This window comes from Solanum lycopersicum, chromosome 7, assembly GCF_036512215.1.
Source record: "Solanum lycopersicum chromosome 7, SLM_r2.1".
Classification (NCBI taxonomy): Eukaryota; Viridiplantae; Streptophyta; class Magnoliopsida; order Solanales; family Solanaceae; genus Solanum; species Solanum lycopersicum.
In genome coordinates, this window is record NC_090806.1 from 62,134,875 (window position 1) to 62,206,963 (window position 72,089).

General features: G+C 31.6%; 4 protein-coding genes and 1 long non-coding RNA gene across 5 annotated transcripts in view; 3 read left to right on the forward strand and 2 right to left on the reverse strand.

The window, feature by feature from the left end:
- The first annotated feature begins 2,309 nt into the window (after nt 1-2,309).
- On the forward strand, nt 2,310-4,084 carry ACO1 (1-aminocyclopropane-1-carboxylate oxidase 1). The gene is made up of 4 exons (NM_001247095.2): nt 2,310-2,510; nt 2,789-3,015; nt 3,122-3,455; nt 3,545-4,084. Exons 1-4 carry the CDS (start codon nt 2,406-2,408, stop codon nt 3,824-3,826), a joined length of 948 nt encoding a protein of 315 aa, NP_001234024.2. The 5' UTR covers nt 2,310-2,405; the 3' UTR covers nt 3,827-4,084.
- Nucleotides 4,085-8,761: 4,677 nt separating this feature from the next.
- Nucleotides 8,762-9,965, reverse strand: LOC101258471 (putative expansin-B14). Its single transcript, XM_004243813.5, has 4 exons — nt 9,821-9,965; nt 9,574-9,686; nt 9,304-9,500; nt 8,762-9,192 (listed from the first exon to the last, which is right to left on the reverse strand). The coding sequence occupies exons 1-4, from the start codon at nt 9,945-9,947 to the stop codon at nt 8,856-8,858; spliced, it is 774 nt and encodes a 257-aa protein (XP_004243861.1). The 5' UTR covers nt 9,948-9,965; the 3' UTR covers nt 8,762-8,855.
- An 8,369-nt stretch (nt 9,966-18,334) lies between these two features.
- On the forward strand, nt 18,335-20,045 carry EFE (1-aminocyclopropane-1-carboxylate oxidase). The gene is given in 4 exon segments (NM_001246999.1): nt 18,335-18,477; nt 18,702-18,928; nt 19,035-19,368; nt 19,715-20,045. Coding segments are annotated over 4 exon segments (951 nt in total). The 5' UTR covers nt 18,335-18,372; the 3' UTR covers nt 20,000-20,045.
- A 1,734-nt stretch (nt 20,046-21,779) lies between these two features.
- LOC101264534 (probable tyrosine-protein phosphatase DSP4) lies at nt 21,780-26,604 on the reverse strand. The gene is made up of 6 exons (XM_010325549.4): nt 26,132-26,604; nt 25,940-26,033; nt 23,517-23,574; nt 23,379-23,422; nt 23,107-23,288; nt 21,780-22,103 (listed from the first exon to the last, which is right to left on the reverse strand). The coding sequence occupies exons 1-6, from the start codon at nt 26,440-26,442 to the stop codon at nt 22,082-22,084; spliced, it is 711 nt and encodes a 236-aa protein (XP_010323851.1). The 5' UTR covers nt 26,443-26,604; the 3' UTR covers nt 21,780-22,081.
- Nucleotides 26,605-47,593: 20,989 nt separating this feature from the next.
- The window catches only part of LOC104648407 (uncharacterized), a 25,190-nt gene continuing 694 nt past the window's right edge, over nt 47,594-72,089 (forward strand). Inside the window, exon 1 of the long non-coding RNA XR_011210886.1 lies at nt 47,594-47,753. This is a non-coding gene — a long non-coding RNA (uncharacterized lncRNA). The remainder of the gene's footprint in view (nt 47,754-72,089) is intronic.

Sequence of the window (72,089 nt, forward strand, 5' to 3'; positions counted from 1 at the left end):
AAATAAATAGTTAAGATTTAATTTATCAAAGTAAATCTCTAATCATGATTTAGTTAATAAATACATTATATATCAAGTACTAAAATTATTATAATCTCACAATCTTAGCAACATATTATAATGTATAATAATTTTAATATTTGATATATAATGTATTTATTAACTAAATCATGATTAGAGGTTTACTTTGATAAATTAAATCTTAACCATTTATTTTAACGTATGACATGTGCCAATAATCTAAATAAAAAATTGAGAAAAATGAAGAGAAAAGAAATGAAGAGGAGCCGAATTCAAGATTTAGCATGACTTAATCTCAATTTTCTTGCCAAAACTCAGGTGGCCATCGTAGACTAATGTCTGACGTTTAACATTAATAATAGATTTATACAATTTCAGCTAAAAAGATGAAGACTTAAGTACATTCCGAGTCCAAATACATATTCAAAATTTAAATTTGATAGATTCAGTTTTTATGTTTTTAGTGCTGATTACAACATTGAAATTCTAAATTTAGAATTTAATATTTATTAAATGTTAGTGCATTTATACAAATAACATATTACATCTCAAATAATATTGAGTTTGTTAGATTTTATTTGCCCTGATTTCTTATCATAAATAGGTTTTCCTTTTAGGAAAAGGTTTTGAATTGACTATTCTTTTTTTGGTAGGAAAAAGTTTAGGACTCTATAAATAGAGGCATGTTCCTTCTAACTTAATTAGCATTCACAATGTAGTTTTAAGGGCTTTGAGAGTTTTGGTTAGAGGGAGAATTTGTGAACCTCTCATGTATTCCGAGTGAATTGGTTGAGGTTGTTTCCCTCTGTATTTTGTACTCTCATGTTTATAGTGGATTGCTCATTTCCTTTGTGGACGTAGGTCGATTGACCGAACCACGTTAAATTTTTGTGTCTTTTGGTATATTTCCTGTTCTTCTTACTCGTGGTCTTTCGAGGTTTGCTTTGCTAGCTTCCGCGTTTACACCTGCTTATTTTCGGTCCTAACAAGTGGTATCAGAGCCAGATTCAATAATGGAGTCAGGTGTAGTGGTTCGATAATCGATGATTGAACCAAGTTAGAAAGAGGTGTTCATCTTGACGGGTGTAGTTCTAGCCGCAACCTTTTTGACAGTAATGAAGATTTTGATGGAGAAATTGTTTCAGAGAGGTTCTCTGTGTTGAGACATAAATTTTGTAAAGGAGATTATGGAGAGGAGAAGCAAGTTGTTGAAGATTAAGTAAAGAAGGTGGACAAATTTATTTTGTCAGAAATTCAGGCCAAGGGGGAGATTTGTTGGGTTTTATTTGCCCTGATTTTTTACCATAAATAGGTTTTCCTTTTAGGAAAAGGTTTTGAATTGACTATTCTTTTTTTGGTAGGAAAAGGTTTAGGATTCTATAAATAGAGGCATGTTCCTTCTAACTTAATTAGCATTCACAATGTAGTTTTAAGGGCTTTGAGAGTTTTGGTTAGAGGGAGAATTTGTGAACCTCTCATGTATTCCGAGTGAATTGGTTGAGGTTGTTTCCCTCTGTATTTTGTACTCTCATGTTTATAGTGGATTGCTCATTTCCTTTGTGGACGTAGGTCGATTGACCGAACCACGTTAAATCTTTGTGTCTTTTGGTATATTTCTCGTTGTCTTCTTACTCGTGGTCTTTCGAGGTTTGCTTTGCTAGCTTCCGCGTTTACACCTGCTTATTTACGGTCCTAACAGAGTTCGATGGGTTGAATCTATAAAAAGAAAAATATACTCGTGATTCACGATTATTTATATGAAAATATAATAAATATTGAATTTCCTTTGCTATTTCTTATGTTTACGTCTTTATATTTCAAATTATTCCACCAATACTGACAAGCCCTAGGCCATCTCTAGGAAATTCATACAATTTTTTTTTTGTTGTTAACTAGTTAAATTGGCAGCCTTAAAGATTATTGTAAAATTCAAGGCAACTTCCTCAAGTACTACAACTACATTGTAACATCCCAGTCAAAGTGTCCTAAAATTTTATAAAATTTGACACATGAAACAATAGCACAATAAATTTTAGTACTATTGCAGCCATGGCCCATAAGCCATCATGTATTATAGTCAAAATGGGTCCTTTTCCAATTTGTCTTGATCCCAAAATCCCTTTGTAGGTAAGATGGTTCAACAAGGAACTATGACTCTTAAGGTAGACTTGGACTCATAGACTTGTCATAACTCATAAAGACTTGGAATATAATAATTATTCATTTAAATTATAATTCTCTACTTTAATATCTTCTACTATAAATACCCTTTCAAAGCCTCATTATTTGTACATCAAACATTGATATTCATCTCTTCAATCTTTTGTATTCACATATTCTATTTATTCAATACACTTAGGAAAACACTTTACCAAGAAATTAAGATGGAGAACTTCCCAATTATTAACTTGGAAAAGCTCAATGGAGATGAGAGAGCCAACACCATGGAAATGATCAAAGATGCTTGTGAGAATTGGGGCTTCTTTGAGGTAATCATAAATTACATAAACATATTAATATGTTTGTTTCAATTTATCAGTCATACTTTTCTCTGTTTTAAAATTAATGTCACTTTCAATATTTAATAATTCGCATGACATGTTTATAACACAACAAGATATAGGTTACATTTTGATACATTATATATAACTTCTGTCACACGACTCAAAAGTCTTTCTTAATTTCTTGAATTCAATGATCGATCAAACTAAGACACGTAAAATGAAACGGGGAATAGTAATTCTGTTTGCTTATGTGATCATTGTAGTTGGTGAACCATGGAATTCCACATGAAGTAATGGACACAGTAGAGAAAATGACAAAGGGACATTACAAGAAGTGCATGGAACAGAGGTTTAAGGAACTAGTGGCAAGTAAGGGACTTGAGGCTGTTCAAGCTGAGGTTACTGATTTAGATTGGGAAAGCACTTTCTTCTTGCGCCATCTTCCTACTTCTAATATCTCTCAAGTACCCGATCTTGACGAAGAATACAGGTACATACATGTGTCCTACATATTGCGTATATAATAAATAAACACAAAATTTAAGTTATATACGCTGACAGTATAACTAATTATAATGTTGTACCAAATGATGCAGAGAGGTGATGAGAGATTTTGCTAAAAGATTGGAGAAATTGGCTGAGGAGTTACTTGACTTACTCTGTGAAAATCTTGGACTTGAAAAAGGTTACTTGAAAAATGCCTTTTATGGATCAAAAGGTCCCAACTTTGGTACTAAAGTTAGCAACTATCCACCATGTCCTAAGCCCGATTTGATCAAGGGACTCCGCGCTCATACAGACGCAGGAGGCATCATACTTCTGTTCCAAGATGACAAAGTGAGTGGCCTTCAACTCCTCAAAGACGAGCAATGGATCGATGTTCCTCCCATGCGCCACTCTATTGTGGTTAACCTTGGTGACCAACTTGAGGTACAAGATTCACTAAGTGTGTGTGTTTTTATCACTATAACTTAGAAGTAGTAACTAAAAATGGTATTAATGAAATGTTATAAAAACAGGTGATCACTAACGGGAAGTACAAGAGTGTGCTGCACAGAGTAATTGCACAAACAGACGGGACACGAATGTCATTAGCCTCATTTTACAATCCAGGAAGTGATGCAGTAATATATCCAGCAAAAACTTTGGTTGAAAAAGAGGCAGAGGAAAGTACACAAGTGTATCCAAAGTTTGTGTTTGATGATTACATGAAGTTATATGCTGGACTCAAGTTTCAAGCCAAAGAGCCAAGATTTGAAGCAATGAAGGCAATGGAAAGTGATCCAATTGCAAGTGCTTAGATCCCAATTCAATTAAAAAAATTGGTGTTTGAAAAATATATTTAAATATAGCAATCTATGTATACACATTATTTGCTCTTCTTATGTATGGTAGAATAAAGTTAGTATTAAAAAAGATTGTGATTTGCTGCATATGTATCAAAAAGAGTCCTAATATTTGTATCTATAAATAAGGTGCCTTCTAGTGAAATTATACAAATAATAATTTGGAGTGTATTGTTCTTTCTCATGTAATTTAACTTTTAAGTATCTTACTTTACAATATACTGTTCACTTATTGAACATATTGAGTGATATATTGACTCAATTTGTTGACTAAATTTGAAAATTGACTAGAAGAATTTGATTGTCAACATATATACAATATAAGTTTCTCTAAAATCAGAAGAGGAAAAGGGCAAAGAGAAATAAAAAAGAAGTAGGTAAGCTAGATGAGAAATTATTGATCACGTGCTTTTAGGTGTCCTGGTATACTCAAGTAGTTTGGAAAATTTGTCCCATTAATTAGTCTGATTCAGAAAATACTATGGATGTTGCTATATTGTGAAATGGTCGTTATACTAATTCTAAACAATATTCTAATTCTATTAAGCCTATAAAATTATCTTTTATCATGTGACGATTTATACTCTTATTTCTTTCATCTTTCATAAAGTTTTGTGAATTTTTATTTACAATTGAAAAAGAAAAGAGAAAAAAAGATAGTTATGTAGGCTATACAGGTAAAGGTTATGTCAAGCTAGAATATTTGATTTGCATATCAAACAGGTTTACGGTTCCAAATCAAGTGTACCACAAAGTTATCAGAGGCTTTAAATGACACCCTTGAAACTCAATGAGACTGAACTAGGCACCACATCGGTGATCTGAATCAGTATAGAAATATTGTGTCATTCTTTACTTTTCACACTTTACCTATTTATATCCTAAGAAACTAACATGCAAGAAAAGTCGACTACAACAATTTTAAGGCAAAAGGGTCAAATGGACCCGTATACTTGTATGCATTTGAATTGTGAACCCTTCTACTTAATTATTTGTCAACTAAACTTTCAAACGCAATTGAAATGAATTTTTTGAACTCCTCTAACCATGTGTGTAGGTCACTCTTCTTTACATAAGGACATGTCATATCAACATCAGATATATAAATGACATGTCATAATTACTTTTAAAATTATTAATCAAAATTCTTTAATTGAAGGTAAAAATGATTTTTTAAATTTTTTTTTAGAAAAATAAAAATCCATACATTCTCTCCCACTCCCACTGTTTCACGCCAAAGCTAGTGCCGCTGTCGCCATTTTTATCGGCGAAACCACCCATATCTCTTGCCTTTTATCTCCGTTGCACATCATCATCATTTTTATTTCCTCATCCAACCTCCCCAAAATCAAAAACATAAACACATTACCACTAAATCTGGCCAAACACCATTACCATTTTTTAATTTATCTCACCATTTTCGCCACCATGATTAGATCATTGCGCGCCTCGTTCACTTCTCCGCTGTAACATGAACTTTGGCATAACAATCCTTTGAACAAAATTAGGGATCAAAAACTTGATTTAAATATGTTCTTGTGTTATATTGTAGTCTAAGTAGTTCCTGCCAAAACTATCAGCACCTTCACCAAAGGTTAGAAAAGTTGCTACTGCTTGTGGCTCTGCAACCGCACCTCTTTCTCATTCCACTGCATATCAGTGGTTTCCGGCGAGCATCGCCAGCGCCGCTCTCCCCCTTCGTTGGTAAACTAGTGGACTCAAGAAATGTTAAAATATGCTAAATAGAAGACAATAGATTGTGGAAAATAAAGAAAAACGAGTGGACATTGCTGAAAAATAACTTTAATGGGTGAAGAAGAAGGGATTCTTTAATTGATTATTTTTAAAACAATTATTTCTTTTATAATTTTTAATATTTTAAAGTACAAATGTTACTCACATGCTTAAGAAGTGTGTGACTACACGTTTTTGTCAACTCACGCATTCTAACGCCACTTAAGTTTGGTCAATGGTCAAAGAGGCTTGTTAAATTGTGTTTTATTGAGTATAAAGGTTCAATTGACAAAGATATAAGTAAAATGATTCACAACACAAACACATAGTATAGGGATCAGCAAACCATTCTGCCTAATTTTATTTCACCCCTCTCTTAAAACTTTCAGACAACAAACATTGATGTAGCGGTTATAGATGGTTGTGGTAACCTACTTCAAGCCTTAGATACCTCAATTAATATGTTGGGAAAACCATCACGCTAAAAATGCTAGGAAAAAGGACTCAACAAATGTGTAAGTCTTGTCCAATGCAAAAAAAAATCTGAGGGATATGGTACTACAAATTAAAAAAACCTATAGTTTCATGGACGAGAGGAACTACTTGTATTTCAATGGTAGCGAATTGACCCAACTCAAATTGAAATTGAGATTTTTCAAATTGAGAAAAATTATTTATCCCAACTAATTAATCAATTATTTTTTTAAAAAATCTAACATAGTAATATAATTATTTTGAAAATGGACTAGTTATTCCCTATTAAAAGATAAACTACTTATTACACATATATTAGTATCATATATAGAGCCGTCAAAATGGACTTAATCTATGGGGCCAGGCCAACGCAACCCGTTATAAGGTAGAATTGAGATAAGATTATTCAAGCCCCTTTAAAACTAGGGCTTGTAAACCTAGCCCATGTAAGTCATTGACCATTGATGCTTGATCAGAGGTCGGCTCATGGGCCAAAACTATTTATTTTAATGTAGCTTATAGAAATTTCACTAGTTTATGAGTCAATAACTTAGATGCAAGCTATTTGTAGTAGTACGAATCTTACTAGATTTTGGTGTGTTCAGAGACATGTATCTCGGGACATATAGAGTCAAAATTATGCGTAATTTATTTTAGATATACTCTATCCAAGTAGATTCGCATATGCCTAGGATACATTGATGAATCCCGCGCCTTCGCCTTCCTCCCATCTCGCTTGCCACATTCTTATCTCGTTCACATATGTGGAAGCATCACACCAGATATATCTATTTCGCGTATCTAGTATTCTAGATACATGCTAATCACACTATATTTTTTATAGTGTTATTGAAACAACACCGTTATTTGTCATATTTGATTTGAAAATCTTTTCAATCTTGATGTCATAAAATTTTAAGTTTGAAAAGAAAAGAAAATTAAAAAAAGGGCTAGACCACCCAGCCCGCGGCCCTTCTAGAATTGAGTGAGGTTGGACATTTTCAGGTGCTTCCAAATGCAGGGTCAAGGCCTTCCCTAGCCCTTCTAATTCCTTGGTCCACGAGGCTTGGGCTGGTTGGGGCTTTGTTGACCCTTTTGACAACTCTAACCATATGTATTAATCTTATCTCTACTTTCAAACAATTACACATATTAGAACTTTTAATTTTTTATACCATATATTTTTGAAAATACAATTAAATACGTATATCCCTTAAAACTAGGATTGATTAATTATCTACTTAATTTATTCTTTCACTCCAAATCAACCACTCTCTTAGTTCTCCTCTCTCATATCTATCACTCAATTATCTCTCATATTTTTGAATTCAATATTTCACCATACAATTTCATTACAACAATGGCTAATCTACTCTTTTCTTCTCAAGATATCATCACAACGAAAGATGAAATCTCTTTATCATCGAAGTGGGTCTTGATGATTTGTCACTAGAAGAAATTGATGAAGTGGGTCTTGACTTATTGTCACCGGAAGAAATGGACCTCAATTTTTGTTATGTATTCCCATGGAACAGAAGGATCTAAGGGAGCATTGTAAAGAGTTTTTGTTTGCTGATGTTCTTTTGAGACTTTCTTTGGCCACTGTAACATGAATGTGATAGTATCAATATTGTTTTGATAGTCCTTGAAATATTTGTATCCATAAGTAGTAATCTTAATTAAGATTTGAGTTGTGTTCTTATTAATAGGGTCTTGTATATTAGAGTTGTCAATATGGGTTAGTCCACCCCCTCCGGGCTGACCCATACAGGCTTTGCAATTTTGAGGTGTCACGCTGGGCTAGCCCATTTTTTATATGGACCGAAAAATGTTTGGCCCAGCCCACAAGTGCATGGGCTACGAGCTTTGCCGGGTCAGCCCTCTTTTCTTAAAATTATATCTTTTTTACAATTGTTTTCTAATGATATAATAAAACCCAAAAATTATGATAATATTCCGTAAACTATGACCTATATAGTTATTTTCTAGAAATTTTAGAATTTTTTTAATTTATGTAGTAAATATTTCATAAACATAATTTATATTTAAATTGTAATATTTCATACTTTAAACATATTTTGAATGTAGACTCTTGTTATTTTTAATACTCTATTTTTATTTTTAATTAATATTCATTTGACCCGCGGGCCGACTCTATTCATATTTCTCAAGACTCACAAATCGAAAAACTTATTCAAGCCGAGCTAAAAAACTCTTTTCTTAAATAAATTCAAAAATTCTTAGTTCAATCCTATCAAATCACGGGTTAGACCAGACCGACCAAACGTGTCTAGCCCATATTGACGGCTCTAATGTATATGTATCCACCATTAAATCTCACTTACATAATTTTTGACAACACAATAACATTCATCATTGTTGAACCAAAAAGGCTCTAAATTATTTAAGAAGAATTTCAGTGGAATATAAAGTTTGTTGATTCTCTAAAAAATTGGAACAATTCGAATGTTATGAATTTCTTTAGGAATTGTTATATGCCTTAATTTCATTCTTAAATCATGTCTTTTAGTTACATCCTTATTTAAGTAGATTTAATTATAATAAGTATGTGGCTAATATGTATCAAAGATACATTTATATGAACTTGTCTGATTTGTATTTGCTTTTTATTTGACCACCTCATTACAACACAAAATAGAGTAAAAATCATAAGAAAAATGATCAAAGAAATTATGCCTTTTCATTAATCATGCATACTTGATACATAGAGTAAACAAATAGCTAGAGTAAATATCCAAATTTAGTTTCACTCACACTATAATTTACAGGGAAAATTAACATTTGAATTGTAAAATTGAGTTGGTTGCCAACCATCTGGAATGACATTTAGGGCAGTAACACTTTGCTTTGTTCCAGAAGTAAGTCTTAGAGAAAATGGAGGTTTTTGTGTGTTTGGATCAATTCCAACACTCCAAGTTGATCCAATCATTCTATTCATTGAATTCCATGTATTCTTCTTCCCTCCTGTTTGTATTTCAACTAACGATAGATCACCATCTCCGTCTACTGCTTCAGACACAACGGCGAAAAAATTAGGGTTTGATCCTTTATCTACCTTGAATAATATATTTCTGTTGTAATTGCATGCTACCCTGTAATAAAAAATAATAATAATAATATTAGTGTGAATTCCAAATTCGAAAATAACTAACAAGTAATTTAGTTGTTGTCAACTATATATATATATATATATATATATATACCTTTTATAATAAATCGGAATTCTTCCTGCTTTATGTAATTCTGCCTGTTCACCAGGTTTTGCCAATTTTGCGAATGCTATTCCACTAAAATCAAAGTGAACTGGATCATCATTGCATGAACCAGGACACTCATCAGTAAGCGTTACAGTTATTGGATTTCCTGAACAATGTGGATTCTGGGCTTCGTTGCAAAACACCTACATCGTAGTCATGTTAGTAAAATCATCGAGTTACGTATGTTAGGGGATTCAATTGAATCGTTATATATACCTGATAGCATGCACCACATCCAACACCTTGCTTAAAAAGAGCTTGATTTCCCGCCGTGATCATAGAATTGTAAGGAGAGTTAGCCACGTCGTTTTCTAGTCCACACGCTCCACCTACAACAAATTGAATGTATATATGGGGAATCAAGCCTTCACCAATAACATCAACGGCCTTATAGGATTGTATTTTAAATTCAAAAGTAATTAATTTTATGGAAAAACAAAAGGTAAGATGTAATATATATTACCACTTCCTGCATCTGTATAAAAAGTTGCAACAGCAAGTGAAAAACCACTTGGTTGACAAGAAGAAAATGTAACCAAATATGAGCAAAAAAATATAGTGATAATCCAAAGGGAAAGATTTGCAGCCATGACTATACTCTAAATACTTTTTGCTAATTGCTTATGAAATTTCATAATTGTTGGGACATATTTATAGCAAAAATGAAATCTGGGAGATTAATTAGAGTCAATGATTACATTAAAAGAAATTTATTGTCTTGGAATCTGGATTGAAAGTTTGGTACGTATTACCTCCGTCAACTTTTAATTGTCACAATTTTCTTTTTTAGAGTCAAACAATAAAAACTTTAACTAACATTAGTGATATATTTTTTCAACATATTAATATGCAAAAAATGCAATTTATAGTACTTTATATATAGTTTTTGAATATTAATTTCTTTTTTAAGAATATCAAATTAATGTAGTCTAATATAACTTTGAAAATTAGTCAAATTGACTTTCAAAAAATACAACATGACAAATAAAAGTGGACGGAGAGAGTATCATTTAAAAATAATTGAAGCTTTTCTATATCTGATTTATGAATATTTTCTCCTAGAAAGTAATTAAGAATGCATAAAATTAAGGAAAAATTAGTAAAGTAATCACAATTCCTAACTTAATTAGTAAAAACATCTACACTTTAAATTATTTAGTCAAAATGTCAAAATGTCAACATTCTAAAAATAATTTGTATCTAAATACTATTATTTGTCTCCCTTTTATTTCTCAAAACAGTCCAACATTAAATATATTCACTAACCATTTAGACTTCTAGACTTTAATACCATTAAATTTATTTCCATCTTTAATATTTTCAATTTTTTTTCTCTTTTACCATTTTCACTATTATTGTCTCTCATTGTTTTGTTGAATAAGAACTAATTATTCAAGTTCATATCAATTTGTTCGGATCTATCGATTAATTTAAGAAATCTCCCAATACATAAAGGTATTTTCATAATCATCTTTTATTTTGCGAGATTTATAAGATTTTATTTTTGAAATAAAAAATTATGTTGAATTTTGGATTGTACGTATTACAATTTTTTCGTCATTTTTTTCGATTTTTATATTAGTTTGTTAACATACTCATCAAATATTTATGCATTTCAAAATTTTAGTATTTGAAACACTATTTTTATGATTTTATTTTCATATTTATGATTTAGTAGATTGTAATTTGTTGTAAGCCACATAAGCATCCATACATAATATATTGTTTGATTTTTTTTTGTATATTTAATAATTTCGAATTTTGCTTATAGGGTTATTAATTCACAAATAACACAGATTCAGATTTGAATTTGGTGGAAAGAATTGAAAAAGGGGAACATAGCAGACGAAGAAGAAAGAGAGTGTCAAAGAAGAAGGTTGCGAAATTATATTCATATAAGAATAATATTCATATTAATTTTTGTTTGTCAATTATTTTCTTTTACTCCTCAATTGTATTTTTATTAAGAACATTGTATTTCTTAAGCATAGATGTATCCTATTTTTCAACAGTCAATTTATATTTTTTTGGAATATTGTATTCTGATTATATCATTTTCACTATGTATGTTATATCATATAAATTTGTATTTCTTAAACATATATGGATACTATTTTTCAACAGTTAATTTGTATTCTTTTTAGAATATTATATACTAATTATATTGTTTTACAATGTATGCTATATGTTTTCCAGAATCCTGTATTCTTATTTCTTTCATAGTCAATTCGTATTTTTTTTAGAATATTATATCCTTCCTCAACAAATTTATTATTTCCACCAAGTATGCTATTTTCCCCAAAAATCTTGTACCCTTTCATAAATCATATTCATACATATTGAGATACATGTGTATATATACAATTTTGATCACCGAAATACAATTTGTAGTTTGAAAGAAAAAAAAATCAATTTTAATTTGAATGGTAAAGTGAGCACATAAAATGTAAAAAACATTGGTATACAATTAAAATGGAAACATAACAAAGGAAAGTTGATCTAATAGAATGAAAAAAGAGTTTTTTTTTTTTAAATTGTTAATGATGAAAATTTTAAGTGATATGTTCCTTCTCTAAAAATATTATCTCACTTTTTCATCATACTACTTTTTTGTATTTTATGTACAATATTCTAAATAAAAACTAGAATAAATAGAAATACGAACAAAATGCATATTGAAATGAATACGAAATACAAGAATTTTCGAAGAAACAAATAAATACACATGAAAAAAATATATGAATACAAATATGTTTCTTAAAGAACTATAGATTCATTTGGCAAATCTATTGGAATGAATACAAACTAATTAAAAAAAGGTTAAGATTATGGAGAAAAAAAAAGCACAAAGTTTGAGTTTTATTTGAAAATGTAACTGATGAAAAAATTAAGTGATCTTTACTTTTTTTTTAGATATTCCCTCTCTTGATTTTCTCCCTTTGTTATTAAATAATTCTACTCTTTTTAAATACAAACAAATAATAAAAACATAAATAAGATACATAACAAATTAAAATTTTGACACTTTTACTAAATATTAAAAATGTTGCTAATAAGCTCTCTTAAATATTAAAATATTAACATTTTGAAAAAATTTTCTAAAATTAATTTTCTTTAGTAGAACAGTCAATATGGCTAAGCCCGATCTAACTCATGATTTTATAAGATTGGGGCAAAAGTTTTAGAGCCCATTTAAAAACATCTCTCTTTAGCCCACTTCAAATAAGTCTGTTGGCATGTGAGGCTTGAGCAATGTGAGTTCTAACCTATCTGTAGATTAAATAAAAATACAACAATTTTCATTTATAGCAAACACAAAACTCATATTTGTATGCTATAACTATAGTTGCATAATTGCGCTCTACAACAAACTTTATCTTTGCTATGACTATTTCGCTATACATATATACAAAAGAAGGGGGTTATTTCATTATATATATATATATAAAAGAAGCTGGGTATCTCACTATACATATATACAAAAAAGCAATTGTATAATGCATATACAAAAGAAAAAATTGTATAATCTGTGTTGTATAAAGAGAGAAAGACAAAACATAACTGGGTAGAGAAATATCGTATTTGTATAATCACAAGTGTATATGACGAAAATATATGCATTTACATTTGTATATACAATTTTCTCTCGCTTTATACAAATACAAACGCAATGTATACATTTGTGTTTATATAAAGTGAGAGAGGCGAGCGAAATCAAGAAGAGTGGCGAGCGAGATCTGGAGAGGGGAACAAAAATTGATATACAAACAAAAACACATTTTTGTACATTTGTGTTTGTATAAAAGCGAGAGAGCGAACGAGAGTGGCAATGCAACACGAGAATGGCTAGCGAGATTCCACAAGGGAGAGAGGTCAAAATAGCAACAGTTTGCTATGAGGTACAATTAAATCAAACTATATTTATAACATTTAATTTGAATTAACAATATACAATTTTCCCATAAAAATAGTAAGTAAACAAGAGGAATTCAAACACAAAGTCTACTTAAATCATCATATATAAATATAACAAGTTAATATTTCTATTTAGTTAGTTATATTGTTATTTATCAATTTTTTAGTTTGCTTACTAACATCTCTATTGATTTTCATTTTTTTTTCCCAAATGGATAGTAAACTTTTCTAAAAAAATTATAAGCATAAGTTAAATTCTTTAGTATTTATGTGTTGAAAAAAATGTAATTCTCATTTTTCTTTTTGAGTAGAATATACAATCGCCGTTCACTTTTAATTGTTATACTTTTTTTTTAGAGTTAAATTATAAAACTTTGACTAATACTTTATGAAGTGTTTTTTCATCATATTTATATACAAAAAATTACAACTGATAGTACTTTTTATTTAGTTTTTAAAATCTAAATCTTTTGCTTAAAATATTGAATTGATGTAATTTAATTTAACTTTAAAAATTAGTTAAATTAACTTTTGAAAAACACAACATGACAAATAAAAATGGATAGAGAAAACTAGTAAGAAGCTTTTAAAAGAAATTATAAACATATAAGACCACTAAATTAAGCAATATGAAACCAACAAAATGCAGTGCTTCTCATTTTGTACGTGGACAAAATAAAGAGCTACTAATTGTGTATACATTGTTTTTTTTCTTCTTCAAAGAAGTAATAAGTATGTAAGACCATAAAGCAACATAAAACCAACAAAACTAAGTGGCTTTTCATATTTTGTGTGACAAAATAAAGACCTAGTTATTGCAATGGTCAATTCAGAATTTTAGTTCTATATGAGTGCATAATGTGGAATTTGAATTATTGTATTTTAAAAATTATGAGTACATATTTGTAGTACTTTTGAAAAAATTTATACGTAAATTTATGTTTTATATATGTCGAAGGTACCATTAGGTGTTCATATACAATTTGGATCGATTATTCTCATTGAAATCAAAATGACATTAGTTTAATTGATATTTTAATTATTAAATATTTAACCAAATCAAATTTGGTAAACCTTTATTAATTTGTTTGTTTTCGGTCTGATTCGATTTTATTTTCAAGAAATGTAATGATATTTTTTTCTTAAATTAATTGGTTAAGAATGTTTTTCTTTTTCCAACTTATAATCCGCTATTACCTTTTTATTGTGGTTAAAACTATTTTCTTTCTTTTAAGAAGAAAATGTCTTAAATGTATCAAAGCGAATAATTTTAAAAGAAATACATAAAAATAAATGAAGGTAAATCTCATTATTATAAATTTGAATAAATGAGTTTGGAATCGTGAATTTCGTTTAATAAAAAGGCTTAAAGTATAAAGTGCATTAGTTTAGAACGAGCTTATTTTATATTTGGTTGGAATAAAAATAGTAGAATAAATTATCTTGAAATTAGTTATTCCAATATTATATTGTTACTTTTATCATACATTAAGATTAATGAAATAACTATATCATAAAATAATTAATCACGAAATAACTTATTTATGTATCAATCGAGTCCTAAATAGATAAATCTTTTTTCCAAAGAAAAAATGAAGTTTGGTGGGGCAATGCACATGCATGAACCCTAAAAAGAGATGGAAAATATTCCTCCAAACTTGTAAGGCACTGCACAAATAACATGGGGCACCAAAGCATGTCTTGGAATTTTTGGCAATGCATGCATAGAAATTATAAAGTTTGTGAATGATTTTACTACAAGTTAGCCACATGATGATGAAAAATTTTGGACCATTGCATGTGACTCCTCTAGGCTCTATCCAAATTGAAGATTTTTCACTCTTTTAATAATTCCAAATTACTATTTTAAAATCGAAAATGAAGAGTGTTTACAATCTCAACAACTCTCTATCCTCTCGAAATTTAGAAATTTTAGCTAACCATGATTAATTAAGTACTTTAGTTACAATGATTAAAACTAAGTGTACTTAATGGAGAGAGAGAGGAGGCATGTTATAGTTAATCCACTATGATTCATGACCCTTTTATTAAACCACATAAATTGGTGGTAAAATTAAGTGTATTTATTTTATTTAATTTAATTTATAGATAGATAGATAGATACTCCTGCTTATTTTATAGTGATAATGATCAATAAAACTTTAGGTACTAGATTTACAAAATTCAAAACTAAAAGTGCAAGTGGACTAAAGAAGTTTTTTTTTTCCTGATAACTAAATAAACCTGACATATTTTATACATTATAGTTATCAAATATAATAAAAGTTTGAAAAAAATTATTTAAGTTTTTGAAATTCATCATATATTAACAATTTTCAAAATTCGTTTTCTAACATATTAATGATTTGCTATTTAATTAATATCAAGAGGTGCAAAAAAACCTTAGGCATGTAGTCCAAAGGTGGCTAATTCGTATTTTTCATGTGCATTGAATTTGACAACTTAAATTTAGATAGAGATTAACCACTTGAATTTTTTATTTCCTCTTATAGTATTGTACGATTACTTTATTTTTTTGAATAATTTTCTAGACAAAGCACAATATTTAAGTCATGACTAAAACGATTACGTTTACGTATTAAAATTATAAAAAATAATTATATCTAAAGGACAAAGCTTTAGATCGCCAAATGGATGTCTTGATGCACTTATATACTTTATTGGTTCACTTTTAATTGTCATATTGCACTTTTCGAAAGTTAATTTAAATAGCTTTTAAAATTAAATTAGATCAAATTAATTTGATATTTTAAATTAAAATTTTGAATATTAAAAAACTATACGAAAAGTACTATACTGTAATTTTTTTTTACAGATTAATATGATGAAAAGATACATAGTAAAATATTAGTCAAAGTTCTTATAGTTTGACTCTAAAAAAAGAAAATCGTGATAATTAAAAGTTGACGAAGGGAATAATTAGTTTGTTCTAGCCTGCATATTTCATCAGCTTAGATTTTATTAGCTGTACGAAATTCAACGATTAGTTAATTAGGTAAAGTTGTTGATTAACAATTAAATGGAATGACATAGCTAAAGTAACAAAAATATAAAATATGATACGTCGAAAATTCAAACGTCCTAGTCAAAGATAATTAATTAAGCCTAGATTTGGCTTAAGAATATAATAACTAGAACTCGTGATTGCAGACTCTATAATTACCTCAAATTCATTGTTAATTTTTTAAAATGTCAAATGCATTTCCAATGATCACATGGCCGCCCTCAAAGAAAATGACTTCAATAACAAAAAATAACATTAATAGTAAATAAATTAATTGAATTGTTATTTTAAAAAATCAATTAAGAGTGGTTAGCGTAATATACTAGGAAATTTTATATGAATCTCATAGTGTTAAAAGTTAATTACATCATATTTTTATTCTTTTTTAAATTTCAAAAATTCTTTAAATTTTGTGGAATTCGAATATATTCCAAAACATTTAGATACATCGCGTCCAATTTCAGATATATTGTTCAACCTTTTGATACATCACATTTTCATTTTAGACACAACACTCAACCGGTTCATTTTAGATACATCACTCAGCGTCCGGATACATCGCGTTTAGAAATGTATCCGGCTGAATCAACGCATAAAGTGATGTATTACGTCCCGATACATCGCGTATAGTGATGAGTCAGACCGTATCCAATTGATATATCGCATAAACTGATGTATTACGTCCTGATATATACATCATGTAAAAGGTGATGTATTCATGAATACGAGAGATTAGGGTATGTGTAACTTTTTCAAGTTATAAATTTTTTTTAGAGAATATGATAAAATAAATTATGTATTTATTGTTAATTTTTCCGATTTGATTTAAAAAAAAAATACAAGAGAGAGTATAGTGATGAAGCGGAATCTTAGGGAAGATTTCTAAAATTATGTCTCTTTTTTTATGATTGTAATATCGAGTAGCTCACAAGCCTCAATTGCAACTTCATCAGTATTTGTTATCTCCTATCATGTACTAAGTACTAAGTAACGTTTCTCATTTAGAGTTAGAAAAATAAAAAGCAATCACCTAGTGTTTTCGTTCAATTAAAAGATAGCTTCTACACGCCGTATGTTTTAGCAAACTTTTAGTTTCATTAACTCGGGAAAAATTTAGAAGACATGGAAGTTCTGCACTAAATTGCACTACAATTTGTGTAACAAGAAAAAATTAATCAAGTCAACGGATAGAAATTTCATATGAAAGATATATGGGGAGCGTTAAGATAGATTCGACTGAACTCAATAATTTTAGTTCAAATCATGCATTTTATTTTAGAATTTTATTTGAATACATACAAATAATTAATTCAGAACCAGTAATCTAAAAAGATGAGAACCGAGACTCAATAAGGTTCAAGTCTTAGCTTGGCGCCTATCGTGCAATGTGCTAAGTACAATCATGCACTTGATTGAATTTACTTAGAAAATTAGGGAACGATTTCTCACTTAAAATACATTTTTTCCTTCTTTTCTTTGATGATGCACTCATATTCTAAAAATTTTAGATTCAGTCACGTCCGACATTAAAAACTTTCAAGTGTGAGGCAACTTGGTCCGACTCTGAACCAAGAAATTTATAATAACAGATGAAACAATATCATCAAATTAGCTTTCACTAGAGCAGCCTCTTCAGACAAAGCCCTTTTTATATTAAATATATATATATACAGGTCAAGATAAAAGGGAAAATCATTTTTAGCCACCAAAAAATTGGTCATTTTCCAATAGTACATCTTTAATTAGCTCCAAAATTAATCCCACTTGTGTGTAGGGTAAGAAGGTCCAATAAGTAACTGTGACCAGAATTCTTGTAAAGTGGACTTGGACTTTGGGGGGTTGGGACTTGGGTGGGGCATTGTGAGACTTGGAATAATGTAAAGAATTGTAGGACCAAAAATAAGGTAATTAAATAGCAAAATCCCACTAGTTATATAATTCCTAAATTCTTGATTTCTTCTCCTATAAATACCCTTTCAAAGAATCACTCTTTTCTCATCAAACATTTTAATATTCATCTCTTCAATCTCTTGTATAATTCACATCATATAATTTAATTACCAAGAAAAATTAAGATGGAGAACTTCCCAATTATCAACTTGGAAAATCTTAATGGAGATGAGAGAGCCAAAACCATGGAAATGATCAAAGATGCATGTGAGAATTGGGGCTTCTTTGAGGTAATAATAATTACATTTCGCATAAACATACAACGTCACTTTCTATATTGAGTAACTCTGTAATTCCAACATCCTACCACATGACTTAAAAGACTACAACGTGACAATATTTACTTTCATAAACTTTACATCGAGTCATACTAAGACACATAAAATGAAACAGAAAATATTCTAATCTTTGTACATAGATGTTTTTTCTTAATATGTTCATGTGATCATTGTAGTTGGTGAACCATGGGATTCCACATGAAGTAATGGACACTGTGGAGAAATTGACAAAGGGACATTACAAGAAGTGCATGGAACAGAGGTTTAAGGAATTGGTAGCAAGTAAGGGACTTGAAGCTGTGCAAGCTGAGGTTACTGATTTAGATTGGGAAAGCACTTTCTTCTTGCGCCATCTTCCTACTTCTAATATCTCTCAAGTACCCGATCTTGACGAAGAATACAGGTACATACATGTGTCCTACATATTGCATATATAATAAATAAACACAAAATTTAAGTTATATACACTGACAATATAACTAATTATAATGTTGTACCAAATGATGCAGAGAGGTGATGAGAGATTTTGCTAAAAGATTGGAGAAGTTGGCTGAGGAGTTACTTGACTTACTCTGTGAAAATCTTGGACTTGAAAAAAGTTATTTGAAAAATGCCTTTTATGGATCAAAAGGTCCCAATTTCGGTACTAAAGTTAGCAACTATCCACCATGTCCTAAGCCCGATTTGATCAAGGGACTCCGCGCTCATACAGACGCAGGAGGCATCATACTTCTGTTCCAAGATGACAAAGTGAGTGGCCTTCAACTCCTCAAAGACGAGCAATGGATCGATGTTCCTCCCATGCGCCACTCTATTGTGGTTAACCTTGGTGACCAGCTTGAGGTACAAGATTCACTGAAAGTGTGTGTGATTTTCTCACTAAAACTTAAAAGTAGTACTCCTCCCTCTGTTTCAAAAAGGATGTCTAGTTTGACTTGGAACGGAGCTTAAGAAAAGAAAGAAGATTTTTTAATCTCGTGATTCTAAATTAAAGTTCTGTCAAATGTATCAAAACGTCCTTTAATCACATGATCTTAAACATGCCACGTGGAAAGTTAAAGTTTAAGTGTTACCAAAAAAGTGAAGGGGTCATTCTTTTTTCTAAACAGACTAAAAAGGAAATAGAGTCATTCTTTTTTAAAACGGAGAGAGTACTAAAAAGGGTATTTATGAAATGTTATAAAAACAGGTGATTACCAACGGGAAGTACAAGAGCGTGATGCACAGAGTGATTGCACAAACAGATGGGACTCGGATGTCACTAGCATCATTTTATAATCCAGGAAATGACGCGGTGATCTATCCAGCACCATCTCTAATTGAGGAAAGCAAGCAAGTTTATCCGAAATTCGTGTTTGATGATTACATGAAGTTATATGCTGGACTAAAGTTTCAGCCAAAAGAGCCAAGATTTGAAGCAATGAAGGCTATGGAAGCTAATGTGGAATTAGTTGATCAAATTGCAAGTGCTTAAAGAAAATTATTATGTTCTTGGAAGTTATACAAACGTAGCTAATTAAACACATAATTATACAAAAGATGGTGTATGTGTGTGTGATTGTTGTGTGGTATTTTAAAGGGTTCTAAAGCTTGTGATAAAAAATAATCTGATAAATGAAAGTTACTTTATAGTACAAATGATTGCTAGTGTCCTGTTCCTTTTTACAAGTTACTAATTTTTAAGCATTCTTAATTCACTGTTGAGAAATTCAGTATGACCAAATTTCAAATATCATTTGTACGTTGAAAATAATATTTTGTTTCAAATTTTAAAATAAAACAATGATCAAACGCCCGCTTATATTGTTGTTGGACAAGTGTATTATGAAAATTTTTATTAGATGAGACCAGGAACAGAGAAATTTAAAAAGGATTAGGTAAAAATGAAAGGAATGATGATCCCTTATAATTAGCCAAAGGAAAAATAGTTGCACATTATTGTGGAAATTGCAATAGACTATGGTCTATGGGTGTGTTCGATAGAAGGAAAACATTTTTTGATTTTCTCGTATTCAGTTGGTTAAAATTTTTGAAAATGTTTTGCATAAAAAAATAATTTCTTAAAATGACAAAAAAAAAATTCTAATAGAAATAAAGAAAATAAGTTTTTTTTCCACCTTCATTGTGTCATCCCCACCCCCAACCCCCCCCCCCACCCCCCTATTAAAATAGGTAATGTATCAGTATCCTTTCGGTTTACTTTTTATGCAAGAAAAGGATAAAACTTTCTTTGTCATCAACGTCTTTTTAATGATGAAAAAGTTAAGCCTATAATCTTGACCCATACTAATTAAACTAACATCAGTCAGAGTGTTGTAGAAATTTATAATTAAACATGGAAGTTGACGTGGGTATCACATAGTGGGAAAAATAAATTGAGTAGTGAGAAATAAGAATATAAATGAACTTCACTAATAAGATGAGTCAACTTCACTTCAAAGCAAACTATTCTCTCCGTTTCGACACTTTCAAATTTTAGAGATTCAAACAAGTTTATATTTCATCATAAATTATTTACAAATCTTTTAAATATTTTTTGACTGTCAATTATTAAGACTTATAGTACTTTTACAAATATATGAATATCATTTTAAAGAAGAAAAAAAGATAAAGAAGAACAAAGCTGATTTTCATTGTTTAAATTCTTTAACAATATTTTCATCAAGATCATCTTAACATATAAACTTTATGTTGTCAACAATGGCTACTAATTCAGCAGGTATATTCGTCATAAGACAAAATGAATGAGTCGATGACCATTATCAATAATCGTTTTCCTTGTCTTTTTTTGTTTGTTTAAGGGAGGGGCTGGGTGAAGGGACAGGGAATAACCTTTGTACATTCTGTTTTTCTTTTTATTATTTTCGTTTTGTGTTCGACACTCACACTCTTTTTAAAAAGGTATTTTTATATTCAAAAAGACTCGAATTCGAAACTTCTTATTAAAAATGAAGGAATACTTACTCTCTTCCCACAACATTCGACTTTTATTTATAGGAAGGAGGGAAATTATTCTGAGCACTTCATTCATAAGTTTTATGAATCCATTTATTAAAAATAATGATTAATATGAATATCTTATCACAATATTCATGTTAACTAGTCTTTTGGTTCCATATTATGTGGCATTTTTGAATTTCGATATTCAAACAAATTTATTTCTATTTATAATATTTTTATAGATCTTCTAAACATTTTAAATTATCAATTATTGCGACTTATAGTACTTTTCACGTAGCTTACGGACATATAAATTTTATTTCAAAAAAAAAGAAAATTTCACACACAAATTCTCGATCTAACTTAAACTATTTGATTCTACAGAAAACGAAAAAGTCTCATATAAATTAGGAAGAATTGAGTAATATAATCTAAGATGTTGAGAAATGATTTGCCATATAAATAATAAAATATAAGGAGTAATAATGTACCATTTTTGGTACAGCAAGGCTTAGCTCTTTTCCGGTGCAGATGAATAAACCGGTATTTTCTCTTTCAGTTGCTGCTCCGGGGAAAGAAGTTTCATTTGCTTTGGTAGTCTCGTACGTATTCTAAATTAAAAGATTCCCGTGAAAGGGCTGAAAAGGAAGTTCGAATGAAGTGAGAGCAATGACGTCTAGATACTAGAGATTAGATTAAGTAATCAATAGTTTCATTTAATAGCTTCGACCTACGATGAAATCGAGTTAAAGGGAAACATCACAACTAAGTTGGAGCTGAATAAATAGTTCGACAAAATTCTTCAAGTTACCCCTCGAAGATATTTCAATTGATAAATTCAAAATCTGAAGTTCTGCACCAACCTATATATCGTGAATTGATCATTTTACTCTTCAATCATCATCATCCGATGTCAACAACTAGAATTTTTAGAAGGCTACTATGAGGAAATTCCATCAAATGCAACATTTGCATATCATCATGGCACCTTAATGTCTCACAAATTTGTAATGAAGTAGAAAATGGCTTATATCATGCTAGTAAATTTAAATAAGCCGTGAGATTTAAGTCGAATACAGGATTGTATTGAAATATGCAAAAACTACAAGAGTCTCGTTTCTTCTCTTCTAACCCATTGAGCACTTGTTGCTTGACCTTCCTAGTTACAACATGATAGGCTTACAACATACTAATAAGTTACACAAAGATACCAGAAACCAGGTCGCATCACCGGTACAACTTACTTTCTAGTAGCCGCCTTGGTCTAATCATAGTTGGCAGGACGAACCTGGATGGAGAGAACCAGTTCTACTCCTGGTAGTTATGACAAATAACACTCTTCTCAACATTTGACAAAACGGTTTCTTTACCAAGTGATGGAATCTAACAATGAAATCTAAGCATATATCTATACTAAACACATTACAGACAATTCAAGGAAGCTGAAGCTAAGAGCTCTCCAAGAAGCAGATACTCATAAATCTTATTTAATTGATCTTGTGATGGAAAAAGAATGACCATTTCCTTCATTAACGACATGAACTTCTTCAAAAAGTCACCAACTCTTCCAATTTATTGAACGCTAAACACAGCAAAGAAAAGAAGCAGAATCCCTGTTTACGTGTACTGATTGATTGTTACCTCTTTGAACACGAAAATGGCAGTGACTGTTGTTTGAAGCTGGATGCATCAAAAAGCTCCATAAACCTCTGATCTGAGACTCTTGCTTTGGCAGCAGCAAAACGCTGGTACTCGTCAAACACAGAAGTTAGGCACCACTTCTGCAATTTTCTCAAGCATCCAACAAGGCAACCAGTTCGGTGCTGGAATATGGACAAAAAAGAAGTATAATTTAAGTAAGGTACTCTTACTTTGGAATTGAGGCTACAACATAATAAGTAAATATTACACACCTTCCCACGTTTGCAGTGGATTAACACCGGGTGATTTCGAACATCTGTGAGCAGCAGGTTAAAGACATAAGCACAGGAAGATAGAAGTACTAAACTCACTTTGATTAAAAGTTAGTATTGGCATTTGAAAGAGCATACCAATTAGAACCCCCAAAGCTTCACGAATTTTCTCTTCTGGAATATTTACAAAAGGTTCCTGAGAGCATAATTGTAAAAATCAATCACCAATAATTATTTTTCGTACAAGAACAAAACAAAATACTCTTCTCGGTCACCAACAGATGTGATCAATCCTTTAACATCAATGAAGTCCAATGAACCATGCCGAAAATCTTCTACAATATCTCAAATATGCAATGAACCCGGGGGAGAGGACCAAAAAAAGAAAGAACAAGATTATTTGAGCCCTTTTCTATATTTCCAGCATGATTTTAGTGACTGTTAAATGAGTTATTTTCTTCTATTTTTGAACCTTTTCTTACTAGCAAATTAAAAAACTACCAATTATTTTTTATTATAATCTCAAGATGGATTCATGGGCCATGTCGCATTGATTGCCGCACTAAGCAAATCTCAAGCCTGGAATAAAGTGTGACTCAAGCAAATCTTCAGTAACTCTTATAGCTGTTGATGAGGTAATAAAAACAAACTAAAAGGAAAGGAATCAGGTTCTTTTTTGAAGAATAATTTTTTACCAGATATGCGGGAATATAGAGTAGTCTGTCTCGCGATAACTGAGACAGACATTTGAGTTTTGACATTTTAGCTGGGACAAGAGAAGACTGAAACCAACAACCTACCTCACATAGCAACTGGCTGGTTAATCAAATAGCCATAGAAAGACAAAAAGAAATAGGAAATTTTTTGCTAACTTCAGCAATTAGATGTTAAGATAGAAAGACGACGATCAAGCAACACATGATTTGACCTCTGCTTGAAGATCCAAAAGAAACACAGAAGCTTTACCAATTCGTTAAATGAATGAAATGGAAGTCTGTAATTAAGTTTTAACTTTTAAGTGATTGCCAATGTGCCTTGTGTTTCTGCACCTAACCTTTCCATTGTCATGCTCTATCTCTCTTTTCACAGTGAAGAAGAAGACTATCCTGTTTAGTTAGTCCTGATAAAAATAGCTACACGAAAGTTGGATCCAATGAACCCAGATCACAACTCACAACCAGTTTGGAAGTATTGTTACTTCTAATTTATTGAAATTCATGTGCTCTATGCTCAAGCGACATGCGGAGAATAAGAAGTCCAAAATACAGGATAGGAACAATGATGTGGTATTAATTCTTCCAAGCTATAATTACAACTTAAGCATAATTCAAGTTTAAACATGACTAGACATGACTAAACCTTCTCAACGAGGGGTAAACTTAATGTTACTACAGATGGTTACTATGAGACATGCATAACCAACAGAACAAAAACTAATAGATACGAAAAAATCTTAAGCTAAGGTCACACGAGGCAGAGCTAAGAATACAATAATCGAGGTTTCCAGTTAATACATATCTTCTGCTTTCTATACAGATACAAGGATTACGAAACACATAAGTGTTGAGGTATACGAGTAGGACATAGAATCTTGAAGGTAGATACGGATAAAGAATACACATCTTCTTGAAGGTTGATTCGGATAAAGAATACGCATCTTAAAGTCAGTGCCTTCTAAAGACACTCCTAGTGGGCATAACTAAGAGAGGTAATTCTGGTGCCAACTAGGTGGTGATTTAAACAAGGATGTGACTGGAAAGACAATGTTTTGAGTTTTAGAAGTAGATTCTCGCAAATCAAAACAACAATCAGAAAAGGAAAAAAAAGAAGAATAAACATAGCAAGACTTGTACTGATTCTTTTCTAAAGTCATGCTTGTGGTTATCCTTAGATCATTATTTGCATCACTGGAAAGTAGTACTAATAATTAAATCTCAAAACTCTATGTGGACCATGGCCTTTAAGATCAGCAACAGCCAAATTCTAGACCTATCATCTTGAGGCATTCTCTAAAATACATTAAATTATTGTGCAGCTTTTCATCACAATCCGAACCCTTCACAAATTAATTTTCCTTAAACTTCTGAAAACCAAAAATTGACACGGTCATTTACTTCCCTCCTTCCACATGACTTGAGCAGAAGATCATCATACGATGAGGACAGAAAATGAATAAATCAAGTCTTGGAGAATCATGTATACTATGTACAGATACAAATAAACAAGCATCATATCATGTTTACAATACGGAAACAGAGATTATGTATTCTGCCGAAATTTTATATTCGAAAAAACTGTCCCGTAGTTCTCTTTTACAATGAACTGTAAATCCTTTCAATTACTTTTGTGCGTCTCTCACATTTAACCTTCATCATCTCATTTCTAACTTGAAAAAATGGCACTCTCTCCTCTCGGTCAAGTCAATTCATGAATTTACCATATTTAGCTTGAAATATTAAATGTGATGATTTTACTTTAACTTCAGATTTTATGCATATATAACCAACCGAATCAACGGAAAGAAGCAAATCTATCAACATCAGAGAAAATGACAAACGTACTTTGCTATTTTTAATTCCAAACTGAAACAAGCGAATATCATTTTCCTTGAGAAACTCCATGTTTGCTTCTGGATATGGCTCTGGACACAGGTATCTGTCAACAAAATAAAAAATCCCTAATTCATCAATTCTCGTCGAAATACTTAAGCTAAATAACTAGTACTATCAGAATAGTAATACTAATTAACTTACATAATAGAACGAAGTCCAAGCGTTTGAAGAAACGAGAAGTTATCTACATCAGGGAAACCAGACCGAAAAATGCCATTATCAACCATAGCGAAGTTAAGAGGAGGAATGAAAAAGTCTTCCTCGTTCTCATCGGCACAACTGTAATTAACTTCAAAATCATAGGGATTATCGTCGGCGGTTGGGACCGGTGAAAGCTTGATAGATTGCGGAGGAGGTAGCGGCTGAGAACGGTGATGCTGCCGCTCGACGACGGCGATTTCGATGGTTTTACACGTGTCAGCTGTGGAAGCAACGGTTGCGTGCTGTTTCATAGTGACTGAAGAGAGAGAGAGAGAGGGGGGTTTTTGAAAATTGAGTGGAATTGGAGATTCTGATACTACAGGGGAACTTTCTCGTTTTGGAACTTGGAATTTATAGGCGCAAAAAAAAAAAACTAGTCACTTTTTAGACGAGGGAAACAGTTTTCTAGGGGCATGGGGTAAATAGCGGGTGGGGTGGTTAAAATGCGCCATTCCACGGTGGCTGCGCAATGTGGACACTCAGTACACGTCAAATGGACAATGCGTATGCTTTTTTAAAAAAAAAATAAACTGATCATCTAAATTAAGAAAATCCACTCATTCAACTAATTTTTAAATTTACTTTTCAAATATTCTAGTGTTTATTACTCCGCAATAAATTAAAAAAATTATTTCAATTTATATCATATTTTTAAAATTTAAAATTTAAATAAATTTAATTTTGATCATAAAATTTTGGGAAAATTGTATATAATAGCAAACTAATAACCTAAATTAAATAGAATAGCTAGGGTTTGATTTAATTGTGCTCCATAGCAAACATTAGCTAAAATTTGCCAGCATATCTCTCCCAAAAAAACTCGCTCGTCACTCTCCATTCTCGCTCGCCTCTTTCGCTTTATACACAGAAGTGTATAATTCTGTTTCAGTTTTGTATAAAGTGAGAGAAAATTGTATATACACATGCAAAAATGTATATCTTCGTGTTATACACTTAATTATACAATTTACAAATATTTTACTTCAAATATTGCAGAGAAAAAGGCCAACGAATTATACAATTGCGAATTATACAATTGCAGTAAAATACAATTTTCTCTAGCTTTATACAACAAAAGTGTATATATATTGTGTTTCTGTTTTTGTATAAAGTGAGAAAAATATATATCTTCTTGCTATACACTTATAATTATGCAATATACATACATTTTAATTCGATTCAACTGTATGCAAAACAAATTATGCAATTGCAGCGAAATAGGCCAGCGAATTATACAATTTAGGCCAGCGAATTATACAATTTAGGCCAGCGAATTATACAATTGTATATGTATAGCGAATTATACAGTTTAATGTTTGCTATGGAGTGCAATTATGCAAACTTTGCTATAGCATCCAAATATGAATTTTTTGTTTGCTATATGTGAAAATTGCCCTAAAATTTTCATATATCTTTTAAATATTTTGAATTGTTAATTTATTATGATTTATAATATTTTTTATGTATTTTATAAATATATAAATTTTATTTTAAAAAATTTAAAAATTTACTATGTAAATTTTCGATCAAATTCAAACTTATTGACTCTGAAAAAAATAAAAAAACTTACATAAATTTAGAAGGAGTTAGAAAGTAATTACTTTATTACATAATAGTTTCATATAATTTATTCATACTTTACATTAAAGTGGGGTGAACATAGGGGTAAGTTATTATAGGGTTATGGGGAAGATGGTATGAGAATTTGACATATTAGAACTAGAGTGGGATAAGGTAATTAGTCAAAGAAATATGTACAGAAAAATTTGATTAGAATTTGATTAGAAAATTAAAAAGTGAAAAATGTATTTTTTGTTATAAATAAAATTATTATTTTTTATTTTTTAGTTAAAAGATATTAAAATTCAAAAGATAAAATATTTTGAAAATAAAATAAAATAGCATAGATAAAATATTTTTCTGATTAAATTTTAGCCAAAAAGATTTTTTCCCTATTATGAAATATCATTTACATATTTTTCTTTCTTCTAAAACACTAATCTTTTAAAAACTTCTATAGAGTTTTATCATAAAACTTCATAACAAAAATTTATCACGGATCAAAGTTAGAGTTAAAGCTAAAGTCAAAAATAGAAAATAAGAGGTAATAAGAAAAAGGGATGTACACCGATAACTCAACAAGGAGATTTGTGGTCACAATTTTTGGTGGAGGGGTAAAAAAAAAAAAATTATCTTTAATCCAAGATTTTAGAGTCCCTTGAAAATAGAATCATATTTATTAAAAAACGTTAATATTATTTGATGAACATTCAAATTTAATAAAATTATAATGTAAGTACTGAATATTAATAAAAAGAAATGTTGCGTTTAAATTTAAGAATAGATAAATTCAATAAAGAGCATTTTTTTTTCTTAAATAGACAATATTTGTGTTATACTCGAATCATTCGTAATATTATTTATCCTTTAATCTTGTTTTTAAAAATTGTGAAATAATAGCCTCCACCCTAAAGCTTCAATTCCTAATTGATAGTCAGAAACCTGTCTTGCCACAAGCCAAGAGTTTTTGATAGAAAAAATTTATTCGCATCGAGTATATATATTAAATATTATGTGTATATTAATTTAATGTATATATTACGGTATGAATAAGCTTAATTCGAGTTTAATTAATAATTTTAATTTGCTATAATTTGTAATAAATTATCAGAAATTTTGTTAAAATTATATTATAGTTATGGAAAAAATTATTTAAAATTAAAGAGTCTCTAAAGAATGAGTTTGTCATTTATTTTTGCTAATTGTGAATTACTAGGATTTACTTTAAAATGTAAAGTAAATGTGAAACAAATTATAGCCAATTCCTAAGGCATTTTCTAAAGTGTGAGAAAATTTACCATGACCTTTTTGCTTTAGAATTGACCCAAACAACTCCTAATTTGATATAAAACAATACTCAATACGAATTTAATTAATTTTCAAACGCCAAATTCAACTTGTATCTTAAAAAGTAATTGATCATGTCTTTTTGAACTATCAAACTAAACAAAACTCAATAAACAATAAGATCTTTTCAATTTTTTATGGTACATGCAAATTTGATTAATTCGATAAATTTTAAATATCAAACAATTTATTTATTTTTTAGAAAAAGTAATTGGGATGAGAAACGTGGTGATCACGCGTTGGGTAATTGTCATTTGTCAACTATCCCTTCAAGCCCAAGTTTTAACAGAAAGAAATATTTTATCTATAAAATTAGATAAAATAACACGGTATAATATCTATGAGTATTTAATTTACATAAATTAAATAATTGTCACATCATAGACAATTTAGAGAGTAGGGTCTCAATGTGGTGGTTTGGTTGGTTAGTTTTAAAAAATTATATCATTTTAATACTTTATGATTTATAAATAATATTAGGTTTTCTAAAAATTATCTAAATTATATTGATTTTTTTCTGTACCAGAATAATTCGATTAATTTTCTTTTTTTTTTCTACTTTAAAGCATCACCTAAAAATATGTTATTAGAAAATATTTCTTTCGCAAACGTTTTATTATGTTATTTGATAGAGTATCTATTATAATATTTTTTAATTTTAAATCCAATTAATTAAACTCCAATAAAAGAGTAAAGAATTTCAATTACTTGAGACGGCTATAATCTAAATAAAAATCTATGAATTTAGGGAAAAACGGTCTGATATACCTCTCAACCTTGTCATTTGGAGCTGATACACCCCTCGTTATAAAAGTGACTCATATGTACCCTTACCGTTATACAAACGGCTCACATATACCCCTGCCGTTACAAAATGGCTCACATATACCCTTCATTTAACGGAATTTTAAATTTATATTTATTACTTATAATTTTTTTTTAAAAATTATTTAATGGTATATATAATTCTTCTATAAAAGTTCAAGGTATATTTTAATTTTTTTCATACATAAATTATTTTTTGACTTCTTTTATTATAATTATTTGAGTTTCTTATTCTTATTTTATTTTTTTCTTTCATTCCTTAGTTTAAAGAAAAAAAAATTAAACTATTTTTTTGTGTGTATTGTAATTTAATTTCGTATTCGAAAAAAAATTTGGTCATCTACAATAAGTTTTACAAGAATATTAGTGAAACATAAATAAATTTGATTATCAAAATAATAATTATAAATTAGTCATTGAAACAAAAAAAAAGATATGTTTGACGAGAATTAAATTTACTCATATGAGATTATATTTTTTAGGAAAAAATAATAAAAATTTAGATTGAAAATTATTATTTTTTCATTTCCGTTAGAGGAAAAAGGTATATGTGAGTCATTTGTTTACAAATAGGATATATATGAGGCACTTTCATAACAAGGGGTATATCAGCTCTAAATGACAAAGTTGAGGGGTATATCAGATCCTTTTACCATGAATTTATTCAAAAATAATGTAAATCAATTCAGATTATGAAATTTGATTGGTTCGATTAATTTTTCTTAATTCTTCTGCCAGAAGAAAGTATTAAACAAAATTGTTGCGCAAATGTTACTATGGAACACTTTATTCTCTATGTCTTAGACGATTGATATTACTTGTGTAAGAGACCTTATTGTTTGACAAGTTAGTGAATGCAGAGGCGTGTTTAAAAGAGGTGTTATGGTTCACGTGAACTCATGCTTTTTATATTTTTAAAAATATTTAAATGTAATTGTGTGAGCTCATGTTTAAAGTATCATATAATAATACAATAATGATTGGGTATTTTTGTATTTTTGAGTAACACTTCTCCAAATGGTTATCAGTCATTTTTGACGTTTCAACTGATTTTGTTTTTGTTTTTTCCCTTTAATCTTTCAAAAATTTTAAGTGTGTTACATTGAAAATTCCTAAAAAATTAGCACTATATATTTTTTATATAATTTAATCGAATGTGTGTATTAAAATTTAAAACTAGTAGTACTATATATTTTGAACCTATAATTTTAAAAATTTTATGGTTCATATTAAGAATCTAAAAGTCAAATTGATTAAATTTATATTTAAAGTTACATTTTTTTGTAATTATGCACCCATCTAGTCAAAATTCTGAATACACCTCCGAGGGAATGTTTTAGTCATGAAGAATTTTGGACCTTTTTTTTTGAAGTTGAACTTGGGAACAGGTTTATTAGTCTTAAAAATGTTAAGTTGAATTTTTTAATTTTTAAAAATTTGAAAAAATAATAAAAAGATATTACTAACAAAAAATCAAATTAAACCTACATATTTATGACCAAAGACAAGTCTAATTTTTTAAATATCATATTTTATTTTGATAATAAAAATTACTTTTATTCAAATTTCATATTAAAATATGATCAAACGTCTGCTTAATTTTAAATTTTGAGTATTCAAATTTTGAATCGTCAATTAGAGAGGGAAAAAAAAATTCACGCAACTAACTTTATATCATTATGTTACTATTATGAAAATGAAAAATTTAATTAGTTATCTTTCACAACTAATATTAATGGTATAAAACTTTCTTTTAATTTCACAAATTAATAAGCTCAAGTCTCATCACTTATTACTTTTAGTTTTAGATCAATAAATTTTAAATTCACTAACTTGTAAGGTGAAAAAAGAAAGGCACACATAATTAGTGTCTCAATTATACAATACACAAAATAATTTTTTTTTTAAAATGTTATCTATATATGGTCAATATATATATTGGCCAATTATATGCATAAGAATCACATATCTCAATTATTAGTGCACAGAGATGACTTTTCCAATGACAGATTCTTTTCGTAACATTGGCTATTACAATTTTTGCTTTTCTGCCTTTCTTTTTCTCCTTTTTTATTTTGTTTGATGCAATGAGCACCCCAAAAAATGTCATTTTGAATATTGCTAAATATTCCAGCTATGTTGAAATAATGTAAACCAGGAGAATAAAAAAGCAAGTCAAAATGAGTATTGATTCCTGTAAGCAGTGTTTTACAAGTTGGGGCGTGAGGTGGGACGTTTTATTTAGTACAAGGTGAGACGTAAATTTCGAAACGTGAGGTATAAGTTTTGCAGATTTTTAAATTTTTAACTTACAATATAGTAATGATACGTATAATAGCATAAAATTATAAAGAATACATTAATAGTTTGAGATAATTACAAATATAATTAAGGAAATTGATAGAAAACAAAACTCCTAACATGATTATCCTAGTATAAAATAATCTTATCTTAACTTTCTAATAATAAAAGAATCATTACTTTTAAAAGTAGTTTTTTATTATACTACACAATTTACCACCTAAAAGAAAATAATCAATAAAGTTTACTACATTATAATAAGAACATCACTTTATCATGAATAAAAATCAAAATAGTTTCAAATAGCTAAACAAAATGTGATAATTTTGAGACATATGACAAAACTATGAAGACTAATGATAAGTGAAAAAGTAAAATTTCACTATATTTTTAAAAGAAATGTTACGTACTAAATAATTACTTGTACAATGTTACCCAATAATAAAGATACCATACTACGACTCGTTATTTGAATTACTCACAATCTTCTTATATTTATAAATTAAAAAATTATTAAGTATCATTCAATTATTCAAAAATTACGAGGATCAATAATATTAACCAATAATTTTAACACATAATTTTATTTAAGAACTATTAGGCGAGTCCCGAGCGTTAGGCGTTGGACGTGTTTAGAGCGTACAATCGGACGCTTAGGGTGTAAGTCTTACAGAACCAAGTCTCACAGTTGAGTTTCAAAGCGTTTTGTCACAGTCCCCCCAGGGAAAGCCCCGAGGCGAGTCCCAACAAATTTTTTTAAAACACTACTCATAAGTATCACATTGTTGAGATGAAAAAAAATAGTATGAATTACATATGAATTCGGATAATTCCTTTTTTATGAGTTAGTTTTGTGTAGAGTTAAATCAAATTATATTTCTTCATAGTTAATACTGAATAAATATGATTAAACAAAAATAATTCTTTAATAATATACCAATTATGTAAGTTAAACATGAATAAATAAAAGGGTAAAGGGTCAAATATGTCCCTAAACTATTTGAAAAGGTTTAGATATACCCTCTGTTTAAAGTTTGGTCAATTTATATCCTCGTCGTCCAACTTTTGGTCTACATATGCCCTTTTGGGCGTTAGTAGGTCAACTCAGAATATCCAACTCATTTTACTTTTATTTAAATGCCAAATGGATTTCCACATCATTTTTATGTATTATTCTTTGACATTTATATTCAAAGGAAAAGGGTCAAATATGCCCCTAAACTATTCGAAAGGTCTAGATATACCCCGTATAAAGTTTGGTCCATTTATACCCTCGCGTCCAACTTTTGGTCTACATATGGTCTTATGGGTGTTAGTTGATCAACTCGAAATATCCAACTCATTTTACTTTTCTTTAAATGCCAAATGAGATTTCACATCATTTATATATATTATCACTTGACATTTATATTAAAAGAGAAAGAGGTCACTTATGCCCTAACTATCCGACCCAATTTTAAAACACATATACGATTGTCTTTTAAATGGTTCAATTATGACCCTAATCCGACTCATATATGTGTGAATTACTCTGTTATTTACATCATCATCGCGTGCTGCAACTTGCAGTTGTGTCTATAACGTTGTTGCGGTGAATTCCTCTGCTCTAGCCCTTGCCTGCCAGGTTTGCGCCTCCAGCTCTGCGTTGCACCAAAACGCTTTTCAAACCTCGACTTCCTTTTCCTTCAGTTATCGTGCCATTGATTCCTCGGCGGTTCCAATCAGAGCACGATAGTGTTCGCCATTTAAATGGTTCAATTATGCCCTAATCCGACCCATATAGATTAATTAAAAAAAAGGGTCGAGTTGTATAGATTATTTAAAAGACGGGTCGTATATGTTTTTTAAAATTAGATCGGATAGTTAGGGGCATAAAAGACCCCTTTCTCTTTATTATAAATGTCAAGTAATAATATATAAAAATGATGTGGAAAATCCATTTGGCATTTAAAGAAAAATAAAATTAGTTGGATATTTCGAATTGACCAACTAACACCCATAAGGGTATATGTAGACCAAAAGTTGAAAGGCGAGGGTATAAATTCACCAAACTTTAAACGGAGGTATATCTAGACCTTTTTGAATAGTTTAGGGACATATTTGACCCTTTTCTCTTGAATATAAATGTCAAGTGATAATACATAAATATGACGTGAAAAATCCATTTGACATTTAAATAAAAGTAAAATGAGTTAAATATTTCGAGTTGGCCAACTAACGCCCAAAAGGACATATGTACTTTCTTATGCAAACATCATTAATTAAATGCCCTTGCTATCAACATCAACGGTGCTTCATGCTTTTCTTCAACGTTCTCTTTCGTTAGCAAGTACAAAATAATGCAATTTAATTTATTAAGGGATATTTTGTCCCCTGTTAATAGTAAACTTATTCTTTATTCCTATTTTAATATTTTTCTATTTTCTAAACTCAGATATTAAACATCATAATAGAATGTAGGCAGAGAGGAGTTAAATGAATTAAGGTAATTAAATATTTTTTATCAAAAAATTATACTATATAATTATAATAAAATGATTTTTCTTAATTATGTATGAGCGGTGAATCCTCTTTTAACATAAGAGGAAGATTGAGGTATATTGTTATAAAGAACTAAACTAGAAACTAAGGGTCCGTTTGAATGACTTAAAAAATTAACTTTTAAAAAGTATATTTGAAATTGCTGAAATTTCTTTTTAAAATAAATAGTTATGTGTTTGGATAAAAATACTTCAGTTAAAAAAAAGTTGTTGATGTGTTTGATAAATAAGTGTTGGTAAAAAAAAATTTCATCAAAATATTTGAAATACCCTTAAAACTGTTAACATGATAAAAAGTTGATTAATTTAAGATTTTTATACTTGAAAAAATTAAAACAAAATTAATTTATATTTTACATCTATGAAGTAATAATATTTCCTATCATTCACAAATTTTTTTATCATCACAATTTTTTATAATTATAATATAATAATAATAATAATAATAATAAAAATAAAATAATGATGATAAAATAATAACAATAATAGTAGTAATAATAATAAAAACGATGATAATAATAATAATAATAATAATAATAATAAAAACAACAATGATAATAAAAATAATAATATAATAATAATAAAATAATAAAAATGATAATAATAATAATAATAATAATATAATAATAATAATAATAATAATACTAATAAAAAAAAGAGAAAATTATATATAATGGCATACTAATAAATGAAATTAATTGTTATAATTATCCTTTGATTTAATTGTGTCACATAGCAAACTGTTTGTCAGTCACATCTCTTCTTTAAACTCTCGCTCGCCACTCTCCTCTCTCGCTCCATCTCTCGCTCTCTTCCTCTCACTTTTTATATAAACACAAGTGTATAAAATACGTTTTCATTTGTATAAAGCGGAAAGAAATTGTATAAATACATATATTTTTGTTCCCCTCTCTCCCCCTCTCCCAGATTTCGCTCGCCACTCTCCCTAATCTCGCTTGCTACCCTCGCCTCTCTCACTTATACAAACAGAAACAAAATGTATAAATTGCATTTCTGTTTGTATAAAGCAAAAGAAAAATTGTATATACACATGCAAATACATATATTTTCGTCCTATACACTTATAATTATACAATAGAAATACTCCCCTACTCAGTTTCTTTTGTCTTTCTCTCTTTCTCGTTTTATACAAATTCAAATTGTAAATAATTTCTCTCTTTCTCATTTTATACTATTCGATTCAATTTCATATTCCTGCCCAAGTCTCTTTTGCCTTCCTCTCTTTCTCATTTATACAAGTATATAATCGTTCTATACGCTTATAATTATACAATTGGTTTTATACACTTCATTTTATACAATTCTCTGCCCAAGTTTTTTTCTCTTTCTTGTTTTATACACTTCTTGTTATACAATTCGCTTCCATTGTATATGTACAACGAAATATACATTTATATGTTTGCTATGGAGTGCAATTATGCAAACTTTGTTATAGCATATAAATATGAATTTTATGTTTGTTACATGTGAAAGTTGCTCTAATAATAATAATAAAAGAATTAAGGATAAAAATATAACATACTTGGTCAACATAAAATGATTTTTAAGTTGAAAAAAAAAAAACTCATCACCTAGTTTTTAGCTTTTGACTTAATATATGTGTTACTAATCAATACTGAAATTCTTAAAATTAATTTCAACAGATACTTTTATATAAATAGTTATTTTCATTCAAAAAATTTTATTAAATTTTTTTTTTAAAAAAAATCAAAATTTAATTCTTTTTTAAACGCGAGAATAATAATAGCGTAATTGAAATGGTCCGATTCAAGCATGACGAGGCAAGCACATTGGTGGCCGTTTGTCGATGGAGACGGGAAGCTGCAGGCGGTAGGTCCTCTTTCCCTTCACAACTTGCAGATAAAAGGGCTACTGTTCAAATCTCCAATGCTGCCTCTCTATTTACGGTAGGATCAGAAATTTTGTTAAAAATTTTAAAATTAATTATTTATATATAAATTACAAATAATACATTCGATTAATATGCATATGATTATTTTTTATATATATAATATATTTTTTTTAAGAATGATGTTCTATTAACTGTTTTTGTTATTTATACATTAGAGTAGATTGTAACCCTACCTCAATCATACTCCAATTTACCATACCAAGATATTAAACGTTTGAACATGAAATTTAAAATTTTAAATTAAAATTAGTATTTTAGTTATGAGATCTCTGTAAAATTTTAATTTCTAAATTCCTAAATAAATAAATAGGATTTCAAAAAAAATTAACAATGAAAAACCTGATGTAATGAGTTTAGATTTTTAAAACAAAATTCACTATGTTAAATTTTATAAAAATATTCATGCTTGAAGTGAGCATATTATTTACATATGGTGAAAAAATAATTTAAAACAAAATTCACTATTTTAAATTGTAAAATATATTCATGCTTGAAGTGAGCATATTATTTACGTATTGTGAAAATATTATATTAAAGAATAGCTAGTTAGTGTTATTGTTATTTTTATGGATTAGTCAATCTTTGTAAAATTAATTATGTGAATTTTAAAGCTTGTGAAACATTTAATTGCAAAAAATATTTACTTATAAGAGATTAGAAAAAATCTTTTTGCCAGAAAACTTGGTCATAATTAGATCCAAAAATCATATCATCAACTTTCAATATTCATATTTTTCAACAACAGAATAGTGTACGAATATGTGGTCGATAATTGGCTCCTTTGGTTCAAATATTAACAATTTCAACTAACTAAATTTGTTTTAAAAATTGACGCTCTAAAATTAAGAAGTTAAATTTTACAAATTATTATTTTCTAAGTTAATGTTTATTGTTGCAATTAATCATGTTTTTTGAAAAGAGTTAATTTAGACATTTTTATGATTTAGATCACCTATATTTCTTAACTAACACGTCTCCATATACAGAATTAAAAGACAGATAATATAATTATTTTCTTTTGGCGATTTAATACGTAATAATTAAAAAGGAAGCAACTTTACCACTAGGCACTAGGTCAATATATTCACATCACACGCCTAGAAAAAAAATCTTTTTTTTTACTCTAAAACAAACAACAATCGTTAATTATATTTTGAGTGATATTCGTTAAATCTTTATTAAATTGAGTACTTTTCCACTAAATCGTCTTGTAATGCTTTAAGATTTCAAACTTCAAAAGATAACTAAAACTCCAAATATTTTATAATTTAAAACACTTCTTATTTATTTTACGTATTATAAAAATATGCAATTGGTGACTGTCAAAATCGTGACCATAAAGAGGAAATGAAGTAATTTCAGAAAGCGACATACATAACAATAGATTAACTAATTACGGTTAATATCATGACATATTTAACATTATAAACTTTAAAAGTAATAAATTTATATAAATGTGAAGATATGTTTTAAACAAATATATAAAGATTTTATTCCAATTAAAGTATACCAAATAAATTGAGACGATAAACTACAACACATCCATATAATCTCATTATATATAAGTGGAGATACGTAATATGTATGTAAACGTAGCCTTACTCCTACCTTGCGAGGGTAAATAAGTTATTTCCGTTAAATTTTGGCTCCAATAAAAGCTATAGAATATTGAGAAAAAAAGAGCAATAGCAGCAATAAAATAGTATAAACAAAAAAATAAAAAACATGTAATAGAAAAATCGAAGAATACAATAACAAAAGAAAAATATTAATAAATAATAATATTATTAATAAAGAAAATTAAACAACACTCAATTATCTAATGGCTTTTCTTAATATTTTCTAAGTAAAGATAATGCATTATTCTTTTTTAGCAAAACAACAACTATGACACATTGAGAGGCAACAATTACATATAAACCAAAAATAGAGCTGCATGATTCTTGATTTTTAATATATATTAAGTAGATGAGTCCACACATAGATTATGATAGCCAACAAAAATAATTATTGTTATTTTACTACTCCATTATTAAAAAAAATATTAATATATTTAAATCTGAAAAAAAATAAAAAAAAGAACATTCGAAGAATATGCTCTTTCATTTTAGATCGTTAATAATACGAGTCCAATTCGCCACGGCCGATTATCTGTCCGTACATTCACGCGACAAAACTAAAAAGCCTTATCGACTAAAAAAAAAGTGCCTTTTTGCTTCTTTTTTTTTCTTTTTAAGATTCGAATATTCACCTTTTTGTATCTCACAAAAAAATATAAATTATTCCAAATGTTTATTTTTTTTCTCTTTTTATGCCCACCATTTATTTTATTAATTTACTATGGGTGGGATCTTGTATTTTCTTTATAATTTTAATATTGAACTCCTTTTCGTGTAAAAGTAGATTTAGATTCCACTCCACTACTACACCACTTGCGCTTGCTTTGATTAACTCCTTCCTCAAATATCTATATAATTTGTACTCTCACGTCCATAATTGTTTATCATGTTAAAATCACGCACATTTCTCAAAGAAAATTTAATACAAATTGTAATTTGACTAATATAACTTTATTATATCAAGAATATCATAAGTCTATCTAACTTTTCAATTGAACTACACTATCATTAAGGGAAAATTTGAAAAAAAGTGACTAATTATTTCTTAATTATTTAAATTGGCAATTAATTTTAGACATTTATTTTTAGTATATTTTCCAAATAATTATGGACGAAGCGAATATCCGACAGTAGTTACCTAATATAATTGAGTATATTATATGCTCTTCCCTTTCATTTTTATTTATCACGTTACACTTTTTAAAAATTAATTTGACTAATTTTTAAAGTTAAATTAGATAAAATTAATTCGATATTTTAAAGAAAAAAATTTAAATATTTAAAATTATATGAGAAGTACTATAAATTGCAATTTTTTACATATCAATATGATAAAAAAAATAAATCTTAAAATGTTAGTCAAAGTTTTTATAATTTGACTATAAAAATAGAAACATGACAAATTAAAAGCGGACCGAGGAAGTACTACTTTCTACATCTCAAATTTACGTGATACTTTTCGGATTTCGAGACTCAAACAAATCTATCCTCTATCGTAAGTTTTTCATAAATTTTTTAAATATTTTGCATTATCAATTGTTGTAACTTATAATATCTTTTACGTAGTTTATAAATATATAATTTTATTTCAAAAAATGGAAAATTTCATATGTAAATTTTCCGTCAAATTTAAACCGTTTGATTCTCAAAAAACGAATGACACATGAAATAAAAAATAAAATTTATGAAAATATGAAATCATCATTTAACAAATAAATTTGTAAATTATTTTTATAGCCATGAAGAGCACGAATAATTTCCCTTTAGATATATTATCTTTCATTAATTACAATTTACAAGTCCATCAAACTTTAAAGTAAATTTACTTATGCTATTTTCGAAGTGAGAAATGTATGGGGTAAAAGAAAACACGAGCGGTTCAAAATGTGGCAAAGAAGAACATAAATATCTACTTTTATTTATTATAATTTCTTTTTTATTATTGAATATTATAAAAATTGTGGCTAACATGTTACGACATATTTTTTATATATATTGATATGTAAAAAATTGCTATTTTAAAGTACTTTTTGTATAAATATAATTTTGAAAATCTCTACTTTTATTTGTCATGATTTATTTTTTAGTGTTAAATCATAAGAATTTTAACTAACATTTTACGATATTTTTTTATCATATTAATATGTAAAAAGCTTGCTATTTAAAGTACTTTATGTATAAATTTTAAAAATTTAAATTTTTTATTTAAAATATCAAATTACTAAAATTTAATTTAACCTTAAAAATTAATTAAATTAAATTTTAAAAAACACATCACAATAATTAAAAACGAATAAAATGTAATAGAATTGGGCAAACATTTGGTTTTGGATAACCTTGGCACCAATCTTCAAAAATAGGCTTCTCAGCTAAAAGCGAATACTAACTTTTATGGCCAAATGGGTCATTAAATTTGTCATAATCCATTTTTGGGGTTAATTGCTCATTTAGTTTATGATATTGTTTGGAATTTGATTAATTTAAATTTATATGATAAAATATTTTTATTTTTTATCTAAAGATATTAAATTCAAAAACTATGATATATTGTGATTACTTTTAATATAAACTTATTGTCAGCGATAATTGAATTTAAGACTCTACTAAAAGCGACTCCGATTATTACCCATCACATCCACTTGTAGTATACTTTACTTCTTTTTTCTTTTGGTAATGACAAGATACTCCTATTATATATATCCTTGATCTTTTTTCAATACTAAATAAACGTCGATTCGAATTAAAGAAGAGATATCACTCTATAAACATCAATTCAAAAAAAAAAAATATTTCTATTTATCTGCTATATTCAAAATACTTCAAATTTGTTAACTACTACTATAACCTTTAACTTCTTTTAGTTTGAATATGTAATTATTTTTTAAAAATATAAAGAATAATATCTAAATTCACACCAAAACATGCAATTACACATAGGTTTTTATGTATTTATTTATTTATTTAAACAATTGTTTTAAAAGCATCTACACATAATTACGTTTTTAATCCCTTTTCAACTCAGAAGTGTTGTCATGAGCATAATATAAGACACCAATAATTGGTCAATTATAGAGCTATTTAATCAATCAATGATGCATATAGTATATAGTATTTCAAAGGGTGGCTTTTGATAGTGATGCTATGAGCAGATAATTGCCGTTTCCCAAACTCATAATTTTAAGTACAAAAACATATTCGATCAGTGTAATTCCATAAGTAAAGTATAAGAAGGATGATTAATGTATACATAGTCTTATCCTTACATTATGAAGACAGAGAGATTGTTTATGATAAATCTTCGACTCAAATAAAACGTATAAAAAACAGATATATACATTAACAAAAGAAGCTATATAGGTCGAAATCAAACATCTAATTAAAGTAATATATTTACATACACATTAAACTAATACATTATGTTGTTTTCGTGTTATTTTTTGAGTGAATTATTCTTCAAAATCCCAATTGACAATTGCAATATGGACAACGGTCCCCCTTTCTCCATGTGGTTCTTAGTGCCAAATAAAAATTGGTCGTAGGAGAAAACTAACTAATTATGTTGACAGATGAATGGAATTTCCTGTTCCACACATTTTTTATAAAATAATTGGATTTCCAAAAGCTTCCCAATATAATTTTCAACAACAATATACATGCATGTCCTATAGTATATAGAATTCGGAAATACTCTCTCCATCTCATACAAAATGAATAATATATATCTTGATATAATATATATAGTACCTCACCTTCTCAAAGTTTCATTCATAAGATCACACTGAACGTGTTATTAGTATCCATTTTACATAAAATTAGAACTCAATACACTGATATGTCCAATATCGGATAAACCAAGAATTGAGATGATAATCGGATAAGTCTGGTGCCTCATGGGCTCTAATAAGGAAATGAACTTTAATTTTTATTTTATTTTTTATGGAACCTCCATGAACCATCCATTGATTGCACACCGAGTAAATTCACTCTTATACAATAACTTGCAAAACACATGACAAAATGTAATTATAATAGATAAGCCCGACATAATAAGTCCGGTTGAGAAGGTGTTGGTAGGGGCAATCAATTTTTGGCCTCCCTTGAAGTTAGCTAGATTGATGTACTTAATTATAATTTTAGAGACCTTCTTTCCTCTATAACACTCATTTCTGCGGTTTACGATATTACATCTACCTCTATTATTTTTATTTTCTTATTATCGTTCTTTAAATCTATTTAAAATAAATATAAATTAATTCCACAAATATATTTACATACAATTTTTTTTTAAACATAAAACCAAAAAAAAAAAACATAGCGGCGTGCATATGTATGATATATCCTAATTAAACGTGGATCACAGTAAATTAATGTGCTAAAATAAAATGGAAAAATCAATTAAAGTACTATGATGCATGATTCATGTAGAATGAGTCAAATAATTGGAGTAAATAAGAAGAAAACGTACAAGAAACCACGAGCAACAAAGTCATAGACCTATCTATAATATTGTACGTACCAAGAAGATAATTATGCCGCAAGGAAATTAAGGGTGTGTTCGATGCAGACATAAAATATTTTTCAATTTTCCTAAGTTAGATAGGTTAAATATTTTTTTTAGGAAAACACGATCAGATAAGAAGAACGACTTTTTTTCTTAATTAAAGTAGAGAATTAGACAAGTTACACTATTGATATTGTACATTGACGATGTTCTCTCCACACTCCCAACATATAATATTTGTCTTAATTACATATAAAAAATTACCTCAAAACATAATTATAAAAAAAACTACTTAATTTTTTAAAAAAATATTCTCTTTCGAACCAAATACATCAAAATTTCTTTAATTTGTTTCTTCGTTGCTCACGTTATTGTAGAATTACAATGTGAATTCCAAAGTAATTTGTCAAACAATGTAAATTAACAAGAAGACTTTCTAAAAGTCTCCAAGAGTCTGGTATACGGTCAAGTCTATACCACAAAAAAAAAAAAAAAAACTTCTCTGTGAACACACAATTTTAATGTTTAAATTATAAGTCTGTATTTATTTATATTTAAATATAATTAAGGTATGTTTTTATTGTACCTCTCATACGATTTAGATTTTTTTTTAATAATTTACATAAATTTTATAGTGTAAAGAGTAATTTACATTTTGTCTCCAAGCATTCACATACGATGTTTTTTTTTCCTATAGTATATATGATATTGAAAGTCGAATCAAAAGAAAATTATCCATAAATAAATTGATATGAACTCATGTAATTGATTGTCTTATTTCGTTTAAAAAAAATAATGGTTATAAAATATTATTGTTTACTTGATTATATTTTAAACTAATTAATCAAGTTAGAGAAACCACTTCCTTTTCGTTAATTCTTAGAAAAGTTAAGCAAGTAAAATGACTGATTGTCTTTGTCATTATGATCCAAACAGTTAAATTATACACGATTGTACACAAATCCTTCTTTACGTCTTTATTTTTCCATGGTATATAATAATTATTTTTTTTTAGATAATTAAGCAAAATGATCATTTGATCATCTTTGTTAATTATACATTTATACTATTGATTTTTTACTAGACTGGATATATAATAATTATTATAAGTTAGAAAAACCACTTCCTCTGTTTGAAAATAGAATTTGCTATGCATAAATTATTATTTGTTTTCGATTCGACATGCCCATTAACACCGAAAGGATAAAATGAAATACCAACCATTTTATTTAGTAATAAAATGAACAAGTCAAACGGAAGTCCAAATCTTCTGTCGAAGAGTTTTGAAGCTCAAATTTTAAAATTATCAATTTAAGTAAATAATAAATCAAAAGAATTGAAATATTGCAGGTAACTCATATTTAAAATTTGAGTTGTTTAGGAGAAGATTTGAGCTAATGTCCATTAAAATTCATCATTGAATAGATTTGATGTTCAAAGTTTAAAATTTCATATTGTAAACATAAACTGTTTCGGGTGAATAATAGAATGAAAGACTAAAAACATTGAGAGAAACTTATATTTAAAATTTGGGATTGTCTATAGGAGATTTGATCTAAGTCAGAATTGAAGGAAAAAAATTCAACTTGTTGACGAAGATGAACTATATTGCAATATAAAAATAATATATAAAAGCGTATATAGAGATGTATATACATCTCTAATACATCGTTATATATTATATATACTATGTTATATATACGCTTTTATTACCGACGGTACATTTACGTATGGCCATCCATAGGGGGATTTCCCTACTATCACATCTGAAGATTCTCTTTTACATTCATTTGTTCTACCTCTTCCTCCACCTCCGATCTGGTATAACATCACATTTGACACTAAAGAAGGTACAATTCAACTATGAGGTACATCACCAAACTTCTCTGTCTATTCAATTTATTTTATTATCAACTTTTTTTCATGCATATTTCTTCCACCAATTCTATAGTGGAATTTGCCTCCCACCGTAGGCCTATTGAGATATTTTTCAATAAATTTGGATTCACGAAGGGAATACCCGATTCCCGATTAATTTTGTAGCTATAGCAAAAAGCAAAATCCTCTCCTCCCCCCCCCCCCCCCCCTCCTCCCTACACACACTTTCGAAATCTTTACGTGTAAGTAAACAATTATATTGTAGTACTAATTATTATCGTTTGGTCAATGAATTAATCAATTAGCGAAATCTCAAACCTATCATTTTCCTTAACACCAAAATAGGAAAAAAGATAAAAAGATCAAATTTGTCGCATTAGTTTGATCATATGCATTATAGTCCTCTACGTTAAATCGACTCCTGGCCCAATATTGGGTTTAGACCTATTAAAGATATTTCCTTATATAATTTGCTTAACAAAAGTATTAATCCAATTTTGCCTATATATTATATAATATAAAAGAAAATTTACTCGGTTATGTAAATTCATACTATTTAGTCACTCATTATAGTTATCATTTGCTATAATTACCACTTGCGACTAACATTAATCATTAATTACGTGGTTCACTTCAAGTTTGTATAATTAGTCATGTTTGTATATATATAATTCGCCATATTTGTATAATTTGCAACTAAATTTTTTAATTTGATTTATATTTGTATACGATGGTTTGTATAAACGTATAGTTTTCGAATTTAGTATAATAAATTTGTATAATATATTTTGTATAATTGTTTAAAGTTCAAGTGTTTTTGTATCAATTCGTTATTTCAAGTTTTATTATATTTGTATAACTTCAAACTTTATATTACTCAATTATACCAAAATATACGAATTATACAAATGTACATGCGAATTATAAAAAACGAGATGCGAATTATACAAATTATTGTCCTCTGTCGCTCGCCTCTCTCCTCTATTTCCCAATCTCGCTCGCCTTTCTCATCCCTTTCGTGATCTCTCTCGCCATAATATACAAACACATATGTAATATACAATTATCTAACCGATATACATATATATTTCACCTCTCTCCGCTCTCTTCCCTCTCTCGCTCGCCGCTCTCCTCCCTATAACATATAGGTACGAATTGTAATTAGCAAACTATAGCGCGCGCGCGCGCACACACACGCACGCGCGCGCGCGCACACACACGCACGCACGCGCGCACGCACGCACGCGCGCGCACACACAATAGTTAACTTCAAATATTAATTTTCAAAAGAAACACAAACATATTTCTATCAATATACATTATGTTAAGGAACCGTCTTCGTACTTGTTTTTCTCAAAAAATAGTTGGAGACACAATTTTTTTGATAAAGACAAATATAGTCTTTTAGTTGTCACAATAAGTGTTCCACGGTGATATACATCATTCTTTAACATAATTTTAAATTTCTAAGTATCTTATACTTTATCTTTATTTTATTTTACATTCACACAAAAAAACCATTTAAAACATCGAACTTTACCGAATTGAAATAAATCGAATTAATTTCATGTAATATACAGTGCACACTTCTCTAAAATCAAAAACCAAAAAATCAAATCGAAGAATGGAACGCCCATCGCTTTGCAACGTATCGAATAACCATAAAATATATTCGAAAGCAACGAAAATTTTGAGATTTATTGGTAAGCTATATTGTATAGTCAGTTTATGTATTCTATGACTTTTAGCAAGCTATATTATATAATCAAGGTATACTTTCTATAAATTTTTTTGGCTATTTTTATGTTAAAAAAGCATGTATATATTTATAGTAAATTAATTACCTTTATATATATTTAAAACTATCTACATAATTATTCGAAATATCCATCATAACTAAATAAATTAGGGATAATTACATCAAAGCACTCTTCGATCAATTTAATTACCAAAAAAATAGCTATCATCTTCTTCATCTTTATTGGTTTCGTCGTCTTCTATTTCGTCCAGTTTCTTGTTTCCATTCTTCTTTTTCTTCTCTGAGTTTGTTGTATAGTTTCTTCCCCTTTTTTTTTAAAAAAAAATTGATATATCATAAATATGAATTGTTTTGACAGAATTATATATCATAAGACTTGAAAAATTTAGATGATTTCATATCTAAAATTTGGTATTGTCTAGAGGTGATTTTGAGTTGATCGAGATTGAATAATTAATATATACTTCATGTATATTCAATATGTACTTTACCTATACTAAATATATATTTCATGTATAGATAAGTTATATTCAATTTTTTTAGAGTGGATCCTAATATAATGTTAGTATATAACAATATTGTGTAGTGAATGTATACTTTCTATGACTTTTGACTATTGTATAATCAAATATATAATGCAGTAACTTTTGGCTACTATCTTTTTTTTTATAGATATGACAGTGTGGGGTGAGGCGGATCGGGGGTGGGTGAATTCAAGGCTATGGGGTTGGGGTGAGGGGTTAAGGTGGTGTGAGGCGGGAGTGATGCGGGGCGGGTTGTGTGGGGCAAGAGTGATGTGAAAGTGAATTTTTTTAAAAAAAGAAATGAATGTGAGTTGGGCGGATTGCAGAAATATGTAATTTTATATGGATTCAAATTTAATTTTATTTTTTTTACATGTTATAAGAGTAATAGAATATTATTTATTATGATGATTTCTATAAAATTACTAAAATATTCAAGATAGTAAATAAAAGTTATTTAATAAAAAATAATATAATTTCTTAGGCATTTCTCGATTTGACTCTAAAATAGCTTGGTCCAAATTTGCGTGAAGTTTGTAACGGTAACATTGCATGTTTAATTTGCCTACAATGAACCCGCTCCTTGATAACCGTTAACTCATATATTATGTACATCTTCTAATTCAAAAGGAAAAGTTGAAAACTATAGAGCAGAAAGTAGGTACAGAGTACAGCAATGAGGGGAAGAAAATGGTTAGGTTCATTCCAACCAGATTTCACTTCCATTGTTTCAGTTCGTTCGACCCTCATCCTCTTTGAAGAGTTGTTGTTACTGGTAAATCACAAAACCCTACTCCTAAATTCTATTTCTTCTTTTATTTTTGTCTGATTAATTCCAATAGGGTTTCGAAATGTGTTGTTCATGATATCTTCTGGTTGAATTATTTCTTACGCTAAGAATTGTTGTATCTAGTAATCGGGTTGCTGCAATTTTTAATCTTGGGGTTCTCCTTTTCCGTTTCATTTTGACTTGTAAATGGGTTTAATTTCATCTACATCCAAATTAACTAAATGGGTTTCTTGAATCATTGGTTGTTTTTGTACAAAATGTTTTTTTCCCCCAAATACTATGGGGTTACATCACCTGCAACAACAACTAATAAATCTAGTTTTGTAACCTAGAAATTAGAGTACGAAGTGAAAATGTGAACGACCTATTATTAAAATACACTGATGCGAGACGTTGTGCGTGTATAAAAGTAAATTCTTTGTAGATGATTTAGAATTTTCATGTGGTTTTGGAAGTTGGATTCTTTTTGATTGTTTAGTTGTTTTAATGTAAAATCAAAATTATACAGTGGTGTAAGTTTTGTAGTACTAAGTTCAGCCGAAGAGCAGAATAAGCATTCTGTGTTTGGATAGGGTAATCTTGGATATCCTCAAAGTAATATCAACTCTAGCTCATATATTTAGAATCCCATTTTATATTTTTGGTCTGATTGTGCAAAAATTAGTGAATGCTAAAACAAGCATTTTCTACTGAAATGTTCTGCAATTGTGCCCTATGGTTCTAGCTCAGGAGAATTTGACGAGCAGTCGTGGCTAAACTCTAAGGTACCACCCAAACTTCAATATCTATCTTAATCTTTGTTGTATGTGTAAAATACCGCTTTTTATGAAGTCATCATTCCTCTAAACATTTAGCTAATGCGCTTCCTCTATCTTGTCCTAATGTCCTGTACCTTGTGCTTCTCCTCTCTTCTGGACCAACCTTACTCCTAGCAACCTCTGCTATCATATCATGTCTGTGTTAGATTCTCAATCCACTGCCTCTATCCAAGAACACTTTATTGGTACTAAAACTGTTTCACATTTAGTTTTGAAATTCTTGTCAACTAAAAGTGATGCAGGACTAAGACTCGCTCTTCTCGTCCAGAAGAACAGTTGTCTTCTTAGTTAACTAGTCATTAGTTTTTGGCACCAAAGAAAGTCGAGAAGGTTGGTATCTCAAGGTGGTTGTCGCTGAAGCAACTATGGAAGCAGACTCTATCAAAAAGTCATGCGCATCAAAGAAATAAAAGGGCTCTCCCTCTCTTATCTTGAACCTAGCTTTTCCAAGTTTCGATGAACAAAGTGTGCAATGGGTGGAGTGAGATCACTACCACACCATTTTTAATTTATCTAGTGAAGATGGGCTTCGAGTGCGTACTAGGCGAGACTATGATTGAGTCAAGCGGACACCCGCTAATATGCACTTCCTTTCGCAATTTGAAGCCAAGTCATTGACGAGCCTCGAGGACCTTTCTAGCCTCCTCGCTTTGATTTCATTGCTTTCATTTTCTCATTCTCAAAGTAGAAAAAAGTCTTGCTTTGCCTCCTTCTTTCTTCGCTAGTTGAAAGCTAGACTCACATGTCTACTTATGAAGATTATGTCTTCCTCACTTGTTTAGAAATAGCATGATGCTTAACACATGTAATTGGAGTCTATTTTGGGGCTTACTTAAGTTCATGCAAAGAAGATTTATAAGAGAAAAGTTTCCAATCTCTCTTAGACTTTCTGTCTCTTGAAAAATATTGTATTCTTATATTTGAGATCGCCTCCGTGTGATTCATCCTAAGTAGCTAACCGAATCCGTGTGATTCATCCTAAGTAGCTAACCGAAAAGGAATTGATAAGAAAAGATGCTCTATCTTTTTTAAGGTAAAGGAAAGAAAGCCAAGAGAAATCACCCCGGAAGACTTCAACAAATAGTTGACCTAGCCTTGTGAAACGAAGATCGATGTCCGTCCCATTCAGCGAATCAATCTTCCATCCTCTTGATTGGAGTTTTTAGCTTGTATGGTGAGAAATTAACAAGAAAAAAATGAGATTTCTAAAGAATTTAAATCAACATTTTTTTGTTGCACAAAACAAGGAAAGAGAATGTATTATTAACAAAGCGGATTTTTTTCATTAATATTTGTTACATGGGAATACATCAAATAGGAAGATTACACACACATAGACTAGCCACATAACTGAACACAACATGACAAAGTGAACAATGAAAGCATTGAAGATTACTAGTGATTCATACAAACACAACAAAGACACTTAGCATAGCAGTTGATCTCTACCAAACAAAGAAAAAGAAGAAACACAATGCTTTGCATTTATAGACACTAATTTAAACCTTAGAAAATTCAAAAGTGCCAACAAACTTATCTATTCTACTCTCTCTGGGAATCCAAAGCTAAGCGGGTGACCCACCAGTTAGTTCCCTTAGTTTATGGAGGAGGGCCTCCTTCCTCTCTTCCAGACCGCAATATTTCTAAATTTGTTGCATCATATTTGCCAACAGCCTCAAGAGGAGGCAAATGCTCCAAGAACAGACCCAACCTTTGTTTTTCGATTAGAGTTTCTCCTCCTTTACTCATGAGATTACGATAGAAATTTCTTGAAGTCTTAGAAAAGAATCCATGGCTACACTCAATTTTTTTTCCTGAATTCATTGTTCCTCTCGTCTCCTTTTGCCAAATAGAGAAAGAAGCTTTAATTTATAGGTGTTGGAGATCGTTTATCCTTTCTTATTATTAGTAAGATAGGTTGTCTTAGTTTCGTAACATGGTTCAAACCTAAATTTTCATGAATATGGGACATTCACTAGAGTTCAGTGCACTGAATAATTATATGAGTACTTCAAGCTCCTTTTCTTTTGATGAGTATCGTCACGTGGCTTAGTCATGGATCACTCCTTAAGGAATATGACACAATAATATAGTGCACATGATGGAAAATGGTACCCCCTTTATTATAAGACAACCCCATGCCCTTTTTTTAAGAGATAAAAGCAAGCATCACCTGACACTCAAAACTGACCTATACAAAACCATGTGACTTGTCCTCGTTTATGTACCCCCACTGACACTAGACAATGCCCTGCCTACTCGTCTTTAGTGGTCTTATTTGTACCCAACTACATGAAAGTTTCCTCGAGCAATCCTCACTTGACAACTCAAAGTTGATTGGTATGACCAGCGTGCTTGCCTATGCCTAGTCTTTCATCGGCCTTTTTTTTACCCAACTACAATTTCTTTCCTTAGAAAAGGAAAAGGGGCCTCTAGGTCAATTCTTAATCGAAAACAATTCTATCCTAGCGAAGTAAAGTTTCTAGTGAACTTTTTGAAATTTCATTATTTAATATAACATCAAGATAACAATAACATTATAAAGCTATATAGGCATTTATCCAATCCATCCACCGAGAAAAAGACCTGTCTTACACTAAAAGTTCACGCGCTTCTTTATTCAAAACAAAAAAAAAACATTCTAAAATGAACCCACATGTAAAAGAGGGTTGGTATGCTCATTATTCGTGTTCGTACATTTTATCATTATTGCAATACAAGTAAGACCTCTATTACTATACTAGTTAAATACATTTTTGAATTGAAAATAATTACATAATTAACGACTTTATTTATCAAAGTAGAATATATGTACAAGTTCTTACATTATTCATTTGAATTAATAAATTATTTTTCTCAAGGACTTAGAAATCGCCAAATAAACTAAATCAATCAGAACTCATAAACACCTCCAAATTCACATTATTGTGCACGTTCTCCATCTTCACATGTGCATACATTCACCATAAAATGCTTTTTTGATCTTCAATTTTTCAAAAGTGTAAATTATAATATTTTAAAATGAAAAATTATATTCAAATTCTACCTCCTAACCTAAAGGAGCAGTAAGTTTAAAGATATTTTTTTAAAAATATTTTAGTTTAGAGTACAACTAAACATGATGTAACTGTACATAAGTTAGACATGAATATCTTTTTACATGATGAATTTATGATTTTATTTCTCCTTTAAAATGTGTATTCAATTTTTTTCGTATATTATGAAATTACATTTAATTCTTAAGCAAAATTTATATTATTTTTAACTTGAATTAAAAATGAAAAATTGAAAGTGAATTCGAGAAAAATTATATCAGATAAATGTGAGGGTTGTTTAACTTCAATTTTAAACCTTGACCAATTTTTAAAAAAGGTTTGATTATATTGGAATCTTCTTATATTGTATAAATTTCATTTATTATGTGTAACGTAATTTATCAACTGTACTTTTACTTTATTAAAAAAATCATCCATTATAAAAATGTAGGTAGATAAATAATCAATCAATATCACTATTTATATTTTATAGTAATATGAATTATAATTTAAATAAATATTCATCCAATGTCTCTATTTATATTTTTTTAGAAATACGTAATAAAATATGATAGATAAATCTAATCATTGAAAAAATAATGAATAGACGAATAAAAGCTTAGAATAAATTAAATTCCAAAAAGTAAGAATAATTCATTTTTATTTATACTAAATTATAAATAAATATTGATATTTGGTAAATTTAAATTTTTTTAAGGTGATAACATTTAAAATGTCCAAACAAGACATTCCAATTTAAAATGCTTAGATATAATATTTTAATATTATCCGTGCATCACGCGGGTACGAACTAATATAGTTGAGGTCTTACTTGTATTGCAATAATGATAAAATGTATGAATACAAATATTGAGCATACCAACCCACTTTTATGTGTTGGTTCATTTCAGAATGTTTTAGTTTTGAATAAATAAGTGAATGAACTTTTAGTGTAAGACATGTTTTTTTTTCCGGTGGATGGATAAGATAAATGCCTCTATTGCTTTATAATGTTATTGTTATGTCGATGTTATATTAAAGACTGAAACCTAAAAAGTTCAACAAAGACTTTACCTCGTTAGGACAGAGTTGTTGTCAATTGAGGATTGGCCTAGGGTCTCTTTTTTCTTTTATAAGAAAAGAGATTATAGTTGGGTATAGATAAGTCGTTGAAAGATGAGTAGGCAAGCACGCGGGTTGTATCGGACAACTTTGAGTTGTTGACTCACGATTGGTAGAGGGGACTTCCATTATTTAGCTGGTACAAACAAGACTACTAAAGACGAGTAGGTTGGGCATAAGTTAGTGTCAGTGGGGTATGTAAGTGAGGGTCAGATCACATGGTTTTGTATTGGTCAGTTTTGAGCTGTCAAGTGACTATCTTGTAATAAACGGATACTATCTTCTCTGATGTGCGCTATATTATGATGTCTTATTTCTTATAGAGTGATTCGGGATTTAGCCACGTGGTGATTCTCTCTCCAAAAGAATAGGGTGCCTTGAGTACTAAAGTGCAAATGAGGAAAGGATAATTATTTAGTGCAGTAAAATCTAGTGAATGGGGTTCCTTATTCATTAAAATTTAAGTTTTAACCATGTTACGGAACCAAGATAACCTATCTTACTAATAAGGGGTTAAGAGCCTCCAACGCCTATAAATAGAAACTTCTTTTTCTATTTGGCAAAGGCATACGGAGAGGAATAACGAAGTCAGGAAAGAAATTGAGTGTAGAAGTGAATTCTTTACTAAGAGTTAAAAGAAATTTCTATCGAAATCTTTAAAGTAGAGGAGGAGAAGCTCTCATTAGAGCAAAGGTTTAGGTCAGTTCTTGGAGCATTTGCCTCCTCTTGAGGCCGTTGCAAATATGATGCAACAGATTTGAAACATTGCGGTCTAAAAGAGAGGAAGGAGGCCCTCCTCCATGAACTATAAGGGAACTAACTAATGGGTTTCCTGCTTAGCTTCGAATTCCCCGATAGTAAAATAGAAGAGTTTGTTGACACTTTTAAGTTTAAGGGTTAAATTAGTGTATGCAGACGCAGAGCAGTGTGTTCCTTCTTTTTCTTTGTTTTGTAGAGATCTACATGCTAAGTGTCTTTGTTGTGTTTGTATGTATCACTAGTAGTTTTTCAATGCTTCCATTGTTCACTTTATAATGTTGTGTTTAGTTGTGTGGCTGGTCTATGTGTGTGTAATCTTCCTATTTGATGTATTCCTATGTAATGACTAGTAATGAAAAAAATCCTCTTTGTTACAGTTCAATCTCTTTCTCTATTTTGTGCAGAAAAAATGTTGATTTGAAATTCTTTTGAAATCTCATTTTTTTCTTGTTAATTTTCACATATACAAGCTAAAACTATAATTAAAGAGGGTGGAAGTTGTTTCGCTGAATGAGACGGACATTGATCTTCGCTTCTACAAGGCTTGTTCAACTATTACTTGAAGCCTTCCTTTATCAAGGGGTGATTTCTCCCGGTTTCCTTTCCTTTACCTTTGAATAGTTAGAGCCTCTTCTCTTATCAGTTTTTTTTTCGGTTAACTACTTAGGATGAATCACTCTGAGGCGATCTCAAACATAAGATTACAGTATTTTTCAGGAGACAGATGGCCTATAAGAGAGATTAGGAACTTCTCTCTTACGAATCTTCTTTGCACGAGATTCAGTAAACCCGAAAATAGACTCCAATTACATGTGTGAAACATTATGCAATTTCAAATTAGACAAGTGAGGAAGCCATAATCTTCATAAGCAGACGTGTGAGTCTACCTTTCAATTAGCCAAGAAATGAAAAAGGCAAAACAAGACTTTCTTCTTTCTTTGAGAGTGAGAAAATGAAAGCAGAGAGGCTAATAAAGGTCCTTTGAGGCTCGTCAATGACTTGGCTCAGGTGCAAAGGGAAGTGCAGGTTAGCGAGTGTCCACTTGACTCGACCATATTCTCGTCTGATATGCACTCAAAGCCTATATTCACTAGATAAATTGAAAATGATATGGTAGTGATCTCACTCCATGGATTGTACACTTTGTTCATCCAAGCTTTCTGCTTCTATTTATTTGATGCACATGACTTTTTCACGGAGTCTTGCTTCCCGAGTTTCTTGAGCCTCAACCACATTGCGTCCTAACCTTCTAGACTTTCTTTGGTGCCAAAGATCTGGACGAGAAGGATAAGTCTCAATTTGGGGGAGAAGCCAATGAAAAGCTTGAGGGACCGAGGAAGGGCAATGGATATGTTATTTATTCGCCAATTCATTTTCTTGCTACTCCTCAATCGCTCTAAAGGACTCCTCCTTTTTGGTTAATAACCTATAGTGGTCTTACTAGGCCTTTTTGATCGGGCTTAGTTGAACTCAATTTCTTCGCTTGGAGTCTAGGGCTTTTTTGGATTAAGCTTCGATATAACTTGCTTTCCTGATCTTGAATTAAACCTTTGCTCTCTTAATTCGCTCTATAGGTTTAGGTTCAATCTTAGTTGTTTTAGCTTAGGTCCATTAATTAACTTTCATAATAAACCCCTAAGCTGAATCTATATGGGACCATCCAAAAATTCATAGGGTAGTGAGGCTAAAATTCCATAGAGTTCAACCTGCATAGGGCTTTAGTTAAGCCTATATCCATTTTAGTAGAAAATAATTCTTTTTTTGTGTAGCCCAAGTTTTTTCACTTGGTCTCAGTCCATTTCTTCTATTCCTATGATTGTTTAATGATGTGTTTTCTCCTTTTAAGATTAGGTTTCTATCTCATGTTGTGCTAAGCTTATTTCTCTTTTTAGGTCTTCTTATCTTTTTGTACTTACTATTATATTGCATACCGTTTAAGTCATTCGGTATCCCCATATGTCATACATCTTTCATATAGGATGTTATAAGAGAATTAAGTCAGCTAGACAAGTTAACAAAGCAATTAGGAAATTTTGGTGGGAATGTTACTTGCGAATATAGCAGTCTTAGAGTTGGTTTCTAACAAAATAGGAATTAGTTAGCACTGAAATTGATTTATTCTTTAGATTGTATTCTTACAGTTTCTAACAAAATAGGAATTAGTTAGCACTGAAATTGATTTATTCTTTAGATTGTATTCTTACAAGTATATGTAGAATTTGTTTGAGAAGATATGAACATACACATTTCATTTGCTTCTAATATATCTTATTCTACTTTGCATCTTGTTTCCTTTCATCCTCCATGGCTGTCAACTCGAGTTTCTCTGTAAAAATCATGTTCAGCTACTAAAACCTCGGATTCCTCTGAGAATCCCTGCATTTAGGCTAACATTGGTATCAGACCCAATATATCCTTGACAACAGTGACAAAATCAACAAGAGCTAATGAGAGTTCTTCTAGTGAAGTAAGAGAGTTGCGTGAAGGGGATGCAGAAAATGTTATTGGAAGTTGGTACTCTAGCAAAGGAAGTTTCAAATCTTAAAAAATTGGACTTAGATGATGCTAGAGCGGAAGGAACAAATGACAAGCAATATAATGAATCATAGGGATAAAATACCCACAAGAGAAGACAAAATACCAGTGGGTGGAAGACATTCAAAGGAGCAATCGCACAACAACTTCATTAATCATAATCCATATTACTCTCAATGGTCGACAATGTTCTTGAAGTTCTCTAGAGAAGATCTTAAATCTTGGTTGTGTTGAATCGATCAATCGTTCAATATGGAGAACATTCCTGTAAAGGAGAAGGTTAGCATTGTTGCTCTACAGTTAGAAGGTGAAGCAGTTCGGTGGCACTTGTCCTTTATGACAGTCAGGCAGTAAATTCAACCACCAACGTGGAATGAATATAATGTAGCATTAGTGGAAAGATTTGGGGCAGATTCTCCAAAGAAGCTAGTTAGTTTTGAAATCTCTAATCTTTCTCATTTCTACCCACTGGAAACTTCTAACAAGAAGACGTCATATACTTGAAAGGTTCTCGATCAAATGTCCAAAAGAGATTTGGGTGTAGATTCTCTGATTTGTGGCACCACTGAAAGAAACAATAAAACTGAAGCTTTTGAAGACTTGTTTTTTGATGCATTCTTTATAGATAATGAGAGTGATGTTGAGGCTTTTGAAATTATGCATCTTGGTTGGATTTTCGTGAATGATGAGAGTGATATAGATACAAAATCCTTAGATGACGGTGATGGGAAAGAAGTGCTCTCGTGGCAAGCTCGCTTTGATTTAATTGTTTTCAAGATCATGACTTTGAGAGTGATATGAAAACTTGGGCCAAAATCTGGCCATGGGAAGAGATTGAGAAATCACTCGTCCTACTAACAGAGGAAGGAACAGAAGTGTGGGTTCTGATTAGCATGGATTTTATTGATGGATTGACTAAATCACATGGTCCTGAAGTAAACTTCGTAGTGGTTGATGGACTAAGTATGGTCATTTTATTTCCTCTAAAGCATCCTTATACTACTTACTCAGTGGCCAAAGTCTTCATGGACTATTATAGTAAGGTTACATGGTCTACCCGACAGTATTAAAAGTGATAGAGATGTTGTGTTCCTCGGTATTTTTTGGCAACAATTGTTTCCCCTGCAAGGTGTTCAGCTGAAAACGTCATCAGCATATCACCCCCATAGTGATGGCCAAACTGAAGTCCTCAATAGGTGCTTAGAAACCAATTTGAGATGTTTTGTGCTAAGGATGATTGTTTGTGTGTGGCTGAATATTGGTATAATTCTTGCTATTATTCTGCTATTGATAATACACCTTATGTGAGGCCCTTTTCTCAATAGAGGGTTGAAATTGGAACTGTTGAGACATGATGATCATATGATGAGAGCACAACTGAGAATGGAACAACAGGCTTGACTATCATAGAAGTGATATGAGTTTTTAATGTACCTCTCATACAATATAATTTGGATTCTTTTTTTGTGTCCAAGCATCCACATGTAATGTTTTTTTTTCTCTGTAGTATACATGGAATTGAGAATCGAATCAAAGAAATTATTTAAGAGCGATTTGATGATATGAACTCATGGAATTCTCTTATTTAAAATTTTGAAAAAAATAATCAAATTAAATTGTTATTATCTTTGTCATTATGATCCAAATAGCTCAATTGTACATGTTATGCAAATTCTTCTTTATGTTTTTATTTTTTCACGATTTAAAATAGGAAAATTATTTCAAGTCACCTTTGTTACTAGATAGCCATGTAGTCTTTGTCTTGCTCTGTTTGTAAAAGAATTTGATATGCATCAATTTTCTTTTCGATGTTACTCACCTCACCCGTGACACGAAAGAATCAAATGCAATAACAATTTTATTTTCAGCAATAGAATGGACAAGTCAAATTAAAAGTGGGGTTGAAAGAGTTGGTTTTGGTTCTTGTGGAATCAAACTAAATGAAAGATGAATTAATATGAATATTTGGTAGGAAGATAAATTAGTAGGAAATACAAGTCAAAGATTGTATCTTGGTAGGTGAAAGTTAGGCAAACCATATAATGGTTTGCTATCTTAACCTTGACAATTTTGACACATAGCGATATCATGGATGACATCAATAGGATGAATTTATTTCTATAAATAGGTAGCTCTTAATTCATTTTCAAATCATCCTTTCACTTGCCTTCTCACCTTCTAAGGCATTGTGTTCTCTCTCTTGTAGTATTTCACTTATATTCTTTGTATAGTGAAATAAATATTGATGCAGTTGTTCTTTGGTGGACGTAGGATCATTTTGATCCGAACCACGTTAAATATTGTTGTTCGTCCTTGTTCACTAGTTTCACGTTTCCGCTAACAATTGGTATCAGAGCAAGGTTCTGTCTGAGTATGCTCTGTGATTGCAACACAGTCTGAACTTCCACATCAGAAAAGGATTACTTTGGTTTTCTGTAGTTCCAAATACATTGTAGTAGAAAAGGAAGAACAAGTAAAAAAAGAGTTCCATGAAGTTTGAAATTGATAGATTTAGTGGGCGCAACAACTTCAATATCTGGAAAATCCAGATGATAGCGTTACTGCGGAGGGAAGGTTCAATCCATGCTATTGACGGAAAGTACCCCGATAAGATATCGGAATCCGACAAGGAAAAGATTGAAGGAGATGCATTGAGTGCAATCCAACTGTCCCTTGCACCTAACGTACTTTGTGAAGTGAGTACAAGTACCAAAGAGACGGCCAAAGAGTTATGAGAAAAGCTAGAAGGGCTTTACCAGGACCAGTCAGTGACAACGAGGATGTTGTTACAACGGCGTCTTCATACATTTAAGATGGATTCAGGTACTTTGTTGCAAGACCATCTAGATGCGTTCAATAAACTTGTGATGGACTTACAAACTGCTGGAATTAAAAAGGACGAGGATACACTTGCATGTTCTTTACTATTTTCATTGACTTCAAAATATCGTGATATTGAGAATTCAATGATGTATAGCAAACAACCTATTAAACTTGAGCAAGTGCGGCAAGCACTAAACTCTTGTGATGTGCGGATGCATTTTGAAGGAGACAAAAGTGACGAAGCTAGTGGACTCTTTGTAAGAGGTCGTACTAGCCAAAAGGGAAGGAGCAAATCGAAGTACAGATCAAAGTCTTGTGTGAACAAAAAGAATGCGGAGTGTTGGGGCTGTCACAAGAAGGGGCACTTTGAACGAGATTGCCCTATGTCGAAGTCCAAAGAAAAGGCGAGTGCATCCATTGTTGAGTACATGATAATGATGATGATTATGTACTAACAACATAATGCAATAATGGAGTCTATAACAACAAATGGATCTTAGACTCTGGTTGTACTCTGCATATGACATTCCGAAAAGATTGGTTCAGCAACTATGAAACAAGCAGAGGAACTGTATTAATGAGCAATAATGCAACTTGTAAAATAGTTGGCATTGGTTCAGTTCATGTTCGCTGCCATGATGGAATCATGAGGACTATTACAGAAGTCCGTCATGTTCCTGATCTAAAGAAGAATTTGATCTCCCTAGGTACTTTAGACAAACAAGGCTATAAGTACATGAGTGAAGGAGGAACTATGAAAGTGACTAAAGGGTCTTTAGTCATGTTGAAGGCCAAGCTGGAGGATGGCCTCTACACACTTGCGGGAAGCACCATTATTGGCTCAGTAAATGCATCTACAGTGCAGTTATCTAATGATGACAAGGCAAAATTATGGCACATGAGACTAGGCCTTATGAGCGCACGAGGATTGAAGATGTTGAGCAACCGCAACCTTTTGAATGGTGAGAAGATCAGCACACTTGAATTTTGTGAGCACTGCGTCTTAGGGAAGCAGAAAAAGGTCAGCTTCAACACAAGCAAGCACAAGACGGGAGGGGTGCTAGACTACATCCATTCAGATTTATGGGGTCCCTCTAAGCTTCCATCAAAGGGAGGAAAGATGTATCTTCTCACATTCATTGATGATTTTTCACGAAAGGTTTGGGTGCGTTTCCTGAAGACAAAAGGTGATGCTTTTGAAGCATTTAAAAAGTGGAAGATACAATCTTTGACTTGTATTTCCTACTAATTATCTTCCTACCAAATATTCATATTAATTCATCTTCCATTTAGTTTGATTCCACAAGAACCAAAACCAACTCTTTCAATCTCCACCTTGGTTTGTGTTCCAAGCATGCGTATAAACAACTCCGGCCAAAACTTCTAAGCTTACTGGGCAATCCCATTGTAAGAAACAAGAAGAATCAAACCTTTGTTGAACATACCAGCTCCACCTAGCAGTTGTTCTCTTAGAGTTGTATCAATTGATGCATACTCCCGCCAAGTCCTTGCAGTGTGCAAACTTGGCAAGCGGGACTATTTTGGTCAACATGTCTGCAACATTATCGTCTGTGATAACCTTCTCAACCTTGATAGCTCCCTTTTCTACGACATCTCAAATAAAATGAAATCTGACATCAATGTGTTTGGTGCGCTCATGAAATCTTTGATTTTTAATCAAATGAATAGCACTTTGACTATCACATTTTAGAATTGATTTAAGCTGAGCTGAACTCAATTCTGCCTCCAAACCTTTCAACCAGATAGCTTCTTTCACTGCCTCCGTTGCTGCCATATATTCTGCCTCTGTTGTAGACAAAGCGACAATCAACTGTAAAGTCGATTTCCAACTAACGGCACTGCCAACGAGAATAAAGATGTATCCAGTTGTGGACCTCCTTCAATCAAGATCCCCTGCATAGTCAGAATCAACATAACCGAGAATTGAAATACCTTCACTTTTCCGAAAGGTTAGGTCAACATCAGGAGCTCCTTTGAGATATCTCAATATCCACTTGACAGCTTCCCAATGCCTTTTTCCTGGATTTGCCATGTACTTTCTTACTACACTTACAGATTGGGCAATATCTGGACGTGTGCATACCATAGCATACATAATGCTGCCAACTGCACTCGCATAAGGAACCTTTGACATATGCTCCACCTCATCTATAGATTGAGGCTTTTGTAACTCTGAAAGCTTGAAATGAGAAGCTAAAGGTGTACTTACAGGCTTGCCCGTATCCATATTGAATCTTTCAAGAACATTTCGGATGTACCTCTTCTGAGAAAGATGTACAACACCATTTTCTCTTGAAATTTCCATTCGAAGGATTTTCTTTGCAACTCCTAGATCCTTCATGTCAAATTCCTTGCTCAACAGTTTCTTCAAAATATTTATCTCTGTGATGTTGTTAGCAGCAATAAGCATATCATCAACATACAACAAAAGATAAATCATAGAGTTACCAGACATCTTCTTGTTATACACACAACTATCAAATGCACTCCTCGAAAATCCATGTGTAGTCATGAATGCATCAAACCTCTTGTACCACTGTCTAGGGGATTGCTTCAAACCATACAAAGACTTCTTCAGTTGGCATACAAAATTTTCTTTACCATCTACTTTGAAGCCCTCAGGTTGTTCCATATAAATCTCTTCTTCTAGGTCACCGTGAAGGAAAGTCGTCTTCACATCCATCTGCTCAATCTCTAAATTAAGACTAGCCAAACCTAGAACTGTGCGAATCGAGGACATTTTCATAACAGGAGAAAATATTTCGTCAAAGTCAATACCTTTCCTTTGACCGAATCCCTTAACAACCAATCTAGCTTTGTACCTGGGCTTCAAGTTGTGTTCTTCAACTTTAACTTTGAACACCCAATTGTTCTTCAAAGCTCTCATGCCCTTGGGCAATTTTACCAACTTATAAGTGTGGTTCTCATGCAAAGACTTCATCTCGTCTTGCATGGCTTCAATCCATTGATTCTTGTGCTCATCTTCCATGGCCTCCTCATAACATTCAGGTTCTCCCTCGTCAGTGATTAACACATACTCATTGGGTGAATAACGGGAGGAAGGAAACCGCTGTCTTGTGGACCTCCGAAGCGAAATATTTGATTCGTCCACAACTTCATGAACAACAGGATCATCAATAACAATATCATTGTTATTATCAACATCAACATGTTGATTTGATACATGATTCTGGGCGTCACCATGATTATCAAACCCAATAACATCATGCACACTTGTGTGAGGAACTTCATCATGATGGACTATACCATCAAAATTTGAAGATTCTACCTTCTCCGCTTTGTCAATATCTTCAATTGTTTGATTCTCCATGAAAATAATATCACGGCTTCTCACAAGTTTCTTTTCAATATAGCCTGTAACCAAATTCATCTAGGCCATATCCAATGAATATGCATTGCCTTGTCTTGGCATCTAATTTTGACCTCTCATCCTCTCAGCCAAACTATTAAGCTGAGGAGTCTTGGGAGGAGTCTTCTGGTGTCTAATACCTTGATGCTTGCAGTATTCGTCAAATGGTCCACAATATTCACCACCATTATCAGTACGAATACATTTCAATTTCTTTCCAGTTTCTCTTTCAACTGAAGCCTGAAACTGCTTAAAGACACCTAACACTTGGTCTTTAATCTTCAAGACATAGACCCAAAGTTTTCTCGAGCAATCATCAATGAAAGTGACAAAGTAAAGTGCACCACCCAATGTCTTTGTCTTCATTGGACCACATAAATCAGAGTGCACTAACTCAAGCAACTCTGTCTTTCTCGAAGGAGGGTAGGACTTAAAGGAAACTCTATTTTGTTTACCAGCCAATCAGTGCTCACATTTTTCTAATTAGCACTTTGGAAATTTGACAATAATTTCTTCTTGGCTAGAACATTAAGTCCTTTCTCGCTAATGTGGCTAAGCCTCTTGTGCCATAATGTTGAAGAGCTATCGCTCTCAACCGCATTCACCATATCAACACAAGCAGAGGCCGTAGTCCAGTATAGACCACGACGTTTGTTACCACGAGCCACAACCAAGGAACCCTTAATGAGCTTCCATTTTCCATCACCGTAAATACTAACATATCCTTCATCATCTAAAACACCAACAAAAATTAGGTGCAGACGAATATCAGGAGCATGTTTCACATTGTTCAAAACTAGTTTAGTTCCAACACTAGTTTCCAAACAAATTGTACCAATACCAACCACCCTAGAAACAGTCTCATTACCCATACTCAAGGTTCCAAAATCACCAGGAGTGTAGGAAGAGAAAAAATCCTTCCTTGATGTCACATGAGATGCGGCACCAGTGTCCACACCCCAGCTTGACTCATCACAAGCATTATTTATCATGTTTGCATCAAGAACAGTAACAAGATCTTCGGTGGTGACGGTGGCTAGGCAGTTTTCATTGCCATCTTCTTTAGTTTCCTCTTTGTTTTTGTTCTCCCTCTTCAACTTCCTGCAGAACTTATTTGTGTACCCTTTTATGCCACAATGATAGCACTCAATATCCTTAAGTCTGCCATTGGATTTGCTCCTATTTTGTTCTCTATGCTGAGAACCACGAGTTTTATTTTTCCCCCTGGGGCCAGTTATCAGGACATCCGATGAAGAGGAACCTTGAGTTTTTCTTCTCATCTCTTCGTTCAAGACACTACACTTGGCGGAATCCATAGATATTACACCATCCAGAGCAGAATTTGACAATGACGTTCTAAATGTTTCCCAAGAATCTGGTAGGGAACCAAGGAGAAGCAAGCCTTGAATTTCTTCATCAAATTTGATGCCCATAGAAGATAATTGGTTCATAATCCCCTGAAAATTATTCAGATGGTCTGTCATCGGAGAACCATCATGATACTTCAAACTCAACATCTGCTTTATTAAGAACATTTTGTTGTTGCCAGTCTTTCGAGCATACAAACTTTCAAGATGCTCCCAAATGGTTCGAGCATGTGTTTCTCCAGAGATATGGTTCAACACATTATCGTCGACCCATTGCCTAATGAATCCACAAACCTGTCTGTGCAACAGATTCCACTCTTCATCTGTCATATTATCAGGCTTTACAGAGGTAAATACTGGTATCAGAGCGAAGGTTTTATCTGAGTATGCTCTGTTGCGGAAACGTGAAACTAAAGAACAAGGAAGAACAACAATATTTAACGTGGTTCGGATCAAAATGATCCTACATCCACCAAAGAACAACTGCACCAATATTTATTTCACTATACAAAGAATATAAGTGAAATACTACAAGAGAGAGAACATAATGCCTTAGAAGGTGAGAAGGCAAGTGAAAGGATGATTTGAAAATGAATTAAGAGCTACCTATTTATAGGAATAAATTCATCCTATTGATGTCATCCATGACATCGCTATGTGTCAAAATTGTCAAGGTTAAGATAGCAAACCATTATATGGTTTGCCTAACTTTCACCTACCAAGATACAATCTTTGACTTATATTTCCTACTAATTATCTTCCTACCAAATATTCATATTAATTCATCTTCCATTTAGTTTGATTCCACAAGAACCAAAACCAACTCTATCAATCTCCACCTTGGTTTGTGTTCCAAGCATGCGTATAAACAACTCCGGCCAAAACTTCTAAGCTTACTGGGCAATCCCATTGTAAGAAACAAGAAGAATCAAACCTTTGTTGAACATACCAGCTCCACCTAGCAGTTGTTCTCTTAGAGTTGCATCAATTGATGCATACTCCCGCCAAGTCCTTGCAGTGTGCAAACTTGGCAAGCGGGACTATTTTGGTCAACATGTCTGCAGCGTTATTGTCTGTGATAACCTTCTCAACCTTGATAGCTCCCTTTTCTACGACATCTCGAATAAAATGAAATCTGACATCAATGTGTTTGGTGCGCTCATGAAATCTTTGATTTTTAATCAAATGAATAGCACTTTGACTATCACATTTTAGAATTGATTTAAGCTGATCTGAACTCAATTCTGCCACCAAACCTTTCAACCAGATAGCTTCTTTCACTGCCTACGTTGCTGCCATATATTCTGCCTCTGTTGTAGACAAAGCGACAATCGACTGTAAAGTCGATTTCCAACTAACGACACTGCCAATGAGAGTAAAGATGTATCCAGTTGTGGACCTCCTTCGATCAAGATCCCCTGCATAGTCAGAATCAACATAATCGAGAATTGAAATACCTTCACTTTTCTGAAAGGTTAGGCCAACATCAGGAGCTCCTTTGAGATATCTCAATATCCACTTGAATGCTTCCCAATACCTTTTTCCTGGATTTGCCATGTACTTGCTTACTACACTTACAGATTGGGCAATATCTGGACGTGTGCATACCATAGCATACATAATGCTACAACCTGCACTCGCATAAGGAACCTTTGACATATGCTCCACCTCATCCATAGATTGAGGCATTTGTAACTCTGAAAGCTTGAAATGAGAAGCTAAAGGTGTACTTACAGGCTTGCTCGTATCCATATTGAATCTTTCAAGAACTTTTCGGATGTACCTCTTCTGAGAAAGATGTACAACACCATTTTCTCTTGAAATTTCCATTCCAAGGATTTTCTTTGCAACTCCTAGATCCTTCATGTCAAATTCCTTGCTCAACAGTTTCTTCAAAATATTTATCTCTGTGATGTTGTTAGCAGCAATAAGCATATCATCAACATACAACAAAAGATAAATCATAGAGTTACCATACATCTTCTTGTGATACACACAACTATCAAATGCACTCCTCGAAAATCCATGTGTAGTCATGAATGCATCAAACCTCTTGTACCACTGTCTAGGGGATTGCTTCAAACCATACAAAGACTTCTTCAGTTGGCATACATGGTCTTCTTTTCCTTCAACTAGGAAACCTTCAGGCTGATCCATATAGATTGTCTCTTCTAGATCACCATGTAAAAAAGCAGTTTTGACATCAAGCTGTTGAAGCTCTAAATCAAACTATGCAACCAATGCTAGCAGCACGCGAATTGAGCTATGTTTCACGACTGGAGAAAAGATCTCATTGTAGTCAATTCCCTCCTTCTGACTGAAACCCTTTGCAACCAATCTCGCCTTGAACCTAGCAGCTTCCACTTCTGGAATACCTTCTTTCTTTCTGTAGACCCATTTTCATCCAACTGTCCTTATCCCCTTTGGCCTTTTAACTAAGACCCATGTCTCATTTCTGTGAAGAGACTCCAACTCTTCCATCATGGCCAACTGCCATTGTGCAGCATCTTTGCAAGAAGTTGCTTCAATATACGAAGAGGGCTCGAGATCCTTAATCTCTTCTTCTGCAGCTATGAACGCTTGTGCAATCAGATTTTCTTGCTCTATAAGACGTTCTGGTTTCCGTATCCGTCTTTTGTCCCTTCCCTTCGCAATTGTGTATGGTTCATTGGAAGCAAGTTCTTCTGCATCTTTTGACTCATCACTTTGAGTCTCTTGATCCCGTTTCTTGGTAAGCTCCACCGGTAGCTCCACCTGCTCGTTGTTCTCGTTTCTAGATGACTCCACAGAAACTTTACAAGGATCAAGTATAGAGGATTCATCAAAGGTAACATCTCTACTAACTACAAATTTGAGTAAAGACAAACACCATAGTTTGTACCCTTTTACTCCATCAACATACCCTACGAATGTGGCCTTTTTAGCCCTTGGTTCAAGCTTACCTTCATTAACATGATAATAAGTTGGACACCCAAATATTCACAAGTATGAATAGTTAGAGGGTTCACCTGACCAGACCTCATTCGGAGTCTTAAAGTCAATCGCTGATGCTGGAGACCGATTGACAATATGAGAAGCAGTATGAACTGCTTCAGCCCAAAATACTTTGGACATCTTAGCTTGTAAGAGCATACAACGAGCCTTCTCAAGAAGAGTTCTGTTCATTCTCTCGGCAACTCCATTCTGCTGTGGTGTGTGCCTGACCGTCTTATGCCTTGCGATCCCATGAACCTTGCAGAAATCATTGAACTCTTCACTGCAAAACTCCAAGCCATTGTCCGTGCGAAGATACTTGATTTTCGTCTCAATTTGATTTTCAACCAAAATCTTCCACTCTTTAAATGCTTCAAAAGCATCACCTTTTGTCTTCAGGAAACGCACCCAAACCTTTCGTGAAAAATCATCAATGAATGTGAGAAGATACCTCTTTCCTCCCTTTGATGGAAGCTGAGAGGGACCCCATAAATCTGAATGGATGTAGTCTAGCACTCCTCCCGTCTTGTGCTTGCCAGTGTTAAAGCTGACCTTTTTCTGCTTCCCTAAGACGCAGTGCTCACAAAATTCAAGTGTGTTGATCTTCTCACCATTCAAAAGGTTGCGATTGCTCAACATCTCCAATCCTCGTGCGCTCATATGGCCTAGTCTCATGTGCCATAATTTTGCCTTGTCATCATTAGATAACTACACTGTAGATGCATTTACAGAGCCAATAATGGTGCTTTCCGCAAGTGTGTAGAGGCCATCCTCTAGCTTGGCCTTCAACATGACTAAAGACCCCCTTTAATCACTTTCATAGTTCCTCCTTCACTCATGTACTTATAGCCTTGTTTATCTAAAGTACCCAAAGAGATCAAATTCTTCTTTAGATCAGGAACATGACAGACTTCTGTAATAGTGGCAGCGAACATGAACTGAACCAATGCCAACTATTTTACAAGTTGCATTATTGCCCATTAATACAGTTCCTCTGCTTGTTTCATAGCTGCTGAACCAATCTTTTCGGAATGTCATATGCAGAGTACAACCAGAGTCTAAGATCTATTTGTTGTTATAGACTCCATTATTGCATGATGTTGTTAGTACATAATCATCATCATTATCATGTACTTTCTCAACAATGGATGCACTCGCCTTTTCTTTGGACTTCGACATAGGGCAATCTCGTTCAAAGTGCCCCTTCTTGTGACAGCCCCTTCTCGTGTAAACAAAAAGAATGCGGAGTGTTGGGGCTGTCACAAGAAGGGGCACTTTGAACGAGATTGCCCTATGTCGAAGTCCAAAGAAAAGGCAAGTGCATCCATTGTTGAGAAAGTACATGATAATGATGATGATTATGTACTAACAACATCATGCAATAATAGAGTCTATAACAACAAATGGATCTTAGACTCTGGTTGTACTCTGCATATGACATTCCGAAAAGATTGGTTCAGCAGCTATGAAACAAGCAGAGGAACTGTATTAATGGGCAATAATGCAACTTGTAAAATAGTTGGCATTGGTTCTGTTCATGTTCGCTGCCACTATTACAGAAGTCTGTCATGTTCCTGATCTAAAGAAGAATTTGATCTCCCTGGGTACTTTAGATAAACAAGGCTATAAGTACATGAGTGAAGGAGGAACTATGAAAGTGACTAAAGGGTCTTTAGTCATGTTGAAGGCCAAGCTGGAGGATGGCCTCTACACACTTGCGGGAAGCACCATTATTGGCTCTGTAAATGCATCTACAGTGCAGTTATCTAATGATGACAAGGCAAAATTATGGCACATGAGACTAGGCCATATGAGCGCACGAGGATTGGAGATGTTGAGCAATCGCAACCTTTTGAATGGTGAGAAGATCAGCACACTTGAATTTTGTGAGCACTGCGTCTTAGGGAAGCAGAAAAAGGTCAGTTTCAACACAAGCAAGCACAAGACGGGAGGGGTTCTAGACTACATCCATTCAGATTTATGGGGTCCCTCTCAGCTTCCATCAAAGGGAGGAAAGAGGTATCTTCTCACATTCATTGATGATTTTTCACGAAAGGTTTGGGTGTGTTTCCTGAAGACAAAAGGTGATGTTTTTGAAGCATTTAAAGAGTGGAAGATTTTGGTTGAAAATCAAATTGAGAGGAAAATCAAGTATCTTCGCACGGACAATGGCTTGGAGTTTTGTAGTGAAGAGTTCAATGATTTCTGCAAGGTTCATGGGATCGCAAGGCTTAAGACGGTCAGGCACACACCACAGCAGAATGGAGTTGCCGAGAGAATGAACAGAACTCTTCTTGAGAAGGCTCGTTGTATGCTCTTACAAGCTAAGATGTCCAAAGTATTTTGGGCTGAAGCAGTTCATACTGCTTCTCATATTGTCAATCGGTCTCCAGCATCAGCGATTGACTTTAAGACTCCGAATGAGGTCTGGTCAGGTGAACCCTCTAACTATTCATACTTGCGAATATTTGGGTGTCCAACTTATTATCATGTTAATGAAGGTAAGCTTGAACCAAGGGCTAAAAAGGCCATATTCGTAGGGTATGTTGATGGAGTAAAAGGGTACAAACTATGGTGTTTGTCTTTACTCAAATTTGTAGTTAGTAGAGATGTTACCTTTGATGAATCCTCTATACTTGATCCTCGTAAAGTTTCTGTGGAGTCATCTAGAAACGAGAACAACGGGCTGGTGGAGCTACCGGTGGAGCTTACCAAGAAACGGGATCAAGAGACTCAAAGTGATGAGTCAAAAGATGCAGAAGAACTTGCTTCTAATGAACCATACACAATTGCGAAGGGAGAGGACAAAAGGCGAATACGGAAACTGGAACGTCTTATAGAGCAAGAAAATCTGATTGCACAAGCGTTCGTAGCTGCAGAGGAAGAGATTAAGGATCTCGATCCCTCTTCGTATATTGAAGCAACTTCTTGCAAAGATGCTGCACAATAGCAGTTGGTGCCATGATGGAAGAGTTGGAGTCTCTTCACAGAAATGAGACATGGGTCTTAGTTAAAAGGCCAAAGGGGATAAGGACAGTTGGATGCAAATGGGTCTACAGAAAGAAAGAAGGTATTCCAGAAGTGGAAGCTGCTAGGTTCAAGGCGAGATTGGTTGCAAAGGGTTTCAGTCAGAAGGAGGGAATTGACTACAATGAGATCTTTTCTCCAGTCGTGAAACATAGCTCAATTCGCGTGCTACTAGCATTGGTTGCATAGTTTGATTTAGAGCTTCAACAGCTTGATGTCAAAACTGCTTTTTTACATGGTGATCTAGAAGAGACAATCTATATGGATCAGCCTGAAGGTTTCCTAGTTGAAGGAAAAGAAGACCATGTATGCCAACTGAAGAAGTCTTTGTATGGTTTGAAGCAATCCCCTAGACAGTGGTACAAGAGGTTTGATGCATTCATGACTACACATGGATTTTCGAGGAGTGCATTTGATAGTTGTGTGTATCACAAGAAGATGTCTGGTAACTCTATGATTTATCTTTTGTTGTATGTTGATGATATGCTTATTGCTGCTAACAACATCACAGAGATAAATATTTTGAAGAAACTGTTGAGCAAGGAATTTGACATGAAGGATCTAGGAGTTGCAAAGAAAATCCTTGGAATGGAAATTTCAAGAGAAAATGGTGTTGTACATCTTTCTCAGAAGAGGTACATCCGAAAAGTTCTTGAAAGATTCAATATGGATACGGGCAAGCCTGTAAGTACACCTTTAGCTTCTCATTTCAAGCTTTCCGAGTTACAAATGCCTCAATCTATGGATGAGGTGGAGCATATGTCAAAGGTTCCTTATGCGAGTGCAGTTGGTAGCATTATGTATGCTATGGTATGCACACGTCCAGATATTGCCCAATCTGTAAGTGTAGTAAGCAAGTACATGGCAAATCCAGGAAAAAGGCATTGGGAAGCTGTCAAGTGGATATTGAGATATCTCAAAGGAGCTCCTGATGTTGGCCTAACCTTTTGGAAAAGTGAAGGTATTTCAATTCTCGGTTATGTTGATTCTGACTATGCAGGGGATCTTGATCGAAGGAGGTCCACAACTGGATACATCTTTACTCTCGTTGGCAGTGTCGTTAGTTGGAAATCGACTTTACAGTCGATTGTCGCTTTGTCTACAACAGAGGCAGAATATATGGTAGCAACGGAGGCAGTGAAAGAAGTTATCTGGTTGAAAGGTTTGGTGGCAGAATTGAGTTCAGCTCAGCTTAAATCAATTTTAAAATGTGATAGTCAAAGTGCTATTCATTTGATTAAAAATCAAAGATTTCATGAGCGCACCAAACACATTGATGTCAGATTTCATTTTATTCGAGATGTCGTAGAAAAGGGAGCTATCAAGGTTGAGAAGGTTATCACAGACGATAAAGTTGCAGACATGTTGACCAAAATAGTCCCGCTTGCCAAGTTTGCACACTACAAGGACTTGGCGGGAGTATGCATCAATTGATGCAACTCTAAGAGAACAACTGCTAGGTGGAGCTGGTATGTTCAACAAAGGTTTGATTCTTCTTGTTTCTTACAATGGGATTGCCCAGTAAGCTTAGAAGTTTTGGCCGGAGTTGTTTATACGCATGCTTGGAACACAAACCAAGGTGGAGATTGATAGAGTTGGTTTTGGTTCTTGTGGAATCAAACTAAATGGAAGATGAATTAATATGAATATTTGGTAGGAAGATAATTAGTAGGAAATACAAGTCAAAGATTGTATCTTGGTAGGTGAAAGTTAGGCAAACCATATAATGGTTTGCTATCTTAACCTTGACAATTTTGACACATAGCGATGTCATGGATGACATCAATAGGATGAATTTATTCCTATAAATAGGTAGCTCTTAATTCATTTTCAAATCATCCTTTCACTTGCCTTCTCACCTTCTAAGGCATTGTGCTCTCTCTCTTGTAGTATTTCACTTATGTTCTTTGTATAGTGAAATAAATATTGGTGCAGTTGTTCTTTGGTGGACGTAGAATCATTTTGATCCGAACCACGTTAAATATTGTTGTTCTTCCTTGTTCTTTAGTTTCACGGTTCCGCTAACAGGGGTTTATATTTAAAATTTGGGATTCTGATTAGAGGCTAATTAACGCGGTCAGAATTAGAAAAAAAATTCATCTAGTTGAAAAAAAGATGAAATAAATATTTTATAATAGTGTGTATATATGTTACTGCTATAAATGATAAATATTTTTTAATTATAATATATATGTGTAAGTTTCTCTATTAAAGATATATTTCCTTTCCTTATATAAACTGTTCATCAAATGTGAAGTATTTATCCTATCCTATCCTATAAATTAAGGGCAAATCACAAAAGTTTCACTAGTTAATGTCATAATTATTAAAAGAGCAACTTTCACTTATAGCAAACATATAATTCATATTTGTATGTCATAACAAAGTTTGCATAATTGCATTCCATAGCAAATATATAAATGTATAATTCACTATACATATACAGTTGAAGTGAATTGTATAAAACGAGA

What these genes read in the sequence shown, in the direction of transcription:
- ACO1 (NM_001247095.2), top strand. Translation starts at nt 2,406, where the DNA reads ATGGAGAACTTCCCAATTATTAACTTGGAAAAGCTCAATGGAGATGAG. An exon ending in GATCTTGACGAAGAATACAG is followed by an intron (nt 3,016 to 3,121) that starts GTACATACATGT and finishes CAAATGATGCAG; the next exon opens with AGAGGTGATGAGAGATTTTG. An exon ending in ACCTTGGTGACCAACTTGAG is followed by an intron (nt 3,456 to 3,544) that starts GTACAAGATTCA and finishes TTATAAAAACAG; the next exon opens with GTGATCACTAACGGGAAGTA.
- LOC101258471 (XM_004243813.5), bottom strand. Translation starts at nt 9,947, where the DNA reads ATGGCTGCAAATCTTTCCCTTTGGATTATCACTATATTTTTTTGCTCA. An exon ending in TTATACAGATGCAGGAAGTG is followed by an intron (nt 9,687 to 9,820) that starts GTAATATATATT and finishes AATTTGTTGTAG; the next exon opens with GTGGAGCGTGTGGACTAGAA. An exon ending in ATTCCGATTTATTATAAAAG is followed by an intron (nt 9,193 to 9,303) that starts GTATATATATAT and finishes TTTTTATTACAG; the next exon opens with GGTAGCATGCAATTACAACA.
- LOC101264534 (XM_010325549.4), bottom strand. Translation starts at nt 26,442, where the DNA reads ATGAAACAGCACGCAACCGTTGCTTCCACAGCTGACACGTGTAAAACC. An exon ending in CTTGGACTTCGTTCTATTAT is followed by an intron (nt 26,034 to 26,131) that starts GTAAGTTAATTA and finishes TTTTGTTGACAG; the next exon opens with ATACCTGTGTCCAGAGCCAT. An exon ending in CCATTTTCGTGTTCAAAGAG is followed by an intron (nt 22,104 to 23,106) that starts GTAACAATCAAT and finishes CTTCCTTTTCAG; the next exon opens with CCCTTTCACGGGAATCTTTT.